Here is a 72089-nt window from a genome sequence, read left to right as displayed (position 1 = left end):
AACGACAATGCCATATTAACTCTCTTTCTTGCCTGATGTGTACCCGAGGGTACTTTGGGTACCACAGCTATTTCCTGCTTTTCCTGTACCAGTCGCGAATGATTCACGGGAAGAACGGTTCCTGATAGGCTTCCGTACCAGATCGAATTCCTTTATATTTTACCTTCGCCGTCTTATCGCGAGATATTCGTAGTAGAGAGTAAGATATTGTTTCACTTAGGTGAAGAGAAACTGAATCAAACTTGAATTTTACCACATGTCCCTGTAGTAATTTTGTACCACTAAAAAGCAGGAAATAATTAAATAAAAATTTACTTATTATACCACGTTTTCGAAATGAACTATAAAGTATAGACTAATTTCTCCCAGCCCCACACAGAGTCCTAACCCGATACAGAGAGTGCTGAAAATTTGTGCATGTGAATTTTTAATAGCTATGACTATATTTTTCAATTCAAAACAAGAAACGTGGGGCGCATCGATAGATAACAGTGAGAAGCTGTCGTTGAGAAAAATCGCACAACAGTTAGAATCATTTGCGGTGCAATAAAATTGTTCGCGACTTAGGTGGACTAGCCATGCATGAGTTATGTATTGCATTTGCCCCAATTTTTTCGTTTTACATCTTCCATATTTTGATATAGCTGTAAAAATTCACAAGAGCATATTTTCAGGATTATCCATATAGCGTTGGGAGTCTGTATGGCGTTAGGAGAAACTATTTTATACTTTTTCCCTCTCCCCGATGTTATTCAATCTGTAAATTAAGCAAGCAGTAAAGAAACAAAAAGAAAAAATTCGGAGTAGGTATTAAAATCAATGGAGAAGAAATAAAAACTTTAAGGTTCACCGATGACACTGTAATTCTGTCAGAGACAACAAAGGCCTTGGAAGAGCAGTTGAATGGAATGGACAGTGTCTTGAAAGGAGTATATAAGATGAACATCAACAAAAGCAAAACGAGGATAATGGAATGTAATCGAATTAAGTCGGGTGATGCTGAGGGAATTAGATTAGGAAATGAGACACTTAAAGTAGTAAAGGAGTTTTCCTATTTGGGGAGCAAACTAACTGATGATGGTCTAAATAGAGACGATATAAAGTGTAGACTGGCAATGGCAAAGAAAGCGTTTCTGAAGAAAAGAAATTTGTTGACATCGAGTATAGATTTAAGTGTCAGGAAGTCGTTTTTGCAAGTATTTGTATGGAGTGTAGCCATGTATGGAAGTGAAACATGGACGATAAATAGTTTGGACAAGAAGAGAATAGAAGGTTTCGAAATGTGGTGCTACAGAAGAATGCATAAGATTAGATGGGTAGATCACATAACTAATGAGGAGGTATTGAATAGAATTGGGGAGAAGTTTGTTGCACAACTTGACTCGAAGAAGGGATCGGATGGTAGACATGTTCTGAGGGATCAAGGCATCACCAATTTAGTATTGGAGGGCAGCGTGGAGGGTAAAAATCGTAGAGGGAGACCAAGAGATGAATACACTAAGCAGATTCAGAGGGATGTATACTGCAGTACGTACTGGCAGATGAAGAACTTGCACAGGATAGAGTAGCGTGGAGAGCTGCATCAAACCAGTCTCAGGACTGAAGACCACAACAACAACATTTCGTCTTAAAAACGTGTTATATTACAAACTATTTACTTCAATAATTATTTACTGTAATTCTGGGATAACATCGTCTAGATAGAGTATGGGAAGCGTACTGGATGAGAAAGTATATATGTCCTTGTGAGTATGTATATGTATATACATTATGTGTATACATGTACAATCGACTACAAGCAGGGCATATGGACGTTTTCTTGCTTTAGTACTTCTCATGCTATACTCCTAGAAGTAGAACGTGATGTTTGAGATTCGGGTCATTAAAGAGTCGCGGTTATTTCACCCAGAATCCTACTAGGCAGGAAGTGTAACGGAGGAAGTCTCAACTACGAATATTGCAGAGAGGCTTACGAATTCTGGTGGTTGTCTGACAGTCACGGAAAACCTCCCAACAGCGAGTGATTGAAAGAACTTTATTTGTTGAAAAGTGTTGTCCATTACTCTATAGAAAAATCAAAATCTCCTGTATGTGTATGGGTGTATATCTATTATTCATGCGTATGTGCGTGTGTTTACGGTTGTGTTGCGACATGTATGTGAAGTGTACCGTGTATATAACTGCTCATGCACGTAAAACAACTTTCTGTCTGCTAGCGCAAAAGCGTACGCACATTCACGATAATAACATTGTCGTGATTCGCCCATTTGAAATTAACCTTAGAAGTACCTTCACTAGCACGCAGAACTATCAACATAAATGTTTTCCGTAGTTGATGGACTAACAATTTAATATGAAAGACGTAACAGTGGAAACTTATGTACGTCTGATTCAAAGTACAATGTAGTACGAACAAATAAGTGATGTTCAATGGTAAATGCATTTTACATGGTACGAGTAACTGCGTAAACTGACTTTAATTTCAAACTGTTTTTAGACAAATGATGTATACATAAGAATGTTAGAAGAATTTGGCCAATAGAAATACGTTTTCACTTACAAAGGACATGCTTCTCAAAAGATATGCCGTAGATAGTCGCTCTGTTGATGCAATTAACATTTCACATTCCTGTATATTCTCGTAAGCATCATTATTGTGTTCCTCTGAGGATGTGTTGTTATGATATATTCTGTTTATTCAGTACAGACCAACATCGGTTTGCTGCAGAATTCTAGAGCGTATTTTGAGTTCTAAAATAAAAAAAAAAATCGTTTTATTTGATATAAAGGAGACATGTCAAGGTTTACATAAGAAACTTTTCTCCTTTTTAAGAGAAATACAAAATTTTGCACTATATTTTACATTTATAAGTTATAGCTACACATGTACATAAAATAATACATGCAATACAATCCCTGTGTTCAGACTGTGAAGCTGTCCTCAATGAATTCTTTGACAAACTAATAACACTTTTCCACCAGAAGAGCAAAGAGCAATCTTTTCAGTGAACCTAGCTCCATCATAAATATATTACTGCCATTTATTTTATTGAAAAATTTTAGCCCATATACCATGCTGTGTGTGCGTAAAGATTTAAACGATGTGTTGGAAATTTGAAGTTATCTATGTGGCGAATGCTTCTGCTGTTGGTCAAAACGGAAAGTGTCTAGTGTATGTTGATTTTTATATAGGAACACCACCACCTCATATAAGTAAAGTGAGGGGATAGATAGTATTTTTAAACTCATCCATCGAAATGGAGTACGCCGACAGCGATTTCGAGTATGTAGACGAAAGAGACTGCATCCTTTATAATGTGGCTGGAAAGACAGAAAATGGTATCAGTGTTCTCGATGCCAAGAGCGGGCTCATGTTCAATGTACTGGCTTAAATTACAGGATCGGAGAAGTGTTAGAATTCAGGATTTCCGTTTCTTACATGCCGCATTGCCTCTTTCATTGATTCCTCGCTCCATTTTTGTCGACCTGTCTTCCTTATCTACACATTCTCCATGCTTATTACGTAGCCTTTACACCAATGACACGACTATACGATACCAAAGGAAATAGAAGCGTGACATCAGAGAGGGGCGAGTGAGATGACGAATTCACCATCTCAGCTTCTGCATAATTCTGCACCTTAACAGCAGTCGACATTTTGTCTACAGACGGAAACATGAAGAAAATCTTGCAGAGTACTTTCATTAAACCATTATTAAAACATCAATAAATCTGTAAGTCTTAAGAGAAATGAACTAACATTAATTAATATAAAAGTATTATTCAGATGAACTTATTTAAACAGTATGAATAATTGTTACAAAAACAGTGTCCACTTCGAAGCCTCTGTTCTCAACAAAACAACATGGCCAAGCGAGGCTAGTTCAACAGACATGCCAGCAGATCACGTTAAGGAAGCAATTAAATAGTATGCGAAGCACCACCTGTAGAGTTATCGAAGAAATACAAAATTCGTCATCTTAGATTCCTTGTCAACTTATCCGACTTTTCCCTACTGTTTTAAAACAACAGCGTGGTGGTAAACATTTCATTCCTCTGGACCTCACATGTCAGACAGATTACCTGACTGTACCTTGAGCCCAGCAGTATGCAACAGCAGCATGACCTAAGAAACAAATATAATGCAACATAATGTAACTTTCATCGCTCCAGTCTTTACACAGATAACACACATCTCGAGAAGGCATGACATGAACCCGAAAAACAATTACTGATACTCAGTTCCTTATAAAGTCGCAAAATTTTGCTGAAGCCGGTGTGCGAAACTGCCAGGATGTTTCATATCAGAGCACACTCCGGTGCAGAGTGAAAACCTCATTCTGGAAACATCCCCCAGCCGTGTCTCCGCAATATCCTTTCTTCCAGGAGTGCTAGTTCTGCAAGTTTCGCAGAAGACCTTCTGTAAAGTTTAAAAGGTAAGAGACGAGGTACTGGCAGAATTGATGCTGTGAGGGGTGTTGGTAGTGAGTTGTGCTTGGGTAGCTCAGATGGTAGAGCACTTGCCCGCTGAAGGCAAAGGTCCCGAGTTTGAGTCTCCGTCTAGCACACAGTTTTAATTTGCCAGGAAGTTTAATATCAGCGCACACTCCACTGCAGAGAGAAAATCTCGTCCTAGACTCTTATCAGTAATATACAGCAGCGATCTTCTTTTAAGATGCGGTTCGCTAAAATATACCTTCAACAGGCACCGACGTATCCCTTAGCAATATAAAAGTAGTGTTGGATGGGAAAGATATTTGTCACGCAAAGTTTTGCAAACTTTTACGTTACTTAACGAAAGAAAAATATGTTCATAATGATATAAATGCACCGAGTACACCTTTTTATACTTCTACGACCACTGGCCGCTGAATTTTCGATACTTTTAGTACAAAGATTCGTAATACAGTGGCAGAACTTTTTTAATGTATGGCCTTTTATATGCAAATGTTTACAGCATTTGTGTAGTACAATGTGACAGAAAGATATGGAAAAGCATTCTGGAAGCACTACTCACACGTAGAGGAAGAAAATATGTTACATGGAAATTGGTTCCGAAATGGTTTATTTCCAGGTTATAGTTCAGTCTTTACACATGGTATGGACGCAGCAGGTCGTCATAATCAACAATCCACAGACATTGTGTTCGATTTCATGGGAATGACTGTTGCCATGACCGTGATATAATCCAGTACAGGAAGAAGCTCAGCATTGGTTGTAATGTCGTCTCTCTTCCTTACAGCATTGCAGATCAAGATTTCAGCTGACAGTGCAGCTATCAACAGTGCGTTATGAGTATCATGCAGACTGAACGTAATTATATTGGCACATATTTCAGTCTGACTTAGGCATGTGGTACAAGCATGTGTCCAACTCCTTGCACATGCCTGAGTTAGACTGCAACATGTGTCGCTATTATCACGTTCAGCCTACATTGCTATATACAACGCACTAATGTTTGCTGCACTGTCACTTAAACTCTACATCCGCAATGAAATACAAAAAGGTCAGATGACATTCTGCCCTAGAATCTCCAAACAGTCATGTGGTCATCGTTACTTGTTGCTGCTGATTTTCTTACGTTCACACTAGGGTTGTCGTTCACTGCACGAGGACTTTCATCCTCCAGATGAGGTGTCCTCGTCCCCCAGGCCTCCTCCAGTCGCGAGTAAATGTTTCATTCTCCGTAAGTCAATGATCAATTGCTTCGGATGTCCTCCTGTAATGACACCGTCGATCTGGAAATCCGATCTAAACGTTGAGCGCCACGACCATTATCATCTGCTTATCCGTACAGGAGATGGGTATCTGCCAGCTCCGCATTTCAGTGCACTTCCAACGCTTTGTCCCAGAAACCACGTCCGTGATTCCGTAAGGAACACTAAATAATTGATTCTACGTGCTTGATGCTAGTAGAACAATGAAGCTAGTCACATGTCAGCACGAGCAATAAAGTGAGTCACGTGTGAACAATATCTTCGTTTGACTGGAACAACAAACACTGGCGGTGAACCTACGAGTTACAAGTTACTGTACAATCTAACCAAATGTATCAAAGATTATATTTTTAATATTTCATGTTTCCCATGATTATGAGAAGTAGCAAAAATGGTTTAACATAGAAATAAAGCGTTTCGGGACCTACGTCCATATGACACATCGCTTTCCTCTATGTGTGAGGAACGTTTCATGGAAGTTTCGTCGTATCTTGTCCGCAGCTCGTGGTCTTGCGGTAGCGCTCTCGCTTCCCGCGCACGGGGTCCCGGGTTCGATTCCCCGCGGGGTCAGCGATTATCTTTGCCTCGAGATGACTGAGTGTTGTGTGTCTTTCATCATCATTTCCTCATCATTGACTCGCAAGTCGCCGAAGCGGCGCCAGCTGAAAAGGACTTGCAATTTCGGCGGCCGAACACCCCGCATGGGGTCTCCCGGCCAACAATGCCGTACGGCCATTTTATTTCAGTCATACCTTTCTGTTACACCCTATATACTATTAACATTAATACAGGAGAGCCAGAATAAAAGAGGCCCCATGTCTTATAAACAACATACAGACAATTTACTCTTTTATCATAAACACAGAAAACAGAATAGTAAATTACTCTTATTGAAAGCAACATACTGAACATTCAACAGCTCAATAGTTCACAGGAGCTGGAAATGTGCTCCATAAACTTCTGCACAACTGAGCACGTGTCAACGTATTTCTGAAAACTTTTGACATTTCATTTGGAGTGATTCCTGCAATCGCAGTGCGAATATTTCTTTTCAGCTCTTCAACGGTTTGTGGGTTGTTGCGTCAGACTTTACCCTTTACATTAAACCACACACAAAAATCACATGTCGACAGATAGAGCGATGTTGGAGGACCTAAACCTCCTAAAACTGTATGTTCTTCTCCAAGAGCTTCACTGATGTATGACATTGAAAACTGCAAAGTGTGCTCCGTAGCACCATCTTGCTGGACAAACACATACTCTCGTTCTTCCCCCGTAATCTGCACTATGATTGGTTCCAACAGTTCCGTTACATACACTTCAGAGTTCACGGTGTTGTTAAAGAAAATGGGGCCTACAAACCATTGACATGAAACTGCACTCCAAACGCCAACGTTCAAGTCATGTAGAGGCACTTCAGAGCGTTCCCTGGGATTGTCTATCGACCAATAGCGTGTGTTTTGAGAGTCACGTACCCGCCAAGGTTAAACCATGTTTCGTGAAGTACGAATTAGGATCCAGATAACCATCAGCAAGATGTATAAGTAGCCATTCGCAATAGTGTTTCCATTGTGCGTAATCTATAGGTTTTAATATTTGGTTATCTCTTACTTTGTACGCTCGCGTATCTAACAGCTTCAACATGTTCTGGTACGACGTTCGTTTGATGTTTGGATGAGAGGACAGACGTCTAATTGATTTCCGTAGACTTCTTACCATACTCTCGTGAACACGTTCAATATTTTGCGACGAACAAATTTTCTGTACACAGTCAAGTTTGGCGTTAGTCACTGTATCTGTTGCTCTACGTTTAGTAATCAACTTCTGCACACTTCCTCCAGGAGTAGCTGTCTGAACATTTTACCTTGAGCGTTTAGTTTAAGGTTTTGAATGATTTATATTAAAAAAAAGATTTTAACGACAAACACCCTCTGTTTGATTGAAAAAGCATTCTGCCGTACCGTATTCACAACAAGCTTCTTTCGCTCCTACTGTCAGTCTGTATATAGAAGACGCTATGATGGAAATAATCTAGGGGTGAGATTAAAATTCAGGGTAAAAGGAAATGAAAGATAAGATTCAACAATGACATTGCTATCCTCAATGGGAGTCAAGAACAATTACAGAATGTGCCGAATGGAATGAACATTCTACACTCCTGGAAATGGAAAAAAGAACACATTGACACCGGTGTGTCAGACCCACCATACTGGCTCCGGACACTGCGAGAGGGCTGTACAAGCAATGATCACACGCACGGCACAGCGGACACACCAGGAACCGCGGTGTTGGCCGTCGAATGGCGCTAGCTGCGCAGCATTTGTGCACCGCCGCCGTCAGTGTCAGCCAGTTTGCCGTGGCATACGGAGCTCCATCGCAGTCTTTAACACTGGTAGCATGCCGCGACAGCGTGGACGTGAACCGTATGTGCAGCTGACGGACTTTGAGCGAGGGCGTATAGTGGGCATGCGGGAGGCCGGGTGGACGTACCGCCGAATTGCTCAACACGTGGGGCGTGAGATCTCCACAGTACATCGATGTTGTCGCCAGTGGTCGGCGGAAGGTGCACGTGCCCGTCGACCTGGGACCGGACCGCAGCGACGCACGGATGCACGCCAAGACCGTAGGATCCTACGCAGTGCCGTAGGGGACCGCACCGCCACTTCCCAGCAAATTAGGGACACTGTTGCTCCTGGGGTATCGGCGAGGACCATTCGCAACTGTCTCCATGAAGCTGGGCTACGGTCCCGCACACCGTTAGGCCGTCTTCCGCTCACGCCCCAATATCGTGCAGCCCGCCTCCAGTGGCGTCGCGACAGGCGTGAATGGAGGGACGAATGGAGACGTGTCGTCTTCAGCGATGAGAGTCGCTTCTGCCTTGGTGCCAATGATGGTCGTATGCGTGTTTGGCGCCGTGCAGGTGAGCGCCACAATCAGGACTGCATACGACCGAGGCACACAGGGCCAACACCCGGCATCATGGTGTGGGGAGCGATCTCCTACACTGGCCGTACACCACTGGTGATCGTCGAGGGGACACTGAATAGTGCACGGTACATCCAAACCATCATCGAACCCATCGTTCTACCATTCCTAGACCGGCAAGGGAACTTGCTGTTCCAACAGGACAATGCGCGTCCGAATGTATCCCGTGCCACCCAACGTGCTCTAGAAGGTGTAAGTCAACTACCCTGGCCAGCAAGATCTCCGGATCTGTCCCCCATTGAGCATGTTTGGGACTGGATGAAGCGTCGTCTCACGTGGTCTGCACGTCCAGCACGAACGCTGGTCCAACTGAGGCGCCAGGTGGAAATGGCATGGCAAGCCGTTCCACAGGACTACATCCAGCATCTCTACGATCGTCTCCATGGGAGAATAGCAGCCTGCATTGCTGCGAAAGGTGGATATACACTGTACTAGTGCCGACACTGTGCATGCTCTGTTGCCTGTGTCTATGTGCCTGTGGTTCTGTCAGTGTGATCATGTGATGTATCTGACCCCAGGAATGTGACAATAAAGTGTCCCCTTCCTGGGACAATGAATTCAAGGTGTTCTTATTTCAATTTCCAGGAGTGTATTAAGTACAAATGGATTGAGAGTAAACCGAAAAAAGTCAAAAGACATGAGAAACAGCTGAAGAGAGAATAAATTTCATATAAATACTGGTGATCATGTAGTAGACAAAGTTAAGGAATTCTACTACCTTATAAGCAAAATCAGCCATGACTGACGAAACAACCAGGATATCAAGAAGAGTAGCAGAGGCAAAGAGTGCATTCCTGGCCTATTGCCTCCAAACATATTCCTTAATTTGGGCAATAAATTTCTAAGAATAAACGATTGTAGCGCTGTATTCGATGGTAACGAATAATGGCCGTTGGGGAATTCGGAAAAGAAAATAATCGAACCGTTTGAGATATTGTGCTACAGAAGAAAGTTGGACAACTAGGGTAAGGAGAGAAGAAGTTTTATGTGGAATCCGCGAAAAAAGGAACATATTGAAAACACTAACAAGAAGAAGAGATTGGATGATAGAACATGTGTTATGACATCAGGGAATAGCCTCCGCGGTGCTAGACTGAGGTTAGGTCGGTCGGGGGATGTTAACTTGTTGGGCGCTCGGCTCGAAATAGCTTCACTTTCATATTGCTTGGTCTTTCACTTAGCATCTTATTATTCTCTGGTGGAACAGCACCGATGCTTTTCTTTTGAAGGTCAAAAGTTTCATCCCACGAGATTCCCTCGATTTGGCTAGCGTATCATGCGACAGCTAGAACATGCTCCTCTTCCCCAAGAATCTTCTAGCTACCAGCATTATTCTATAACTTAACATTTTTGGAATCGGGTAGAAGTGCGGGACATAGCATATTTTGGAGAATACATACGTGTTTATGATTCTAATTTTCTCACTTAAGTTTACAGCTCGCCGGTTACTTTCTACAGGCACCCCTAGCATTTTAGTTGTTACATATTTCTAAGTTTGAGCCGCTATCCTCAGAAGGCACCTGTATGGAATGACTCCTGTTGTTTTGTGATTTTCCACAACTCGTGCCCATGACATATCTAAGGTATCGAACGCCACGATGATTAGGATTTTATCGTTTCGGCCATTTCTGGCTATTTTTGTCAGTGTTTCTTTTTATGGGCGCTAAATCGTCTTCATACCTATTAGGACAACGACGTAATCAGCGTATGCCCTTACAACTAGCGTTTGATCGGACGTGGAAGTACCTGACAATGTCCAGCGACAATACGAAAAAAGCTTAAGGAGCGGATTGTCCTATGGTAAACCCCGACGAATGTTAAAGGATATTGATGACTTTCCACTTGTACCGTAATGGATGTGTTAGTGAACATATTCCGAATGATTTCAATTACATTCTTTTCCACACTCTTTTTCTCGATCATTCACATTCTGTATCCATGGTTGACATGACCGAAGGTTTTATGGCAGTCGATCAAAAAGGGGGCATGTTTTATTTTGGTCACAGCAGATAATGAAATGACATATTTCATACCCTTCTGGGGATGAAAAGCTGATTTTTACTACTTTTTGAAGAAACGGGTTATCTGCAGTTAAAGGGCTGTTTTGTAATCAAAGTTCAGCAGCGTAATAGGTAGAGATTTTCAACATTTTTTGTGAGCTTTTCATTCGTACAAAAACAATTTTGCCCTCTAACTGGGCACAACATCGACACTAATTATGTCATTTAAAATTGACAAAAAGTAATTCCGATGATGTACCAGAACGTGTGATAAATTTCTTTGGGACTTCCGTCCAGTCCTGATGCTCTGTTGGGTGGTGATTTACCAATTAATTAAATAAATAATCCACCTAAATTTAGCTACTAATTCCCTATTGTCCTCTTCAGCCATTTCTCTGTTTAGCAGCTGTATGGTTTCAGCTGTCGACTCCTCACTGGTGGGACACATGGACTAGACGCTCCGGTAATGCCGTTGTGATCCATTCATCATCTTGTTTTGGTGACTGTTGCAGTTCGTCTAGGAATGTGCGTGTTCGATTGGTTTGATGTTTATTGAGGTGATACAAGCACGGCATTGAAGGTTCTCTATCTCAAGGTCTTAAGGATCAGTGTATGTTCTGGCGGGAATTTCGCTGGCATTAAATCAACGTTCTAGCAATTAATGTCATCAACATCAAATTTTTCATTATCGCTGATCCCAGCATCCGGCCTAAGTGCAATGGCCTCCCCCTCTTCCCGTGGCCGATGGCGTTGCACCATAAGGCTCCGGGGCATCGTTGGCGAACAAGCCCTGCCGTCCACCTTTGGAACAATTGTAATTTTTATAGTTCGATTGGATGCTCGTTGCCATTCTATCATCTCTACGTCCTTGACCTAGGGGTATCGTCTATGATTACTAATCAAAGCGTCCTCGGTGACAGGTTCGAACCAGCCACTACTTAAATATTGATTAGTAATCAGCACTGTGCCGCTGATGTCTTCCGGCGTAAGAAGTCACACTCATTCGGCCAACGGCCTTGTCAAAGAGGGCGGAGTTGCTTACAGAGGTTCAGGACACTCTGTTGTCCTTGAGGTGGCAGACTGCACCTAAAGGCGGAATCAGCAGTGATCAACGGCATGACGATGCAGAAGGCAATGGAATCCACTGCGTTAAAGACATATAAGGAGTATAGACAGGACAAGTAGCTTGTATTTGGAAAAGTGACATAATGACCTCCCCCATTCGGATTTAAGGGAGCTCTGGGAGGGGCCTGTCAAAGGGTATGCGACTGTGACAAAAAGAATGAATAAACAACGAAATAATGGCCTCGGTTCATGGAATGTCAAAGTCTTGAACGTGATACGGAAGCCAGAAAATCTGAATATGGAAATGCAAAGGCTCGATCTAAATATAGTAGGGATCAGTGAGGTGAAATGGAAAGAAGACAAGGATTTCTAGTCACATGAGTATAGGGTAATGCCAACAGCAGAACAAAATAGTATAATGGTAGTAGCATTCGTTATGATTAGGAAGGCAGGGCAGGAAAGTGTTACTGTAAGCAGTTCAGTGATAGGGTTGTTCTTGTCAGAATCGACAGGAAACCGACATCGACAACGATAGTTCAGGTATACATGCCGAAGTCGCAAGCTGAGTATGAAGAAATGGAGAAAGTATATGAGGATACAGAAAGGGTAATGCAGTACGTAAACAGAGTTGAAAATGTAATAGTCATTGAGAATTGGAATGCAGTTGTAGGGGAAGGCGTAGACGAATAGGTTACACGAGGACACGGACTTGGAACTAGGAAATAGAGATGGAAATGACTTATTGACATCTGTAATAAAGTTCGGCTAATAACAGCGAATATTCTGTTGAAGAAACACAAGAGGAGGAGGTATACTTGGAAAAGGCCGCTTGAGACGGGAAGATTTCACTTAGATTGCATTATGGCCAGACAGGGATTCCGAAATCAGATACTGAGTTGTAAATCGTACCCAGGAGCAGATATAGACTCAGATCACAATGTACTAGTGATGAAAAGTATGCTGAAGATGAAGAGATTAACCAGGAAGAATCAATACGCGAAGAAGTGAGATACGGATGTACGAAGGAATGACGAGTTACTTTTGAAGTTCGTTAAGGCTTTAGATACAGGAATAAGGCATAGCGTAGGAGGTAGTACAGTTGAAGAGAAATGGACACCTCTCAAAAGGGCATGCACAGAAGCTGGAAAGAATATCGTATGTACGAAGAAGAAGGTAACTGCGAAAAAACAATGGGTAACAGAGGAAATAATTCAGTTTGTCGATGAAAGAAGGTAGTACAATTCAGGAACACAGAAATACAAGTCGTTGAGGAATGAAATAAAAATATGTGTGTGAAATCTTATGGGACTTAACTGCTAAGGTCATCAGTCCCTAAGCTTACACACTACTTAACCTAAATTATCCGAAGGACAAACACACACACCCATGCACGAGGGAGGACTCGAACCTCCACCGGGACCAGCCGCACAGTCCACGACTGTAGCGCCTTAGACCGCTCGGCTAATCCTGCGCGGTAGGAATGAAATAAATAGGAAGTGCAGAAAAGCTATGACGAAATGGCTCCTTGAAAAATGTGAAGAAATCTAAAAACAATTTATTGTCGGAAGGACTTACTCAGCATATAGGAAGGCCAAAACAATCTTTGGTGAAACTAAAAGCAAGGGTGGTAACATTACGAGTGCAACGGGAATCCCGCTGTTAAATGCAGAGGAAAGAGCAGATGTATGGAAAGAGAGCATTGAAGGCCTCAATGAGAGGAAACATTTGTCTGATGTGATAGAACAAGAAACAGGAGTCGATTTAGAGGAGACAGGCAATCCAGTATTAAAATCACAATTCAAGAGAACTTTGGAATACTGAAGAACAAACAAATTAGAAGGGATAGAAAACATTCCATCAGAATTTCTTGAACCATTGGGGGAAGTGGCAGCAAAACGACTATTCACTATGGTGCGTAGAACGTATGAGTCTGGTGACATATCATCTTTCCTTCAGAAAAATATTATCCACACATTTCCGAAGACTGCAAGATCTGACAAGTGCGAAAATTATAGCACAATCAGCTTAACAGCTCATGCATCCAAGATCCTGACGAGAACAATATATAGAAGAAAGGAAAAAAAAATAAGGATGTTGTAAATGACGATCAGTTTTTCTTAAGGAACGGTAGAGGCACCAGGGAGGCCATTGTGACGTTGCAGTTGATAACGGTCAGCAACACTAAAGAAAAATCAAGATACGTTCGACGGATTTGTGGACGTGTAAAAAGCGTTCTATAATGTAAAATGGTGCAATATGTTCGACATTCTGAGAAAAATAGCGGTAAGCTATAGGGAGAGACTGGTAATACACAATATTTACGACAGCCAAGAGGGAATAACAAGGGTGAACGACTAAAAACGAAGTGCTCGTATTAAAAAGGGAGTAAGACAAGGATGTAGTCTTTCGGCAAGTCTTTCCAGTCTGTTCATCGAACAAGCAATGATGGAAATAAAAAAAAGATTCAGGAGTGAAACTGAAATTCAAAATCTTCAGTTGTATGTGAATTCGTAAGGGACCAAACTGCTGAGGTCATCGGTCCCTAGACTTACACACTACTTAAACTAACTTATGCTAAGAACACCACACACCCACACCCATGCCCGAGGGAGGACTCGAACCTCCGGCTAGAGAGGCCGGGCAATCCGTGACATGGCGCCTTAAACCACGCGGCCACTCCGTGCGGCATTAAAATTCATCGTGAAAAGATATCAATGATACGATTCGCTGATGACATTTCTATCCTGAGTGAAAGTAAAGAAGTGTTGCTGGATCTGCTGAATGGGGTGAACACTCTTAAGATTAAAGAATATGGACCGAGAGTAAATCGAAGAACGACGGAAGTAATGTGAAGGAGCAGAAATGAGAACAGCGAGAAACTTGACATGAGGACCAACGGTCACGAGGTAGGCCAAGTTAAGGAATTCTACTACCTAGGCAGCAAAGAACTATGACGGACAGTTCAAGGAATACAATCAAAGCAGACTAGCACTGGAAAAAAGGACTTACCTCACCAAGAGAAGTCTACTGGTATCAAACATAGGCCTTAATTTGAGGAGGAAATTTCTAGGAATGTACGTTTTGAGCACAGCTTTGTACGAGTATGTTAGTGACATATGGACCATGGGAATACCGGAACAGAAGAGAATCGAAGCTACTGTGTTCAGATTAAGCGCCTGCAACTCTCGCTTCCCGCGAAGCAGACTGGTACAGCGGGCCCCGGACCGAGTAGGGCTTAGCCTGGCCGGTCGTCCCGGAAACACAGACGCTTCCCAGACGTCACAAGGAGGCGTCCACGACGCCGCAAGAGGTCGCTACAGCCGCGGACCTCTTTCCTTCCGCTCGACACGTGACTGCAAATAGAGCCAGCCATATCCATGCGCCAAGCAGTATTTAGGCTGGCGCAGGAGGGTGGAGAGGCAGTTCACGCCGAGCGAGCCCACTGGTGTCATCGTGGCCGCCGCGTCATCGTCCACCGCCGCCAGCGTACCGGAGCCATCCTCGCAGGGCCTCTACTCGTCCTCGGACTCAGGTGACGGCAACGCGGACTCCGCGCCGCTCTCCACGAGACGCCCGGGGCTTGGTTTGGTGAAGTTGTGTGGTTACTAAGGACAGTATATATTTGGAAGAACCTCTGATTTAGTTATTGGTAGGCTTGGAGGATCAGTCCTACCTCACGAATATTGTTCTGTAAATTTTGAAGAAAGACTTTAGTTTAAATAAAAACGCTGTAGCTCACACTCCGCGGACGGCGGATATATCAGAAGCATTTGAGATGTGGTGCTATAGAAGAATCTTGAAAATTAAGTGGACTGATAACGAAATGAATGAGAAGGTTCTGCGCAGAATCGGAGAGGAAAGGAATGTGTGGTAAGCACTGACAAGGAAAAGGGATGGAATGATACGACATCTGCTAAGACACCAGGGAATGAATTTCATGGTACTATACGGAGCTGTAGAGCGCAAAAGACAGAGACTGGAATACATCCAGCAAATTGTTGAGGACGTACGTTGCAGGTGATACTCTGAGAAGAAGAGGCTGATACAGGAGAGGAAATCGAGGAGGGCCGAGTCGAACCAATCCGAAGACTGATGACTGAAAAAAAAAAAAAAAAAGTCCGTAGAGTGTGAAATGCATCTACAGCAGCAGCACTCTGCCGCACAGATGAAGTCTGACAGTAACTGTCTGCACAGCATCCCTGTGAATACTTTCGAAACAAAACATAAAATATACAAATTTTTTGGGATTTCGTTAAAAGTGATCTATTATTCTGATACTAGAAACTGTAATGATATACGTTTGGTAAACATTTCGCTTAAGATTGCTAAAGACTATGACAAGGTCGACATGTAATCGCTGGATGCTCTCATTTAATATGTATATAAGCCCGCAATAACATTATCGCTGGGGATTCTGTCCGTTTTTCGCTCTCTTCTTATTGTCTTGTAGTTTTGTTCGCTTGCTATTGATTTGATGTACTCGATATGAGGAATAGCGAATTGCTGTGCTCAGGTCTGTTATTCTGTAAAATTTGGTTTATTATGAAATAGAGACTTAACAATAAATGTGGTTACATGTTTTCATTTATAGAAAAGTAATTCCCTTTTGCCACATTCTTGTGTTTTCAGCATTTTTAATACACGCTGCAGCAGAGAAGAACGTAACATCGCTAGTCTCCTTGTTGTCGGCCATTATGGGGAAATTTTAATTTTCAGTAACTATTTCAGATAAAACGCAACCTAAAGCGTACATCCTGTATTTGTATGCTTTGCCACATGTTACACCTGAGTCAGAATCATACCTGATCTGAGGAAAATATTTGCTGGAAGTTTATGACTATACACCACAAACAAAAAGTTCAAGGTAAAGGTAAGTTAAGATTGGCAGGGTATAATATCCCACTGTCGAGAAATAACTAACTGCGGATGCACAGCTGAACTACGGTAAGGGTAGTGACATATTTCATTCAATATCACCGAATCACTTATATGTGTGTTTTTCAGACATTTTCTTTGTAGGGCTTTATTGCATGTTGCCAAGACTTATCTTATATCGAAACTGTGCCACCAACAGAGCACGAACCTGAAAATTTAATAGAGTTTACAGATGCCGGTAATAGGCCAGAATCAGCAATGATAAGTGAAAGTGGTGCACCGCCTTTACCCGTGGCAGTACGGCGGAAAGTAGTAGTGATACTACACATATAAAACAAAGAGAACATAAGGAGACTGATACATTACGAAATGTGGCTGTTGGTTCACCCATAGCTAATCCTTTCTCTAAGCTCTCACGTAAATTACAAGAGACAGACCAAGAGCGCGAAACGTTACAAGCCGAAAGAGACAAAGAACGTGAAATAAAATCCTAGAGGAAATTAAAGGAATTAGAGAAGCATACAAAGATCTACCATAGACTATGTAAACTTTATCTGCACAAGTAAGTGCACTGCAGACTGAGCAATTAATGGTAAAGGACAATGCAGCAGAAGCCACCGAAAGGTTTGTATAATTTATCTATTGAAGCTAAGGAAAGTTTACAACGTAAATATGAGGAAAAAGTTAAGAAACATGATGATAGTACTAACCAATGGTTTCAGCTAAAGACAACGAAATAATTGATCACATTGAAACTCAAGTCAAGAATACGATCCAACGCATAACGGTCGAAAACGAAATCTTAGTTCTAGAACACCTTTATCGGATGACACAGTGGTGATAATGAAAATTAACGCAACAGTTTGGCAGCGGAATGCCCCAGTATGTGTAAACACAGATAATTCTGCTATCAATGATAATAGGCAGAGCGCTGACGTTCGTTCGGCATGCTCAGATAGATACGGTAACACATGCGCTTTCCCGAGCGAACGGAGACAACAAAACCTATGCAACTACCAGCGCGGGCAAACGTAGCAGAAATTTCCGTGTGGGCAGATGCAACAAAATACCTGTAATTTGAACAGTTACAGTCACTGTCCGATGCAACACACCGCGGTTGTCTGGACAGTCTCTTCATTGTCAGAAATGACACTGGAAGAAAATCTGACAAAAAGGACTCAGTTTCAAATGTTTACGTATGAAAAAAGTATTTATACCGTGCAGTTATCATAAAAAAATTTAAAAATATCTTTCCCAAAACATGGAATGAGAGGCAACGAATACATTTCATTCGATCTCTCGTCCTGGGAGAATATCTAACCTGACAACACAAATTTCTGAAACTCAAGAAATGCAAGAAACTTTTGGACAGGCATTCCAGGCTAAATTGTGGTCAAACGGGATTCAGGAGCGTTTACGCAAACAGGTGTAACTGCCAGAACTTTATAATCCTAACAAGGGACACTCAGAAAATATTTTGAACGGTGTATCAATTAGACTCGCTACTGGGATGAGTCACTCTTCAATAGAGATGTTATTAGGTTGCTGAAGGCAAGACTGCCTCACAATATAAAGGTGAAGCTGATAAAAGTGTTTCAGAGTGACACAGAGCAGTTGATGTCTGTGTTCGCCTCAATAGACTTAATGCAAGAGGTTATCACCATCTAAGGGTGACAAAAGGAACCATTGACCACATAACAACGGCAATGGTAACCGAGAAAATGATTACAGGAATGATAATAATAATAATAATAATAATAATAATCACACGATGGATATAGTAATAAAGGCCACAATCAGTCGTTTAATAGGAAGAGAGGACATGAGGATAGGAATGACTCAAGTCCAAATAAGAATCCAAAACGGAAAAACTCGAAGCAAGGAGGTTGTTCTGCTCCGTGGAGTAATAATCCAGGGCCTATGCAGAGCAATAGTCACCCTTCAAACTTCAGTAGTCAGTTTAGTGCAAGTGGATTAAATCTGCAGGTACCTCAGTGGAACAAACGAAAAGGAGTAAATTGTGAGTAACAGATGTGTACCAGCCTAGTACATCCGCTCACATGAAGAAGAATCGGCCGCAATTTGCTCTCTGTTGTAGGCCGTGCGGAACACTGAGGATTAAACACCTCACGAAATTATCAATTACTTTCATATGTTAAGACATAATGACGGCCTTGACATACAACAATAGTTATTAGGTGAACAACGATCCTCTCAAAAGACAGAGAAAGAATGAGTTCAAGCAATGATGGATGGTGATATTTGCGGAATACCTGTTAAAATTGTCATAGATACAGGTGCTTCCACAAATGTGATGAGTGTGGAGTTCTACAAAAGGTTGTCCCAGGTACAGAAGTTACAGATTTTGCCATTTAAGAATTGCCGTGTAACGGGTTCCATCGGTGCCCTGTCACAGTTGATTAAATATCAGGTACAAGTTGTAATTAAGGTGGAAGAAAAATCTGTAAAAATTATCTTTCTCATAGTCTGAGGACTCTCAGGCGCTCGCGTTTTGAGCTGTGGATTTCTCACAGACAGATAAAGAGAAATAGATAGATAGATAGACAGAGAGAGAGAGAGAGAGAGAGAGAGAGGCGAACATTGACCTCTCTCGAGGCCAGATAAGTATAATCAACAGAGGCAAAAGAGTGTCACTGGCTTGTTAGGGCGAAGGAAAACATTGGCACATGCTGTCAGAATTTAATTGTATGTAGGGTGTCTAGTGTATTGCATGTTTTTTGACACTAAGGAAGAAAATTCTGCTAATTAGACGACAGGGAAAGAAAGGTGCCCCAGATTCAGGAAGCTATCGAGTTAAAGACTCGCGAATCAGAATACCTGTCCACTATCCAACAAGATGATCTGAAGCACCTTCTGCAGAAATATGTTGATGAGTTTTCGGACAAACCCAGCATTATCAAAGGATATTAGAACCAAATTGAAATGGTGTCACACGATACATACATTCTTATTATTCTGTTCCGTGGGCCAAGTAAGAGGAGGTTACTAAAGAAATCCGAATGCCATGGAAAAAGGCTGGTGGAAAGTTACGTTTAGTTCTGGATGCCAGAGAGATAAGTAATCGTGCCTTTATGTACCAGATCGTCTGCCATATTCGGATGATGTAGCACCCAACAATGCTTGTTTAATCTCAATAAATGCATGTTGGCACTCATCTCACCATACCCATGGTACGGTCTTCTTTAGTAAATTCAACATAAGTTCACAGTTTAATATCTAACCTGACAAAAACTTTCGGAAGAGCGACGCTATTCTGATGAACACCTTTAATTTTTTCTTGGTTTGAGGTCTTGGAAATTCCTATCGGTTTCATCTTCTTAGGATCAAGAACTATACCTGTAGCTGAAATTATGTCTCCTAGACACTTTGTCCAGTGTCGGCCGAATTTTGATTTTTCAAGATTCGCCATTAAACCTGGTTCTGTGAAATTTCTCAGTGCACTTTCTAGGATCTCAAGATGTTCGTCCCAAGTGAATGTGGCAATTAGTATATCATTCACGTAAACTGTCACTTTATTAAGTTGGTTCAGGCTAAGCACTGTATCAAGTGCTGTGATAAAGACTCTGGCACTTACGTTCAGTCCGAACGGCAAAACTAGAAACTGCTAACTTCGCCCGCAAAATATAAATGCAGTATACTTCCTAGATTCATTTGCCAATAATATTTTCTGGTACGGAGCTTTTAAGTCTGTCGAGGTGAGGAATTTACCACCAAAGAACTTCTCTGTTTGTTCTTACAGACTCTGCAAGTACTCAGTTCTATTATTTTGTTAAATTTGATTTATTCTGAAATAAAAACTTAACAATAGATGTGGCTACATGCTTTCATTTATAGAAATGTAATTCCCTTTTCCCCCCATTCTTGTGTTTTCACAGTTTACAGCATACGCTGCTGTTGAGACGAATGTAACGTCTGTCACCTTGTTGTCTGCCATTACACGTAAATTTTAATTTTCTGCAATTATTTTTAAAACAGTGCAATCTAAACCACACAAGCGGTTATATTATCATACCACAGGAGTTCTGAGCTCTGATTACCGCAAATATTTTTCTGTTTATGGTGTAAAGCCGAAGTAAGTAAAAAGTTCAGAATCCATATCAGCGTGGCTCAAGGATTAATTCAAAACAATTAATTCTCGGTTTATGCTGGTGTAAAAGTGAAAGGTATTAAACCTTAACAACACTACGGAATTATGGGGGATATTTTGCACTACTGAACCTGTGTTGTTGTGCTGTTTAATTCATACTTTATGCGCACATACATGCTTAACGTCGCGAGATTGTTTTTCTTACGTAGACTGACTAAATTATTTTTAGTTTTACTGGAATTCTTTAAAGTCTTAAGCACCAATTACTTTCAATATATAAAATACTGATGTCGAAAGTAGATAGATATTATCACTGTGGCCTAAGCATAAAGGAAAATTGTACCAACAACGTCCATCCAATTACTTTCACGCTTATAAACTAAGTATTAACTTTCTGATCTCAAAGAGTGTACAACCTTTAAACATTTATCACGTACACAACAGCGTTAGAATTGCCTCTCTTGCCGTCATCTTTCCTAAAGCGAAACTGATCGTCATCTAGGGCATCCTCAATTTTCTCTTCCATTCTTCTGTATATTATTCTTGTAAGTAACTTGGATGCACGAGCTGTTAAGGAGATATTGCGGTAATTCTCGCACTTGTCAGCTCTTGCTGTCTTCGGAATTGTGTGGATGATGCTTTTCCGAAAGTCAGATGGTATGTCGCCAGACGCATACATTTTACACACCAACGTGAATAGTCGTTTTGTTGCTACTTCCCCCAATGATTTTAAAAATTCTGATGGAATGTTATGTATACCTTCTGCCTCATTTGACCTTAAGTCCTCCAAAGCTCGTTTTAATTTCTGATTCTAATACTGGATCCCCTCTCTTTTCTAAATCGACTCCTGTTTCTTCTTCTATCACATCAGACAAATCTTCCCCTCATAGAGGCTTTCAATATATTCTTTCCACCTATCCGCTCTCTCCTCTGCATTTAAAAGTAGAATTCCCGTTGCACTATTAATTTTGCCACTTTTGCTTTTAATGTCACCGAAGGTTCTTTCGACTTTGCTGTATGCTGAGACTGTCCTTCCGACAGTCATTTCGTTTTCGATGTCTTCACATTTTTCCTGCAGCCATTTCGTCTTAGCTTCCCAGCACTTCCTATTTGTTTCATTCCTCAGCGACTTGTATTTCTCTATTCCTGAGTATACCGGTACATTTTTGTACTTCTTCATTTCATTGACTAGTTGAAGAATTTCTTCTGTTACCCATGGTTTCTTCGGAGTTACTTTCTTTCTTTCTATCTAAGTTTTACTTCCCAACTTCTGTGATGGCCCTTTAAAGGTGCCCATTCCTCTTCAACTGTACTGCCTAGACTGCTACGGTCGCAGGTTCGAATCCTGCCTCTGGCATGGATGTGTGTGATGTCCTTAGGTTAGTTAGGTTTAAGTAGTTCTAAGTTCTAGGGGACTAATGACCTCAGCAGTTGAGTCGCATAGTGCTCAGAGCCACTTGAACCAATTTGTACTGCCTAGTAAGCTATTCCTTATCCATAGCCTTAGACAACTTCAACCGTATCTCGTCATTCCTAAGTACTTCCATATCCCACTTCTTTGCGTATTGATTCTTCCTGACTAAACTGAAGCCTACTCTTCATCAAACTATATTGTGATCTGAGTCTATGTCTACTCCTGGGTACGCCTGATAATCCAGTATCTGACACCGGAATCTCTGTCTGACCATGATGTAATCTAACTGAAATATTCCCGCGTCACCCGGCCTTTTCGAAGTATACCGCCTGCTCTTGTGATTCTTGAACAGAGTATTCGCTGTTACTAGCTGAAACTTGGTAGACGGCTCAATTAGTATTTCTCCTCCCTCATTCCTTGTCCCAATCCCATGTTCCTTGTCCCAAGCGCATGTCCCAAGCCCAAGCCACTCACGGGAGTCCGTGTCCAATTCCCGACTAGGGACGGAGATTTTCTCCCCTCAAGGATTGGGTGTTCTGCTGTCATCATCATTTCATCACCATTGTCGACGCGCAAGTCGCCCAGTGTGGCGTCGCATTCAACAAGACTTACACTTCGCGGCCGTACTTCCCGACTGGGAATTCCAGCCACTGACGCCATACGCTTATATCTGTATCCTTTCAGTATCCTCATATACTTTCTCTATCTCTTTGATGCGTCATTCCTTTCGACACATCGAAATTAAGCACATAACCAGTTTGTAGTTGCCAAACACTTCTTTATTACAAACACATGCTGTTAATGAAACCGAGATTAACACGATTATAATAAGAGGCACCTGGCCTACAGAACCCGCAGCAGTACACAGACTGAGGTATTAATGCATTTAAATGTGACAGACCCAAATCTTTCAAAGTTTACTCAAGGAATTTTCACTAGTTAAAACAATGTTCATAAAACCCCATTAATAAAATTTAACTGACAAAACTCAATACATGCAGGAGTAGGTTTAATAATGAATAAAAGCTACTACAAACAGTATGGAGAACGCATTATTGTGGCCAAGATAGACACGAAGCCCACGGCTACTACAGTAGTATAAGTTTATATGCCAACTAGCTCTGCAGATGACGAAGAAATTGAAGAAATATATGATGAAATTCAAGAAATTATTCAGATAGTGAAGGGAGACGAAAATTTTATAGTCATGGGTGATTGGAATTGGGTAGTAGGAAAAGGGAGAGAAGGAACCGTAGTAGGTGAATATGGATTGGGGCTACGAAATGAAAGAGGAAGCCGCCTGGTAGAATTTTGCACAGAGTACAACTTAATCATAGCTAACACTTGGTTCAAGAATCATAAAAGAAGGCTGTATACATGGAAGAAGCCTGGAGATACTGACAGGTTTCAGATGGATTATATAACGGTAAGACAGAGATTTAGGAACCAGATTTTAAATTGTAAGACATTTCCAGGGGCAGATGTCGACTCTGACCACAATCTATTGGTTATGAACTGTAGATTAAAACTGAAGAAACTGCAAAAAAGTGGGAATTTAAGGAAATGGGACCTGAATAAACTGACTAAACCTGAGGATGCACAGAGTTTCAGGAAGAGCATAAGGGAACAATTGACAAGAAAGGGGGAAAGAAATACATTAGAAGAAGAATGGGTAGCTTTGAGGGATGAAGTAGTGAAGGCAGCAGAGGATGAAGTAGGTAAAAGGACGAGGTCTAGTAGAACTCCTTGGGTAACAGAAGAAATATTGAATCTAATTGATGAAAGGAGAAAATATAAAAATGCAGTAAATGAAGCAGGTAAAAAGGAATACAAACGTCTCAAAAATGAGATCGACAGGAAGTGCAAAATGGCTAAGCAGGGATGGCTAGAGGACAAATGTAAGGATGTAGAGGCTTATCTCACCAGGGGTAAGATAGATATAGCCTACAGGAAAATTAAAGAGACCTTTGGAGAAAAGAGAACCACTTGTATGAATATCAAGAGCTGAGATGGAAACCCAGTTCTAAGCAAAGAAGGGAAAGCAGAAAGGTGGAAGGAGTATATAGAGGGTCTATACAAGGACGATGTACTTGAGGACAATATTATGGAAATGGAAAAGGATGTAGATGAAGATGAAATGGGAGATACGATACTGCGTGAAGAGTTTGACAGAGTACTGAAAGACCTGAGTCGAAACAAGGCACTGGGAGTAGACAACATTCGATTAGAACTACTGACAGTCTTGGGTGAGCCAGTCCTGGCAAAACTCTACCATCTGGTGAGCAAGATGTATGAGACAGGCGAATTTCCTTCAAACTTCAAGAAGAATATAATAATTCCAATCCCAAGGGAAGCAGTTTAATAAGCCACAGCTGCAAAATGCTAACGCGAATTTTATACAGACGAATGGAAGAACTAGTAGAAGCCGACCTCGGCGAAGATCAGTTTGGATTCCATAGAAATATTGGAACACGTGAGGCAATACTGACTCTACGACTTATCTTAGAAGCTAGATTAAGGAAAGGCAAACCTACTTTTCTAGCATTTGTAGACTTAGAGAAAGCTTTTGACAATGTTGACTGGAATACTATCTTTCAAATTCTAAAGGTGGCAGGGGTAAAATACAGGGAGCGAATGGCTATTTACAACTTGTACAGAAACCAGATGGCAGTTATAAGGGAAGCAGTGGTGGGGAAGGGGGTTAGACAGGGTTGTAGCCTCTCCCCGATGTTATTCAATCTGTATATTGAGCAAGTAGGGAAGGAAACAAAAGAAAAATTCGGAGTAGGTATTAAAATCCATGCAGAAGAAATAAAAACTTTGACGTTCGCCGATGACATTGTAATTCTGTCAGAGACAACAAAGAACTTGGAAGAGGAATTGAACGGAATGGATAGGGACTTGGAAGGAGGATATAAGATGAACATCAACAAAAGCAAAACGAGGATAATGGAATGTAGTCGAATGAAGTCGGGTGGTGCTGAGGGAATTAGATTAGGAAATGAGACACTTAAAGTAGTAAAGGAATTTTGGTGTTTGGGGAGCAAAATAACTGATGATGGTCGAAGTAGAGAGGATATAAAAGGTAGACTGGCAATGGCAAGGAAAGCTTTTCTGAAGAAGAGGAATCTGTTGACATCGAGTATAGATGTGTCAGGAAATCATTTCTGTAAGTGTTTGTACGGAATGTAGCCATGTATGGAAGTGAAACATGGACGATAAATAGTTTGGATAAGAAGAGAATAGAAGCTTTCGAAATATGCTGCTACAGAAGAATGCAGAAGATTAGATGGGTAGATCACATAACTAATGAGGAGGTATTGAATAGGATTGGGGGGAAGAAATGTTTGTGGCACAACTTGACTGGAAGAATGGATCGGTTAGTAGGACATGTTCTGAGGCATCAAGGGATCACCAATTTAGTATTGGAGGGCAACGTGGAGGGTAAAAATCGTAGAGGGAGACCAAGAGATGAATACACTAAGCAGATTCAGAAGGATGTAGGTTGCAGTAGGAACTGGGAGCTGAAGAAGCTTGCACAGGATAGAGTAGCATGTAGAGCTGCATCAAACCAGTCTCGGGACTGAAGACCACAACAACAACAACTCAACACTTCATGATTCACATAGGAACTACCTTTCACACAACCCATATCAAACTCTGAAACTGCTTCCATGGACTGATTTTAAGCAATGATAAGAAATTAGAGGTATTATCAGATTTATGCACTCGACTAAGCTCCTCTTTAGTAGTACTCACAGGTTCGAGGTTCACATCCATTTCATGGCCAGAATATAATAATTGGGTATTAAATAGTCCTAACATGCAGCCATTACTATTTTTACGTTGAAAATTTGTGATGGACGCGAGCTGACCGATAGGTGCCACCACATAGAGAAGATTTACGGACGAGAAGGTAAAATGGAGCTACACTCAACTTTGGGCTACAATCAAGCTGTTAGAAAACGACCACGCTACACCGGAAAGATGTACTTGCAAGACAATAACAAAGTAACCACAGACACAGATCCAGGTCCTTAAATTTGCCTCTTCCACCGCGATACCCCGATCGGAGTTTGCTCGCGTCGACCACTACTAATTTTCTGAAACGTAAAGACATCAGCGGCAGACAACATTCTGGCGCATCAGATAGACCATCATATCTGCCTCACTGGTTATAAATAAACCTTTAATTATACACGGCACCAATAAACCCAAGTGTGACTAACCTAGATGAGCACTTGCTCTTAAAATTTCATTCGCCAATTCCCTAGAACAAAGAAATGACATAATAACATAGGAACAGGAAATGGAAAATTATTTCGTGCCGCTCTTGAACGTCAGGCACAGAAATACGTACTATTTGGCATGACATCTAGTTATGCATTAAGCACAGCTTCATGTCTATTGTTATGCGTAACTAGCACTCCCTTAAATACCATCAACATATCAGGCGCCCAGACCAAGTACAGTGACAAATAACTGAAACAACTATATAGTTTTAAGTGCACCCGGGTATTTAATTAACGTGAACAGAACCCACCAAGAAACAATTCGACGACTCCAGTTCGTTCCCTTTGAGTAACATGTAAAAGCGAAGGAAATCTGTCCTTCAGATCTCCAGGAAATCCCAATCACCATCGGCAGGGGATCTGCATTCAGACGGCGAAACAAGCCGCAGCAGCTGCCCACACTCCTTCGTCGTACCGACTCGGTCACTCGCCAGCGCCACACGTCATTGTCACTCACACCGCTGATACTCGAACGCAAGTCCCTGCAGAGCGCACGCGCCGCAGTTAAATAGCCATCCGCCAACGATGTGAAGTAAACAAGCAGGCGTCGAAAATCAACTCGTAACTATCCGGATGACAATCGATGGAGACTGGCGCCAGCATCACAACAGCCCAATCTTCATCTTCATCTTGTGACGTCGGCTTGTATACCTGAACTCTCGTTGTCGGTGTTGGTTTACTGTCGATTCTGGTAAGAACAACCCTATCACTGAACTGTTCACAGTAACAGACTCTTTGCCCTACCTTCCTATTCATAACGAATCCTACTCCCGATATACCATTTTCTGCTGCTGTTGATATTACTCTACACTCATCTGACCAGACATTCTTGTCTTCTTTCCACTTCACTTCACTGACCTCTGCTATATCTAGACTTAGCCCCTGTATTTCCCTTTTCAGATTTTCTAGTTTCCCTATCACGTTCAAGCTTCTGACATCCACGCCGCGACTCGTAGAACATTATCCTTCCGGTGACGATTCCATCTTTTTCTCACGGTAACCTCCATCTTGGCAGTCTCCTCCTGGACATCCGAATAGGGGACTATTCTGCAATCTTTTTCCGGTGGACAGATCATCATGACACTTATTCTATTACAGTTCACACCTTCTGTGGATACACGTTACGTGTCTTTAATGCAGGGGTTTCAATTGCCCTCTGCATCCTCATGCCGTTGATCATTGCAGATTTTTCCGCCTTTAGGGGCAGTTTCCTACCCCTAGGAGAAGAGAGTGCTCGAACTTCTGTCCGACCCTCCGCCCTCTTTGACAAGGCCGTTGGCAGAAAGAGGGGTGGATTCTTACGCCGGTAGTCTTCGGCCGCCAAAGCTGATTATTAATCAAAATTTTAGCAGCGGTGGGATTCGAATGAGGGACCGAAGACGTTTTGATTATGAATCAAAGGCGCTACTCCCATACCACTTTTTTTAGTTTTTTGGAAGATTTATGCTCATCACACTACAAACAATTTAATAATCATATTAGACAATCTCTTAAATACCTGAGAATAGCGGAGAAGAGATGATGTAAAGTTGACTAACCTTCCAACTTCACTTTTTGCACATTAATGGAATGTTGATTATCTGAAGTGATCAGACCTATATAATAGATATTTCCCTGGAAAACTGACTTACACATCACAGTGCAAAAACGAACAAGGCAATTTTCCAGCCATTGAATTTTACATTATATCAGATACAATCTTATGGTTTTAACCAATGGAGGAAGACATTTTCATAAAAACTGTAAATTTTCATATTTATACTATAAACCAATAGTGCAGCTTTAATGTTGGGTGTTTTGACAGTGTTAGACACACTATCTAACTGTAACATAAGTTATATACATTAGCTTATTAAATTTCAAGAACTATTTTCTGAAGTAAGAAAAGCACACACCAAAAATTTACAGCAAATATTTAAATAATATTCTCAAGGTAACTACAATACATCACTGTTAACACAATCTTCTTTTTTTATGTTAACCAATGGCCATTCTTTGAAATATAATTTTTAACATATTACCGAACTGTTTCTTATGATTCGAATACCTACTAATTTTGTGGTATTCACACAGCATGTGTACCTTGAACTCTACAGTGCTGTCGGATCCTGGTTTATTACTGACATATTTAACGAAATATCCCAGCAACTAGTACACAGCGTTATTTTCCGCCTCTGGGAAATAGCGTGCTTCAGGCCTGTGTATCAGTGACAGCAATATATTCTCAGACGATGTCTTTGTAATCAGAGCTATTTGCTCTCGGATCCACTTCCAACTATTCACATGACCGCTGCAAGTGTATCTATGAATTATTGTGTCCACTAGATGGCATTGTTGACATAAATTTGTTTCACACAGTCCAATTGCATACAGTCTTTCATTGGTGCTAACTAATGAAGACTCTTTCATACGATTTGGTGACCTGGAAAAACTGATGGAGAAAGTCAAATGGTGCAAGGTGTTCAAAATTCTAAGAGAAATAGTGATAAGCTTTAGCGAAATACGCGTAATATACAATATGTAGGGGAAATCCAGATACAATTACAAACCACTTTGTTTTCAGGCTGTTATTGTTTCGTAAACCATGATGTTAAATAAAATTTCTTTGCCGACAGTGCCTCATCCACTTGTAGGTTTCGCTACGTTGGTTCCATGTTTTTAAAATAATATAAGCAGTACGCTTCTGACAGTCTTGTAAAAAGTACATAATATGTCATTGTAGACCAATGTAGGGGGAAAATGACATAGGAATAAAGGAAAGTAAGAAATTCAGATAAACAGTAGATATCTGATACATTTAATAGATTTGTACTTAACAAATCTAAGACTACTCCCAAAACAATTCTTCAACAGTTTCATTTAACTATTCTCAGTTCGCCGGCCGAAGTGGCTGTGCGGTTAAAGGCGCTGCAGCCTGGAACCGCAAGACCGCTACGGTCGCTGGTTCGTATGCTGACTCGGGCATGGATGTTTGTGATGTCATTAGGTTAGTTAGGTTTAACTAGTTCTACGTTCTAGGGGACTAATGACCTCAGCAGTTGAGTCCCATAGTGCTCAGAGCCATTTGAATCATTTTTTATTCTCAGCTCAGTCATACACAAGGTACTTAAAAATAGAATTACTAATGTTACTCCATCAGACAACAAAATTATTTCCATTTCTGAAAAATTAACTCTCACTAATCCTACCTATTTGCAGAGAACACAAATAAAGTTTTTTGTTCTGTGGCCTACTCCAGCGCATTTAGTGTGTCCTCACAAATTACACTGCTGACATCTTAACCAGTTTTCTCTGGATTTTATTTGCAAATATTGTTCCAAGCAGTACAAACAGTGACAATCTTTGGAAGCATCACTGTTGTCGCCAAAAGGTCTCTTTTGTACACGATTTATTTCGTAAACTATGTTTTCTCTTTAATTTTCGACGCCTGCAGCTATCACTGCTTTCGAAGTTACCCAGACTACGCTTCGAAGACAAACCAGGAATAAGAAAAGAATCTTCAGTAGTCTTCAGAAATGACTGGGTGGATTCCAACCAACTTTAAACACTGCATCAGAGACTGAACTGTTACAACAGCTGAAACTGTTTCAGTCGCGCATGTTTTGTATGAATCTGAAGGAGGTGGGACAACCTGCAGTCCAGATAACTGAGAAAAGTAAAGAGAAAACATAGTTTAGGAAAAGAAATAGTGTACGAAAGAGACCTATGAAAGGTGTGTGCTAAGGTCTGATCACAGTAGATCCAGAAAATAAAGTTGGTATTTGCCAAACGCAAGGTGGAATGAGTATAATATCTCTGAGTAGGAGGATCTTTGATGGTTAAGAGAGCCGGGCGCGAGCAGTAAAAAAACTCGGAAGTCGCGCGAGGTGCCCGGAGGATGCAGACATGTGGTGACAGCTATGAGGTAGGACTAGCGCTGCGCAATTTACACCAAGTGAACTTTAGCATGTAAATGAGAGAAGATATATAATGATTTCCAAATGGGTTTTGTTAGATAATGTTCAGAGTTAGGATTTGTATGTCGAAGGTTTGACGCATAAGCATTTTGTAAAACTTTTTGTAAGAGTGATTCGTGCTACAAAAATGTTTGAAATGGTAGTTTTGTGTATGACTCAAAATTTTAACAATATGTATGTTGAAATCAACATTGTGGTTCAATCTAACAGCCTAGATCACAATACAGATCCTTTGCTAGTATTGAATATGATAATGAGTACTAATGTAAAATTACCCACCAATGAAAGAACGTAAAGAAAATGAGGCCTCCATGCAATATATATGTGCAGTTCATGGCTTGAAATAGATTTTGCTATTACTATAGTTATCATAGCAAAGTTATTTCAAATAACTAATTTTATGCCACTGCACAATTGGCATTATTGAACTCAAGATGTAATTTCATTAATTAAACATCAGGGCCACAAGTTAAATTTTCAGTACCATCTTAATCCCATTGCACAAACGGCATTAGTCTCTTAAACTTGATTGCTGAGTCAAATACACATTTCATTACTGGCGAAATGGAGGAGTGCAAGAAACAAGTTCTCAGACACAGTCAGATGCAGGTTTGTTGAATAATTGATTTGGAACAATTTTATCATTGATACTTTTACTAATTAAAAAGGAAGCAATTTTCTTTAGATACTTTCAACCTCCTTCAGAGTCATCCCAAACATGCACGACTGAAATAGTTTCAGCTGTTGCAACAGTTCACTCTCCAATGCAGTGTTTAAAGTTGGTGGTAATCTACCCAGTCTTTTCTGAAGACCATTGAAGATTTTTTTCGTATTCCTGGTTCGTCTTCGAAGTGTAGCCTGGGAAACTTCGAAATTTCGACACCTGCAGCTATCACATTTCACCTCCGGTAACAGTAACTATAGCCTACTGCATCTGCATTGCATGCCAAGACTGTTTTGGCGATTTCCTTACTTTATTGCCTGCCATATAAAATGGGAAAAGCATGTATTTATATTTGGCGTAGGTAAATTCATTGCATTTGTGTATGATTGCACATGTATCAGTTCATGTTTAGTATCTCGTTTAAAGCTACAGTTGCTAAATTAAACAGATTAATAAAATAAATAGCTTGATTAGTATGAAAGATGACACAGGATGGAACTACAGTCAACATCGGTGTAAAATGACATACTACATCATTTTACCCTGACACGTGGTACGTCATTATAGAGTGAAACACTTTCTTTGATTCGTTCGAGAAACGTTCAACTACTGTATGGTCTTGCAGAACCTTCTACCTATCAAAACACAGCTAACAGTGTGCTTTACCAGATAATTTATACTTTTCTCAAACATGTAATTAACTACAATACTAATGAACCAATATATGTGAATAAAAGTGAAAAGTTGGAGGTTTACCTGTTAGTTTTTTATTTACAGTACCAAGCCAGAAGCTGGCAGCTCGTCAGCAGTGTACCTCTCTGTACAGCTTAGTACAATTGACGCTACTCAACTGGTTTCCTCCATTGCCTTGGTATGTCACTTTACCCAGGCACGTCGCTATAGTGTGACTTACTTTACAAAATCAAAGAGAGCAATATGCGTAGGAGACCAAAGACTAAGTGCTTAGGTTAAAATAGATGTAAGACAGTGATGTAGCTTTTCGCTCCTCCTTTTCAATCTATACATCGAACAAGCAATGATCTAAATAAAAGAAAGTATTAAGAATTGAATTAAAATTCAAGGTGAAAAGCCACGCATGGTAGCCGTGTGGTCTAGGGTGCCATGCCACAATTCGCTCGGCTCCCCCCGATGGAGGTTTGAGTCCTCCATTGGGAGTGTGTGTGTGTGTGTGTGTGTGTGTGTGTGTGTGTGTGTGTGTGTGTGTGTTGGCTTTAGCGTAAGACAGTTTAAGTTAGATTAAGTAGCGTGTAAGTCTAGGGACCGATCATCTCAGCAGTTTGGTCCTGTAGAACTTACCACAAATTTAAATATTTTCGAAGGTGAAATAATATCAGTGTTAAGATTCGCTGATGAGGAAGAGGTACAGGAACTGTTGAATAGAATGAACCTTATAATGAGTGTAGCATATGGCTTGAGAGTAAATGGAAGAAAGGTGGAAGTAATGAGAAGTAGCAGAGAAGAGAACTGCGAGAAACTGCCCATCAGGATACACCAGAATCTTATTAGCACCAGCAGAAAGGGCATTCCTGACCAAAAGAAGTCTACTAGTATCAAACACAGAGCTTGATATGATGAATCAGTATCTGCAGAAGTACGATTGGAGTACAGTATTATATGGTAGCGAGACGTGGACTGTGGGAAAACAGGAGCAGAAGCGAATCTAATCATTTGAGATATGGTGCTCCAGAAGAATGTTGAAAATTAGGTTAAGTCATAACATATGCCATGAGGGGGTTCTCTGCAAAATTGATGATGAAAGTAATTTATGGAAAACACTGACAAGGAGAGAAGACTGGCTGACAGGATATCTGTTCAGACACCAGAGGATAACTTCTTTGGCACTAGAGGGAGCTGTAGCTGATAAAAACTTTAGAGAAAGACAGAGATTGGAATACATCCAGCAAATAATTGAGGACGTAGATCGGCTTAAAAAAACTATATATGAACGGTTGTATTTCTTAATTTCACAGGGCTGGGTAATAACTTTTCTTCGGCAGAATCAATGTAATAGTTCAGCGTACCAATAATCATGTGTAGGGCGTGTTGCTCTGTTGTATTTTTTGCCCTCAGAACGTTTCATAATGTTTGGGATAAGTGAATTCTGTTGTGTAAGGCTTTCCAAAAATGGTTCAAATGGCGTTGAGGACTATGGGACTTAACTGCTGTGGTTATCAGTCCCCTAGAACTTAGAACTGCTTAAACCTAACTCACCTAAGGACATCACACACATCCATGCCCGAGGCAGTTTTCGAACCTGCGACTGTAGCGGTCACGCAGTTCCAGACTATAGCACCTAGAACCGCTCGGCCACTCCGGTCGTTAAAGGCTTTCTCTTCAATCACTTTTACCCATGGCTGTACACAGTCCTACAACAGTAACCTCATTGTAACGATATTGGAACTGAGTATTTAATGTGGATGACCTCCAACTGTCGACCAAAAATATGATACATTTATATGTCAAATCACAAGCCCAGGAATGAACAAAGTTATTGGTAGCCGCATGTTTGACCATTTCGTAGAGAGTATAAGATTATCTTCTTATACGTCAACAACGGTGTTTCCATCGCGCTTCACGGAGCGAGGTGGCGCAGTGGTTAGCACATTGCACTCGCATTCGGGAGGACGACGGTTCAATCCCGTCTCCAGCCATCCTGATTTAGGTTTTCCGTGATTTCCCTAAATCGTTTCAGGCAAATACCGGGATGGTTCCTTTGAAAGGGCACGGCCGATTTCCTTCCCTTTCCTTCCCTAACTCGAGCTTGCGCTCCGTCTCTATTGACCTCGTTATCGACGGGACGTTAAACACTAACCACCACCACCACCGCCATCGCGCTTCCATGTGGCGACAGTTAACGAATAATTTACAGAACAGCTGCTGTGTGGTGTTTAACAACGCCCTGCAGATTATCTACTAGCGTGCAGACAATCATGATTATTATTGATATAACTATTGTTAACTTAGATCTGTCAGCATACAGGTTTTATAGACTACACAGACTCCAACAAATACGACAAGAAGTGGTACATTAAAGGGGGAAAATCATATTCTTTCCACCGCAACACCCACGAGCTATGTTATTTTTGCGGTTCTGCCTTTTCAATGTACGTAATTTCATGGTCCACCATCTCGATAAGTTCTATAGTAGTCAATACATTTACCAATCACCAAATCAAATAATAGCCTATATTTTTAGCAATCATCCTCTGATGTGTGCGTTTAGGGACAGGTGAGACTTACAAAAATGCGACTTCAGTCGAATTTTAATGTAGATGACAACAAAGGCGGTATAAGATGATTCCTTGTAGCAATGGTTTCAGTCTAGATCAGGCTACATTGCGACATTTGCTCGACTGATGTTGGGTGAAGTCCTACACTTAACGTCAGGGGGCTAACTATTTATACTGCACACATTTATTTATTTATTTATTTATTTATTTTTTGCAGTTACAGAGTAGACAGATACACACAGCTACATAAAGTGTTAAATTTTATTAGGTGATATATCTGCGAGTTTCAAGAGGGGAATTAAAATTCAAGGTAAATGTATGTCTGTGATAAGATTCATTGAGGACGTTGCTATCCTCAGCGCTGTTGAATGGAATGAGCTGTCTAATGAGTACAGGATATAGATAAAGAGAAAATCGAAGAAAGCCGAGAGAAATGAAAAGTAGCAGTTAACGTCAAGATCGGTGATTACAAAGTAGTTGAATATAGTGACTTCTGCTGCCTAGGCAGCAAAATAATCAGCGAGGAACGGAGCAAGGAGGATACAAAATGCAGACGAGAACTGGTAAAAGGGGCATTCCTGGCAAAGAAAGCTCTGCTCAAAAGGAAACTCTGAATCAAACAGAGGCCTTAATTTGAGGAAGAAATTTCAGAGTAAAACATGGACTGTGGGAAAACAGGACCGGAAGGGATTCAAAGCATTTGAAACGTGGTGCTACAGGAGAATGTTGAAAATTGGGTACACTGATAAAGTATGGAATGAGGACGTTGTCCGCAAAATCGGTGAGGAAAGGAATATACGGAGTACACTGACAAGAAGCAGAGATACGATGATTGCACATCTGTTAAGACATCGGAGAATAACTTCCATGGCATTAGAGATAGTTGTAGAGGGCAAAAACTGTAGAGGAAGACAGAAAGTGGAATACATTTAGCAACTAATTAAGGAAGTTCATTTGCAAGGGCTGCTTTGAGATGTTGAGATTAGCACAGGAGACGAATAAGTGATGGGACGCATCAAACCACTCAGAATACTGAAGACTAAGGGAAAAACATCCTACCAATTTTTTACTTGTTTCCACATTTGGCGCCTATGACTACTACATCTTGCAGACTACGCTATGATGTCGTCATTATTTTATACTGTCAAAGTATCGACCGCAACATGTGTACGACGAATATGCAGAATATGTGTGGCATCTACTTGACATACACGCTAGGGTAGCGCCGGCCTTACACACTCATATACACTGCAGTTACTGCAGTTGCTTGCGCGCGCATGTGTGTGTGTGTGTGTGTGTGTGTGTGTGTGTGTGTGTGTGTGTGTGAGTGAGTGAGTGTATGTGTGTACGTATGTGTGTGTGTGGGTGCTCTTATTGGTTTAAATGGTTGAAAACCACAATAAATAAATAAATAAATTGATAGGATATGATTTCACGTTCATGCAAATATATATACAATCTAAAATCCCTGTTATTTCGTCCCCGCAGAGACAGCCACACGCATTCGCGCCAATTGCTCGCCAGGTGGCCCTGTCTCCCACATATCACACAAACTGCACCCTCTCACCCCATATATTTTGATGGCGCTGCAGGGTACGGGTGACCATTCAAATTAAACAGCACGCCTCTAATGGGATACCGGCCACAATCCACCTCTCTGATATTGCCCTCCAAATTCCAGCACCCTATCGAGGGCTATTAAGATAACAACGAAACCTAAATATAATCAGAGATTGTCACAATATTAGTAAATTATTAGATTCGGTCTGCGCGTGGGTGATAAAATTGCACACTCAATAATTCTCTATGCAAGCAAGTTAGCTACTGCTCTCATGCACAATTGACTTTCTTAATAAGAATAACAACGGAAAAATACTTACTGCGTGATTTCATATGTCCGGTTGATCGCTGCTGCTTCTGGTGGCTCTTCGCGCTGGACGGAAGTACGGACGGTAAAATGACAATGCGTACAACAACGCACAATAAAAATTACTATACAAGTAGGGGTGTTGGGGGTGGGGGTGAGTTGGTGCGCCACTGGTGTTCCGGGTTCTCTCGGCATACGGTAGAGGGGAGGCACGGCGTCAGCGTTTCCGGGAAAGCTCATGTTCATAACGTCAATTCTAAGAATGTTGATATTGATGTCAGCGAAATTTCCGCCAGACATACACTCACACTCCCAAGGTATAACAGGGCAAAGGGGGTTCATCGCTGTCGGTTAGTTGGTTGGTTCGCTGTTCTGGATATATTTAAAATCCTACAACAAAGGACGTGGACTGTTCATAAAAAAATGGTTCAAATGTATTTGAGCACTATGGAATTTAACTTCTGAAGTCATCAGTCCCTTAGAACTTAGAACTACTTAAACCTAACCAACCTAAGGACATCACACACATCCATGACCGAGGCAGGATACGAACCTGCGACCCTAGCGGTTGCGCGGTTCCATACTGAAGCGCCTAAAACCGCTCGGCCACACTGGCCGACGGACTGTTCATAAAACAAGCGCCTGAAGTGATACACGGACGCTGTCACCTCTTCTAAAGCACAGGCTGGTTATAATTAATCTTTGGCTACTTAAGAAAATTCCTATGAAAAACGAGTGATCGTAGGACAATGAAACTTTGTGGAAACATTTGTAATGAAGACGATAGAGTAACAACGAATAAGCCATTGAAAAAGAGGCACTGTAATTTGCGGGTGAGTAAAACGACCTGCACAAAGAAATTGTATGATCATATAGATTACAATGCCTGGAAGTGATGTGCGGCTTATTAAAAAATTTAAGCCATGAAAAACGGTATATGACAGCGGTTTCGTCTTTTCTTTCACTATTGTCTTAAAAAGCGGCTATTCTCTGGCTAAAACAGTATTATATAACCTAAGTTGATTCGAACCCAATGCAGCAAGCGGATATTATAGGCCATATTTTATGTGGCTTTATGACGACGCTCCATATTAACATGTGTTATGGCAAACACTTTTCAGTTTACGTTTAAACTCAGTTTGTATGAAATTTGTTTTATCTGTAACACTTGCAAGGAGAGGTCTCCAGTGACGCAATCGACATTTTGTAACCACCTATGTTATGGTGTAGGTTAAGAACCAAGTTATCACACCATCAAGCCATTCACCCTGTTGGGTCCTCGTTTACGATTAAAAGCCGAAAACAAATTAGCCGGTTTCTCTAAAACATAAAAATGACACCGGGTTATCGATTGCGGTCAGAGCACCGGCAAGGTAGCTCAGCGTGTTCTGTCAGAGCGTTAGCTGCCTTCTGTAATAAAGAAGTGAAAGAAGGGATCAACGATGAACTTGAACAAGCGCCATGTCACGTCCGCGCCGAACAAACACAACGATCAATAACGAACAAAATAAGATAAAAAAGGTAGTGGTTACGGTGTGGGACGGCAAAGCCGGCGAGTCGTCTTCGGACCTCCTTTGCGCCACCTTTTTCTTTTTTCTTTTTTTTTTTTAAGTAGGTCAATGGATAGCGTGAAAGTCTGGATACCTGAAGACGGTGGGTTAGTTTCCTGCCACGTTCCCATTATAATTATTTTCTTTTTAATTTTTAGTTTTCTTCAGTTATTTGCTGCAAATCTAAATTTTTCTAATTATTTGCCAAGTCATTTTAACCATTGTATTAACTTTTATATTTTCTCTCATGTTGTCTTCCTGTCATTCCTTTTTCGTCTGGAACCATTGTCCATATGATTTCTTTTTTATTTACATATTGTAATACTTAATCATTTAAAAATACCGATCAAATGACTAAAAAACGAAAAAGTTATTAGTATTCATACTGACTGTGCAACAAAAACTTATTTTTCGTTGCGAGATGTACAGTTTTTTGGGTGTTAATCGTCACACAAACATTTGAAACACAAGTTGTTCTCGCACAATGGGCAAACTATAAAAGCTATATTTCTACATTCACATGTTTGTTCATCAAATTCCACGGAAAGTACACTTCATTCACGTTATGAAGTATTGTCTTTTTATTACCTAACCTCGATCCGTATCAGACATACCTTATCACGTTTCGAAAGGCCGGTGCAGGCATAGTCTAATGCACAACTGAATGAATTTTAATTACGTCTTCACGTGTAGCAATTTCGCGTTTATCCTTAAGTAATGCAAGTGCACTCTGGGATTCTGTTTACAAACATTTCGTTGTATAATGTGTCGTCCATCTGACCTCTTGATAAACCAGCAAGTAACAAAGAATCATTTTCTTTAACGTATGGTTTCATTACAGACTGCAAATATTGTCTACACAGCTCTTTAGCTAACTTTCCTGATTTTGAGCAGGTGACGACAGCAATTCCACATTCTGACTCCAAGCGTTTAATTTCTTTAGCAACCCTGGGTCCGAATTTACACTCCTGGAAATTGAAATAAGAACACCGTGAATTCATCGTCCCAGGAAGGGGAAACTTTATTGACACATTCCTGGGGTCAAATACATCACATGATCACACTGACAGAACCACAGGCACATAGACACAGGCAACAGAGCATGCACAATGTCGGCACTAGTACAGTGTATATCCACCTTTCGCAGCAATGCAGGCTGCTATTCTCCCATGGAGACGATCGTAGAGATGCTGGATGTAGTCCTGTGGAACGGCTTGCCATGCCATTTCCACCTGGCGCCTCAGTTGGACCAGCGTTCGTGCTGGACGTGCAGACCGCGTGAGACGACGCTTCATCCAGTCCCAAACATGCTCAATGGGGGACAGATCCGGAGATCTTACTGGCCAGGGTAGTTGACTTACACCTTCTAGAGCACGTTGGGTGGCACGGGATACATGCGGACGTGCATTGTCCTGTTGGAACAGCAAGTTCCCTTGCCGGTCTAGGAATGGTAGAACGATGGGTTCGATGACGGTTTGGATGTATCGTGCACTATTCAGTGTCCCCTCGACGATAACCAGTGGTGTACGGCCAGTGTAGGAGATCGCTCCCCACACCATGATGCCGGGTGTTGGCCCTGTGTGCTTCGGTCGTTTGCAGTGCTGATTGTGGCGCTCACCTGCACGGCGCCAAACACGCATACGACCATCATTGGCACCAAGGCAGAAGCGACTCTCATCGCTGAAGACGACACGTCTCCATTCGTCCCTCCATTCACGCCTGTCGCGACACCACTGGAGGCGGGCTGCACGATGTTGGGGCGTGAGCGGAAGACGGCCTAACGGTGTGCGGGACCGTAGCCCAGCTTCATGGAGACGGTTGCGAATGGTCCTCGCCGATACCCCAGGAGCAACAGTGTCCCTAATTTGCTGGGAAGTGGCGGTGCGGTCCCCTACGGCACTGCGTAGGATCCTACGGTCTTGGCGTGCATCCGTGCGTCGCTGCGGTCCGGTCCCTGGTCGACGGGCACGTGCACCTTCCGCCGACCACTGGCGACAACATCGATGTACTGTGGAGACCTCACGCCCCACGTGTTGAGCAATTCGGCGGTACGTCCACCCGGCCTCCCGCATGCCCACTATACGCCCTCGCTCAAAGTCCGTCAACTGCACATACGGTTCACGTCCACGCTGTCGCGGCATGCTACCAGTGTTAAAGACTGCGATGGAGCTCCGTATGCCACAGCAAAATGGCTGACACTGACGGCGGCGGTGCACAAATGCTGCGCAGCTAGCGCCATTCGACGGCCAACACCGCGGTTCCTGGTGTGTCCGCTGTGCCGTGCGTGTGATCATTGCTTGTACAGCCCTCTCGCAGTGTCCGGAGCAAGTATGCTGGGTCTGACACACCGGTGTCAATGTGTTCTTTTTTCCATTTCCTGGAGTGTATTTCCGAACTCCTGCATACATAAGAACACGCGTGGTAGTAATTCACTGGCGAACGTCAATGCATATTGCGTTTTGATCCCGGGAACTCCAATAATTGATGATACGTTGATTCTTAATTGCAACCCATTTGATGGGTATTAATAACAAGGTTCGAATTGTAATCTCCCATTATCAGCACTATTTGTTTTCTGAATCGTTCTGCTACTGCTACAGTTTCTTCAAGTACTGCGACGTCATTTGCTCTAACAAATTTAGTCAGGTTTTTTTGGTCCCGGTCGGGGCACACATTTTCATCTGTCCCCGTTGACGTCTGTCAACGCCTGTAAGCAACTAAGGGTGTTCATTTCATTGTAATAACGCTGTCCATCACGAGTCGAACTGATTAGTTCGACCGAGCGAGGTGGCGCAGTGGTTAGCACACTGGACTCGCATTCGGGAGGACGACGGTTCAATCCCGTCTCCAGCCATCCTGATTTAGGTTTTCCGTGATTTCCCTAAATCGTTTCAGGCAAATGCCGGGATGGTTCCTCTGAAAGGGCACGGCCGATTTCCTTCCCCATCCTTCCCTAACCCGAGCTTGTGCTCCGTCTCTTATGACCTCGTTGTCGACGCGACGTTAAAAAAAAACACTAACCTAACTGATTAGTTCGCCCATCGCTATTGCATTTGCATTTATAGAATCGGAAGGATTTTCAGAAGGGAGAGATCTCTCCTCGTAAAGAGACAATACATAGCGTAGGGCATTTCTGAAAGTTCTCATTTCTCCACCAAAATCCTCCATTCTTCGTCATGACATTTTCTGGTTGATGGATTTGTGTTGTCGGATATTTTAAATGCCACACACTCATAAAACAAATGGAAGAGGAAAATGCAAAAAATAAACAAAAAATCTAATTTGTGATTTGTAACTGAAAATCCACCAATGATTGTGAGCCCTATAGAGAAATGTGAGTACGTAAAAAAGTTGATACAATGGCTAAAACGTCTTGGCAAAGGTTTAGAAAATTTAAAAAATATTACATTTGAAGCAAATAACCGAAGAAAAATAAAAAAAAGGAAAAGAAGAAAAGAATACAATACAGATGTGACAGGAATCGAACCCAACGCCTTCAGCTAGCCAGACGTCTACGGTATCCACTATGCTATGGCGGCAATCGATAACCCTGCGCTAATTTAATATTCTAGAGAAATAGGCTAATTGTTTTTCGGCTTTTGTTCGTAAACGAGAGTCCACCAGACTACACAATGCCCACCCGGTTAGCCGTGCGGTCTAACGCACTGGGAAGGAGCGCCTGGTCCTCGGCACGAAGACGTCCGGCGGACTTGTGTCGAGGTCCAGTGAGCCGACCAGTCTATGGATGGTTTTTAGGCATTTTTCCATCTTCCTCGGCGAATGCGGGCTGGTTCCCCTTATTCGGCCTCAGCTACAGTATGTCGGCGATTGCTGCACAACCGAGTTCTCCACATACGAGTACACCATCATTATTCTACCATGAAGACGTAAGGGTTACACTCGTCTGGTCTGGTGTGAGACGTTTCCTGGTGGCGAGGGAGGGGGGGGGGGGGGGGTTTGTATCCACAAGGGGCCGAACTGCACAATAACCCTGAAAGAGTGGTTCGGTGTGGGCGGCGGAGGGTTGAAATGGACTGCGGTAGTCGTCGTGGGGTTGTGGACCACTGCGGCTGCGGCGGCGACGGAGCCTCTCCTTCGTTTCTAGGCCCCCGGTTAATATACAATACAGTAAAATACAATAGAACCTACACCATCACATAGGTGGTTGCAAAAAGTCGATTGCACCACTGGGGTATCTTGTTGGTGTAATTGTTGATCAAACCTTTTATCATTTCAGGTTCGGAAGAGCTACATTCCGTCGTACCTGACTCTGGCTTAGATGCCGCAAACTGAGGAAACTAATATGGCGGTTGCCATTACCGACGGTTTAACAGAATTTTCAATTCGGTAGTACTCTGTGTGCAGCAGATTTAGACGTCTCTGAATTACAATGCCATAAACAGGAGAGAAGGATTCGAATAAGTTTTGTCTTACACGCAACCTGCTAAGTATCCTGTATACTATTACTCATCACTGATCAGCTATTTGTAGTTTCTGAGTTCGACCTTCACTATTTATCGCAGTTAAGTCATCACTGCACTAACCGCCAGTGACGCAACATATGTGTGACACAGAGCGCTCAATACTTGCGTGGTAATTGAAAAATATCATGTCCCCCCATTTTAACTTTCCTTATTCAGCACGTCCTTTCCTACACGACTTCGTTTCTTATAAATTAAGTCCAATACGATGATATAAACATATTAGACTTTGCAGTGTATATTCATCACTTGCACTGGCGCAAGACTCTAACAATGCGAGAAAGATTTCGGGACAAATCACGGAACATCAAATGGATTCGATCCGGAGACTTTGGATGTCAAGCTTTGGTATATGAACGTCATGCCATCGTCAAGGCATTTTCCCTTCACCTGTAAAGGGAAAGAAACGACGCTCTTGAAATTGGGTCGTAAATCGCTTTGTCGCAAAGTAGTCTCGAGCGTCTCACTATGCCAAATATTTCAACATAGCCTGCACTCGCTTGATATTGTTGGTTCAGATTTATATGCTTAATGGTCTAGAACGTAATACGTCGTTCACTCGCTTGATATTGCTGGTTCACATTCATACGCTTTATGGTCTAAGATATAATACTTCGCGTTAGGTGCAATAAATTAGCCGTGTTAGTATGACGTTTATGATAATTTCTAGCAATTTTCCCCTTCGAGTATCCTAACACTCTCACGTGTTCCATTGGTCAACAACGTCGCTGCAAAGTGTAAATCTTATCTGCTCAGTGAACCCGGAGTAAACTAATTTAGAAAAGATAAAGCGTACGAAAGCAGTATTTGCATATACATGAAGAGCGCTAAATGTATCACATATTGTCAGAGGGTTATGAAGATTGTTTGTATTGATAGTGGGAACACTGGGCCTACAACGTCTTCGTACAGAATAAATAATTCGATTTGTGGCCTCTACATCCTTTGTTCCAGTACAGTAGGTTACTTGGAAAGAGTACAAATGGTTTTGATGTGAAATTTGTGTCGTCTTTATAAAGAAAGTGATTCCACTGCGTAGTTCGTTAGTTACATGTTCCATAGATCATTTGAACGAGTCTTTTATCTAAACGATTTGGTACGAGTCAGTTTAAGTATCTGTACACATGATTAGTGCTAACATTAATGAACACATCATCATTTTATTCCTGCCCATGCAGTTATACTTAAAACGAGGTGTATTTACTGGCTACCAGTTGTTAATCAGAGATTCGTGAGTGGAACTGAAGGAGTTGTCCAGGAAAAATGATTTTACGTTAAATTAGAACCTTACTTCGCTTTTGTTTTATTGGGCAAATGTTCGAAGAATTTTTTTGGTGCATATTGAAGTCCTGCATGAGCCACTGACAGCTTTAACTATGGGTAATGACGGTCATTTTTCCCTCTAGTGTTGTAGGCATGAACATCACCGTTCTTATCAGTGTGTGATGGATTATTTACAACGAATATCATTAGCGAAAATATGTATTGTGACAGCACATTGTCTAGCTCCTTGAAGAGGTACCTACATGGCGTCTGCGTGTGAACACCACAGATTATTCCTACTGCTCGCTTTTGTGCAAAGCCCGCCAGAGTGGCCGAGCGGCTCTAGGCGCTACAGTCTGGAACCGCGCGACTGCTGCGGTCGCAGGTTCGAATCCTGCCTCTGGCATGGATGTGTGTGATGTCCTTAGGTTAGATAGGTTTAAATAGTTCTAAGTTCTAGGGGACTGTGACCTCAGCAGTTAAGTCCCATAGTGCTCAGAGCCATTTGAACCAAGCCTTTCGTGCAATCAGGACTTCCTAAGTGATGCGATAGCCCAGAAAGTTTTTCTGTACAGCATTACAGAGAGTAAATATGCAAAACACGTTAGGATGTTATAGGTTTGCTTCCAAAACTAGCAATTGTACGAAGAGCAAAAGTAGCTGATCTTGTTTGTTTGACGACTCTAATATACTTCCTCCATTTCTAGTTTTCATCAATATGCACAACCAAAAATTTGTAGGTTTCTGACCTGCTTATGCTTACCGACTCCTACTCGTTGCTGGGCTCGTTCTATTTGTTGTACAAAACTGCAAGTAGCGTTTTTTTTCTTTTTTTCAAGATTTAGGGAGAGTCTATTTTCAGGAAACCACTTAACAATTCTTTGGAAAATATCCATTACTAACTCTTCTGTTGTTTTTCTGTAATGGGCCTTAAAATAATACTTCACCCACACACTTAAGGAACAGAGTGGACCAAAAAGTGAACCCTGTGGCACTCCCTTTGTGATTCGACCACAGTCACTAACATTTTCCGTCTTTCTAAGGTTTTTTAAATAATTCAGCACAACATTTTGCATTGTGTTTGTCACGCCTGATTCAAACCAGCAGTGTGAAAAGTCATCATTTCCATATATCTTGAGTTTTTTTTTAAGGGAGTATCGTAATCTAGACAATCTAACGCCTTGGAGAGATCACAAAAAATACCAACTGGCGATATATCATTATTTGAGGCTTCTTCTGTTTGATGAATGAATGTATAAGTAGCATTCTCAGTCGAGCAACATTTCTGGAATGCTAACTGTGATATGCTAAGTAACATGGGCGACTGCTCTTGAGTACACAAATTTTTCAAATATTTTGGGGAAAGATGTCAGTAAGGCAACTGGACGATAATTATTTAAGTCTGTCTTGTCACTTTTCTTATGAAGCGGTTTAGTAAACTACATGTTTTAACCCGTCTGGAAAAATTCTCTGTGCCTGTGATGCATTGTGTATGTCACTAAGGACATTACTTATTAAGCTGAAACAACTTTTCAGAATTATGTTTGAAATTCCATCAACCCCAAAAGACCTTAACATTTTTTTTTTTACAATTTTTATAGTTGTATTAATTTCAGTGAAGAATGTCGGTGCTCGCCCCAGTCACTTTCCTCTATTCTTAATATGGAGTTGATGTTCTGCACAGCGGTCGGAAACGGTACGAATGGTCTGGCCTATATAATTGCTTCGACACTCACAGGAGATATTACAAATTTCAGGGAGAATGAGGCCGAGACTGTCCTTAACAGGGCACATCGTCTCCATAAAATACTGTTCGATGAAACAAAAATTCTGTCCACTGACACCACATACTGGGATTTGTTATTAAGGAGGCTGTTGAAATAAGAATGAGCGAGAAGAACTTTAACCGTGATAGTGGATACTTTCTGAGCGGTGCATGGAAACTAGCGCTCGATGCAGAGAAGCAGCAGAGGCATTCCTTCCAAGGTTTAGGTTCCAACGGAAGCGGTGGCGCCACCAGCACACTATCTACGACCGCAGCACGTAATCGACGACCAATCAGAAGCCGTCCACTGTCTATAAAAGGCCACCACAGCAGAAGTGAGGACAGTTAGTTGCTCCTGACGATGACGATGCAGGCTATCGTCGAAAGCTTCAGATTTCATCCCGAACTGACGCGACAAGAAAACCAAGAATGTTTTACATACATTATACACTGTTTTCATTCATGAGCCTCACTGCTTTGTGTGAGCCTGCATCTGGGTTGAAAGGTAGCCACACTGTTTATTTCCACTAACTGTTCGCCATGATTAGATAGTCCATTAGCAACTGGGTACACATTTATTATTTCGGCCTGAGCGCTGTCTATGAAAAAGTTATCAATCAGTGTCCTACTGTTTTGTTGCGCAATTGTTGGAAAACTTGCAACTAGAACTGGACTGAAACACCCAAATAATAATAATAATTCTTTTTTCCTCTCCCTGTCTTTTAAGAAATCTACACTGAAATCTCCACGAACTACTACAAGTTTCCTCTTGTCTGACAGCTCACTCAATAATGTATCTGGATTTCTGAAAGTTTCTTAGATGGGATGTGTCGATTGTTCCAATTATCATAGAAGTACTCTGCAGCAACAACCTGCAAGCACATGCTTCCAGGTTCTCTTCAACACTCACACAAGAAATTTTTTTTTCAACATCCTTCTCTGTGTGTGCAACTTTGGTGTATGTTGCAACTCCTCCTTTTCCATTTAACTATACACGAAAATGATGCAGGTCTGTAATACCTGACATTGAACTTATCCATCCCTGTGGTTATATGGTGTACAGAGTGGTACAGAACATCTATCCCTTAAGAATTTTCCACATATTATAGGCATACAATAAGCTCATCTATTTTGTTTTTCAACCCTCTAAGTTCTTGATAAGGGAAAATAATTTTATTTTCCTGGAAACTGTTATAAATATTATGGTCTTTTACCGCTCTAACTTATTATTATCTATCTATAACCTGCCTAATCTGAAAAATGTGCCCTTTGATTCCAGAAATCACAGGGGTTTTATTTTGTGTGCTTGTGGCCGCCCTTACACTTCCATTAAGCTGCTCAGCTAACCGTTCCTTCCCCTTCTATTTAGGTACAGGCCATAATTAGTGTATCCTCATTTCCGAATGGCAGCAAAAGGCACGGCACAGATACGATACTTTTGAGTCACAGGCAACTCGCTCAGCTCTTTTTTACATGGCTAACAACGTTATTAGTCCAGGGCTGGCCATGTCCCAGCAAAACTTCGAAAAACCCCAACCGAGAGTGTGCTGTTATTCCTCGTATTTTCTTCAGGTCGCCTTTCATGGTACAATATGTGATCAAAAGTATCTGGACACCTGGCTGAAAATGACTTACAAGCTCTTGCCGCCCTCCATCGGTAATGCTGTAAGTCAATATGGTGTTGACCCACCTTTAGCCTTGATGACAGCTTCCACTCTCTCAGGCACACATTCAGTCAGCTGGAAGGTTTTTTTTTGGGAATGACAGGCCATTTTTCACGGCGTGCTGCGCTAAGAAGTGGTATCGATGTGGTCGGTGAGGCCTGGCACGAAGTCGGCGTTCCAAAACATCCCAAAGGTCTTCTATAGGATTCCAGTCAGGACTCTTTGCAGACCAGTCAATTACAGGGATATTATTGTCGTGTAACCACTCCGCCATAGGTCGTGCATTATGAACATGTGCTCGATTGTGTTGAAAGATGGAATCGCCAACTCCGAATAGTTCTTCAACAGTGGGAAGCAGGAAGGTCTTAAAACATCAATGTAGGCCCGTGCTGCGATAGTGCCACACAAAAAAACGCGGAGTGGAAGTCCCCTCTATGAAAAGAAAGACCAAACAATAACACCACCGCCTCCGAATTTTACCATTGGCATTACACCCGCTGGTAGATGACGTTCACCGGGCATTCGCCATACTCACACCCTGCCATCGGAACGCCACATTGTGTAACGTGATTCGTCACTCCACACAACTCCAGTGTTTAAGCTCCTTACTCAAGGCGAGGCATTTATCGGCGTAATGTGTGGCTTATGAGCAGCCGCTCGACCATGAAATCAAAGTTTTCTCACCTCCCGCCTAACTGTCATAGTATTTACAGTGGATCCTGATGCAGTTTGGAATTCCTGTGTGATAGTCTGGATAGATGTCTGTCTATTACACTTTACGACCCTCTTCAACTGTCGACGGTCTCTGTCAGTCAACACACGAGGTCGGCCTGCACGCTTTTGTGCTGTACGTGTCCCTTCACGTTTTCAATTCACTATCACATCGGAAACAGTGGACCCAGGGATGTCTAGGAGTGTGGGAATCTCGCTTACAGCCGTATGAGACAAGTGACATCACCTGCCCACGTTCCAAGTCCGTGAGTTCCGCGGAGCGCTCCATTCTGCTCTCTCACGGTGTCTAATGACTACTGAGATTGCTGATATGGAGTACCTGGCTGTAGGTGGCGGCACAATGCCCCTGATATGAAAAGCGTTTGCTTTTGGGGTCGTCCGGGTGCTTATGATCACATAGTGTATATTCTGCTAATCATTCCGTCTCCTACGCCTGTTACAGTAAGTACCTCATCCTCGCCATCAGAATCTCTACACAAGGGCCCTATGTTCTCTTTCACATGGCTAAGCTTGGCGCTTGGTTTCGCGGTGCTTCTGAATTGGTATTCCACGCCTAACTTTTCTTGTAACAGTTGACGTACACCTCTCCTGTAACTGCTCGCTGCTAACAACACTCTTTTCTGTCTACGTGACTTCTATGCACTGGTTGAGGCTTTTCCCTAAATACTGAAAATAATTTCTGAGATTTTTTCCTGTTGCTTGTTACTTGTCACCTTCTCTTAGCTCTCACTGTCCCTTTCCCGCTTCAAACTATCTAATTCAAAAGATGCCGTTTCTAATTTTTCTATCTCTTTTCCTTGTTCCACGATTTTCTTGTCTCGATTGCACAGTCTAAAACATCATAGAAGAGCCTCATCTGACGACTTTTTTAGCTTCCCTGCTGCGTTTCTCTGCTGTTCCCTCCTAACTACACAGTTAACCCCGCTCTAGGGTCTTGAACCCTGTTGAAGGGTTAAATTCCAGTGTGTACGGAAACAGATAGTCTTAACAGAAGACAAGGCAAGAGATCAATATCAAACTGGCAATATATCTAGGGTAAAGATGCCTAATTCTTCCTGCTAGTGATGCGGAATATTCACAAATGATAAAAGATCACTTAAAAAAACAACTCAGGAAGGCATGATGAACGTTTTGGAATTTCTTTTGTTCGACTGTTGTTGTTAAGTATACAAATGTCGTGGTAAGGTATACCATGTAGAAATGAATTCTGTGACAGTGGCTCCCAAATGTTTGAGAGTATTTTTAAATCAGTAATAATGGTATCCTAAATCCGTGAGTGATGTGCTGATTTGGTGAGACCGAAAACAATGAACATTCGTTAACATTACATTATGATCCACTGCACTGTGTTTATATTGCTAACATTTTAATGCGATGAAAAAGGCGTATATGGAAAAATCCACATAAACTGAAGCAACATATCGTATATAAAAGAAATTTTATACAAGAAAAAAGGAAAAAGGTGTAGAAAAATTAAAAAGAAAAAAATAAATCGAGTTAGACAATTATTAAAGCTGATACAGAAAGAGAAACCAGATGTTATCTTTTTGTTCAAGCAAAAACATTGTTCTGCACATACGAAACACATAGAAACGCATAACGGCGTAGGTTACCGCGGCCAGAGTTAGTTGACATAAACGTTTTCTGAGTATTGTACCGCGAGTTACGTAAAAATGAAACTGTTCTGGAGACACTTTTATTTCACCCAGGGCTGTAGTGGCCTTCTTCGTGGTCTACTGATGTGCTATAGTTCTTGGAGTACCTTATATTTTGTCACTGCTGCTCACACAGCATGATGTTACGTCACAATTTTAAAAAAGGTCGTTCTTATAATTGGTCACTTGCGGCGGAAGGACCGGGAACTTTATTACAATACGTTGCCACGGTGGATGGAGTGGGGATCTGCTGTTGTCTAGTGCTTCTTGCATTGTTTGCTATGACAGGTGCTCGCGGGCGAATGTACTCCAGCGGGACGCAGGCCGAGCGGCGGCAGTTACTCGCCGGTAGCGCCCGCGTCACGCTTTTCTGATGATGCCTGTCGGTTTCTGAGTGCTGGCAGCCATAACGAGGCAAGCCGAGATTCATGTTGTTAAGATGTTCCACTATTTCTATGGCTTCTCTGATCTTGCGTTTCGTCAGCCCCGCCTGCTTGGCCTATGCGTAGATTCGGCCACTTGATTTTCTGCACCAGACGAATGCAGCGCTTTTGTTCTCATACCCACGTTGCTATCTACCTGCAGGTCTCAGCAGCGATGAATACTTCTCCACACCGACATCCTAACTTATACACACCTGCAGTATGTACAGAATCTTTCTTGTCATTCTTGCAGCCTAGCACATTCCGGTTCTACAACCATAAATCAATCTAAGCAGCAATGGCGACAAATGAAGCGAGACAGCAGTACGCTTAACATAAGTGAAAAATGTCAGTAAGCGGATAAGCAAACTCCTTCGCTGGATTGGTGTCCAGCCTGTCTACCACTGCAGCCGGTAGGTTCAGGATGTACTGCGCTCCAGGAAGGACAAGACAGATGCTGACGGAAACTGGTTCCACTCCACGTTGGGTGACTGGTAAAGTAACTGATTGTGAATAGCTTGAAATAAGGTTATATTGGTTGCAAATTGTTTTTATTTATTTATGGCCAATGATGCGTTTCGCCATTGTGGCGTATCTTCAAGTTAACGCATTAAGTGATGTGGTGAGCTAACATCCGTTCTTTAATGACAGCACATAGTATTAAGATAAAAAATTGAAGGATGTCATAAGTTGGCATTAAAGAACAGATGTTAGCTCACCAAATCATTTCTTACATTAATCTGAACATGCCAAAAACGCGTCATAGCCATAAATAAATAAAAATCAGTTTACAACCAATACTGACTCGTTTGATGCAGTACGTCACGAATCCCTGTCCTGCGCAAACCTCTACATCTCGTAGTAGCACATACAACCTGCGTCCTCATATATTTGCTGGGTGTATTCCAATCTCTGTCTTCCTCACAGTTTTTACCCTCTGCAACTCCCTCTAGTACCTTGGAAGTTATTCCCTGGTGTCTTAAATATATCCTTTCATCATTCCCTTTTTCTTGCTCGTGTTTTCATAAATTCCTTTCCTTGCCGATTCGGCGGAGAATCTGTTCATTTCTTACCTTACCACCCACATATTTTTCAATATTCTTCTGCAGCACGACATCTCAAACGCTTATATTCTCAGCTGTTCTGGTTTTCTCAAGGTCCATGTCTTACAGCCCTACAATGCTGTGCTCCAAACGCACATTCTCCGAAATTTGTTTCTCAAATTAAGGCTGAAATTTGATAGCAGTAGACTGCTTCATTTCCGCCAGTGCCAGCCTTCTTTTTACAGCCTCCTTGCTCCATCTGCCATGTGCTGTTTTGTTGCCTACGTAGCACAGTTCCTCAGCTTCATTGACTTCTTGATCCCCAATTTTGATGTTAAGTCTCTCGCTGTTCTCATGTATGCTACATCTTATTACTTTCGCCTTTCTTCGTTTTACTTCCAATCCATGTCCTATACTCATTTGGATATTCATTCCATTCATCGGTCCTATAATTCTCCTTCACATTCACTGAATATAGTAACGGCATCAATGAATCGTATCACTGATATCCTTTCACCTTGCATTTCAACTGCACTTTTGAACCATTTTTTTATTCCCATCAGTGCTTCTTCGATATATAGATTATGTTCAGCCTCACACCAGAAAGTAAAACTTCTGTCAGCATATGTCAAACAGCAGGAGGATCGTGGCCAATCCAGAGAAAACTTTGTTTTCCCCTGTTGTAACTGTTCAAGTAGGTTAGAGCCTATCGACTAGGGCTCGGGAGGGTGGACATACTGTTCACTTAGCCGTGCAACATGGTACACTTGCAATACGTTCCTTCATCTAGGGGATGTGCTAGTTTGCAGTAAGACAAGTATCCACATGGGCACGACGAAGTCTGTAGCATATAACCGATCAGCGTGGCATCGTTGATGTGGCTTACTTGATATGGCAGCAGGGAGAGGTGTGATAGCAGCAGTGCAGCCAACAGCAACAGTAGACGAAGGGTACCACGTCGTCCTTTCAGATGAGTTCCGATTCTGCAGACATCATTATGATGCACGCATCAATACGTGGACAGAAACGAAGGTTCCCGGATTGCATTCGTCGTCATCAAACATGCCTTGTAGCTGGTGCAAGGATACCAAATGCCATTGCATACATAAAAGGATCTTCTCTAGATCGCATTATTGTTTACATTTCTGACATGTTAAGGCCTATGGCTGTACCCTACTTGAAAAGTTTCCGTATCACTATCCTTCAACAAGATAACACAACCACGAATGTTGCCTGTGCCGTCCTCATCTAACTCGACATAGGAGGTGTTTGACTTTTGCCCTGGACAGCACGTTCTCAAGATATATCCCTTATATGAGACATCTGGTCATGGGAAATGTACCTTTTTATTTATTTTTTATTTTTGAAGTTATCCATCTCCACAATATCTTCTCTTCAGGGATGCTAGTTTTGCAAGTTTTGCAGGAGAGATTCTTTCAAGTTTCGAAAGGAGGATGCGAGGTAGTGTCGGAAGTATAGCTGTGAGGACAGGTCGTGAGAGATGTTTGGGTAGCTCAGTCGGTAGAGCACTTGCTCACGAAAGGAAAAAGTCCCGGGTCTGAGTTTCGGACCGGCATGCAGCTGTATTTTGCAGGAAATTTCAACAAGGCGGAGGGTTTGCATTACAACCAATCTTAAGAAAACTTATAAGAGCAGTCCATTAAAAACCAAAAACCTGTGATAGAATGCTCCCTCAGTCAACGTAAAATTCAAGAGATATCACCATTAATTAGTCCAGAACCAGGGAACAGGCCCCTTGTGGAGTTGCTAGTCTCCCATCGGGCGCCTTCCCAGGTGGCGGCTACTGGAAAGCTCACCAGATATGGTGGGTACTGGCGAAATAAAATACCCAGGACGGACCAAAACTAGCAAGCCTCCGCCCCTCTAACAATGGAAGGGGGTTGACGGCAGGAAGGGCATACGGCTGTAAAAAAATTGCCAATACAAGAGGAATGATAGATGCTTCTCAAGATAAATGTTCCGGAGTAATAGCCTCCCATTCGGATCTCATGGAGAGGCGTTTTGCAAAGGATCCAAAGGTGTTCAAGATCAGAGTGGGAACTCTAAACGTGGGAACGATGACGGTAAAGCGAAGAGAGAGATAGTAGACATGATGCAGAAGAGGAAGATAAAGGTTTTTTTTGTGCAAGAGACAAGGTGGAAGGGCAGTAGGGCAATGATCATAGTTGAAGGCTATAAGCTACTTTATAGTAGTGCAAGCCCGGAATCAAGAAATGGATCTGGAGTTATTTTGCACAGAGAGGTTAAAGAAGAGGTATGTGAAGTCAGCAGAGTAAATGATAGGATCATGTATGTAAGCGTAGGCTTCCGCGGCCGTTGTCTTCTTCAATAAAATTCTTCTGGGTATCAGACCGCATCGTCATAATTTAAAATGCGCCAACATTTCGGCCAGCGTTGCAGCTGGCCTTCATCAGGGCCTTACGTTAACTGCTAAATGAACACACTTCGGTCCTTAAATAGCTGCACGAGAAAACCGTGTCGTTACTTGATTGGCTGTAAAAGGAGGAGGAGGAGGAGGGGTGAAAGGTATGCCTTATTGGTGTTTCCTTTATTATCTGTCATTGGCTGAAATAGCTGTTTTCTATTGGTCTTTATATTAATCCACCCCATTGGAGGAGACGGACGAATAGCGAACAGGTGATGGCTGTGACGTCACACTGTTTCCATGCTGTCCAGAAGCCGGCTGCGGCGTGGCATTGCTTTGTGTACTCGCGACAACTACTGCGGCTCTCCGCGTGTCTGCATGGGCCGCCACGGCTCTGCCGCCGCTCCGTAGCCCTGCTATTGCAAGCAGCCAAGACCTCGGAAGCTTGTAACCGTCCTCTCTATTCATGTTGGCGGGTCTTTTGGCTATTTCTATCGCCTCTCTAATCTTTCTTTTGAAAGTGAGAGGCTGATTCGCCAGGACGCGGGCTTCTTGAAAAAATATTGGTTTCCATTCTTCTCTGTTTTCATTGTAAACTGAATTTTCCTATGCTGTTGGTTAAGGTGCTTGTGGAAGTTCTGTAACTCCTCTTCTCCGTGGGGCCAGATGACGAAAGTATCATCGGCATAGCGAAGCCAACAATTTGGACGTAATGGTGCGGACTGGTGCTGCCTTTTCTCGACGTGGAAGTTTATCGAAAACCTGATGGTAAACTTGGCCACAAAGTGTACAGGAAACCAACCAATACGGACAGGTACCTTCACGCCTCCTCCCACCATCACCCCACGCAGAAGAAGTCCGCCCTGCATACGCTAACGAAGAGAGCGTACAGGATAAGCGACGAAGAACATCTGCAGACAGAACTTGAACGCCTCAGGTCCATCTTCGGAACTAATGGCTATGGGAAGCAGATGATAGACAGCACCATGTCGACAAGGGAGAAGACTAATAGGGAAGAGGAGAAGGAGGCACAGAGCATTGCTGTGTTACCATATGTGCAAGGGGTCACCGAACGTATTGGCGAAATTCTACGAAAAGCCGACATCAAACCAATTTTCCGAAGCAGAAACAAAATATCAGACATGCTCGGTTCTACCAAGGATGCAGTTGACAAACTACACACAGCTGGCATGTATGAAATTGGTTGTGCGTGTGAATTGGTCTACATAGGTGAGACGGGACGTCCGATTAGCACAAGGCTATCGGGACATGAAAGATATATCCACCTGAAACAACACACTAAGTCAGCAGTGGCGGAACACCGAGACGAGTGCGGGAAACCAATATTTTTTCAAGAAGCCCACGTCCTGGCGAAACAGCCTCTCACTTTCAAAAGAAAGATTAGAGAGGCGATAGAAATAGCCAAAAGACCCGCCAACATGAATAGAGAGGACGGGTACAAGCTTCCGAGGTCTTGGCTGCCTGCAATAGCAGGGCTACGGAGCGGCGGCAGAGCCGTGGCGGCCCATGCAGACACGCGGAGAGCCGCAGTAGTGGTCGCGAGTACACAAAGCAATGCCACGCCGCAGCCGGCTTCTGGACAGCATGGAAACAGTGTGACGTCACAGCCATCACCTGTTCGCTATTCGTCCGTCTCCTCCAATGGGGTGGATTAATATAAAGACCAATAGAAAACAGCTATTTCAGCCAATGACAGATAATAAAGGAAACACCAATAAAGCATACCTTTCACCCCTCCTCCTCCTCCTTTTACAGCCAATCAAGTAACGACACGGTTTTCTCGTGCAGCTATTTAAGGACCCAAGTGTGTTCATTTAGCAGTTAACGTAAGGCCCTGATGAAGGCCAGCTGCAACGCTGGCCGAAACGTTGGCGCATTTTAAATTATGACGATGCGGTCTGATACCCTGAAGAATTGCCGTTTCTCGGCAATATCTCATACAAACTTGCTAAGCTATTCAAACCACATAATGTCAAAATAAGTTTTCACACTAACAACAAAATACAGAACAAAATAGTCCACAACACCAAAAGAGCCAGCACACCCTACCAAAAATCTGGTATATATAAATTAAGATGTGACAGCTGCTCCTGCTACTACATAGGGCAAACAGGTAGAAATTTTGAGATCCGATACAAAGAGCACACTGATGCACTTCGCCTAAACAACTTAAATAGATCCACTTTTGCTACCCATCTAGCAGATAATAAATATTCCATAACAGACATTAAAACTAACCTTCAAATCCTACACACTGTAGACAAGGGATTCAAGATGGATCTTCTCGAACAATTAGAGATTTTTACCCACAAACATAATTCCCCACATACCATTTTAAATGAGCAGACAGAATTGGCGAATAACTCCTTCTTTCAGAATTTTAAGGGTTCTTTGAACTTAAAAAACTAAACAGTCATTCAGAAACAAAATGCCCCCCCACCCCCTCTTCTCTCTCCACATCACCCTCTCAACCCCCCCCCCCTCTCCTTTTTCCTATACACCCCCCCCCAACCCCCCCCCCCCCACCGCCAACTCCTTTTCCACACCCTTTCAAGTATCAGCATCACTTATTATTTCAAGTTAACCATCAACCTCTCATCCCAGACATCATATGCCAAGATCAGCCAATGGAAAGAGCAAGAAATTAGCTGTCATAATACTCTCAATACCAATTATCTTAAATGTAACTGAAAGATAATGTAAAAAATCTAGTTTTTTATATACCTGTTAAAATTGCACAGTTAATTTATAAATAAACATTTTACTAGTTTAAGCTAATTTACATTTATTTTCTATGTAATAAAGACAAATCTCTTGTCAGTGTGTGTGATGACTAATAATGCCTCTGGTCAACTTGAAATCTTTGATACTGTAGTTATATTGCAATCTTTGGCTTGTTTATAATGTGTAAATCCTGTATTCGTATCTGTGGCTAAGTGTGTTCAGCGATGTTTACGAAAAACAAGATATATGTTTCCAACAGTGCCTCATAAAAGTAATATACATCTAGTGAAAGTTTTAACTTGTGAAATTGTGAAAAAACAAGACACAATGGTTTCAAAAATACGTCCTAAAAGAGATATATATATACCTGCAGAAAGATTTATCTGTAAGTAACACCTCAAATCGTAAATTAAACTGTAAATATTTCGTGTAACTGTACCACATGTAGTGATTATTTGTTCTTATACGTTAAACATAAATTATGCTGTAAATATTTCGTGTTACTGTACCACATGTAGCGATTTTTTGTTCTCGTTTCTGTCTAGCCACAGATACTCAACCACCCACACAATGGATACAAAAAAGCACTAAATGTATATACCATCTGATGATGAGTTGCTAGGCAGCTCGAAACCGGTCATGGTTAAATAAAATACATCTACATAAAAGGCGACTGGTTGCAGTAATTTCTGAAAACCTTTATTGAAGAGGATCATGTATGTTAAGATGACGTTCGGCAGAGAAATGGTAACAGTGCTGACAGCCTATGCACCCCAAGCGGGATGTTCGGAGAATGAGAAGGAAAAATTTTGGAGAGATTTGAGTGGAGTAATGATCAGAATACCAGAGAATGAAAGAGTGATAGTCGGAGGGGATCTAAGTGGTCATGTTGGCGGAAGCAAAGGTGGGGAAGAGAGGGGGCATGGAGGATGGGAGTATGGCGAGAGAAATGAGGAAGGAAAATAGATAGTGGAGTTTGCAGGGGCTTTTGATCTAGCGATTATACGAATACCTACTTCCAAAGAAAAAGAGAAAAACTAATAACATACAGGAGTGGCGAAAATAAAAGCCAAATTGATTACATATTATGTAGAAGGAAAATAGTGGTGAGGTGCGAAATACTAAGGTCATATACGGTGAAGGAATAGCAACACAAAATAAGTTGATTGTAGCGGATTGTGAGATGAAAGTATGTAAAAGACAGAGGCACATAGATAAATGTGAAAGGAAAATGAATTGGTGGAGATTGAATGATAAAAATTTGAGAGAGGAATTTAGTGAAAAAGTATTGGGAAGGGTGAAATTGGCAGAGGGTGTGCAGGAGTGGTGGAAAACAAATAGTGCTGTTATGAGGAAGACCGGGGAGGAAGTGTTTGGGTTAACATCTGGGAGAGTGGTGCCAAAAGATAAGGAAGCATGGTGGTGGAATGAAGAGGTGCAGAAGGTTGTGTAGGAAAAGAAAGTTGCTAAGAGGAAGTGGGATAGGTCCGGAAGTGCTGAGGATGGGCAAGTATACCAGAGTGCAAAGAACGAGGCAAAACGAGCCGTGGCTAAAGCTAAAGCTGAATCAGTAAGGAAGGCATACAAACAACTACAGAAAAATCAGGATATGAGACAACTGATACGGATAGGCAAATCAAGAGATAAAGCTTCTAAGGATCTAACGAAAATAAAACAAATGAAAGATGAAACAGGAATAATTCTACATGACCATGGAAAAATAATCGAAAGGTGGTTGAATTATTTTGAGAAATTGCTTAATGAAGAAAATGTAAGAATTAAAACTGAGGAAGGAGAGGAAAACGAAGGATTAACGATGGATATAAATAGAGATGAATTCGAACAGGCAGTTGAAAAGATGACAAATGGGAAGGCAGTTGGCTCAGTGCAGATCCCCATTGAGGTATGGAAGTGTCTCGGGAAAAAGGGAATTGCGCTCCTTTGGGATTTAATGAAGAAGATTTGGCGACAGGAGGAGATGCCAGACGATTGGAGAACTGGTGTACTGATCCCACTATTTAACGGGGAAGGTGACGTGCAGGACTGTAGAAACTATAGACGTATTAAACTGATGGCATACACAATGAAAATTTGGGAAAGAGTTATAGAAGCAAGATTACGCAAGGAGACTGCGGTGTATGAAGAACAGTTTGGGTTCATGCCTGGAAGAGGAACGACTGATGCAATACATGCTTTAAGGGGGATAGTAGAGAGACACGGAGAGCCACAAGCCGGTCTACATAAGGCTTTCATTGATTTGGAGAAAGTATATGATAGTCCCAAGGGACGAAATATGGAGAAGCATGAGAGAGCAGTGCGTGCAAGAGAAGTATGTGAGGTTAGTGAAGGAAATGTACAGAGGAGCAATGACACAGGTGTGAAGTAGTGTGGGCATGACAAAGGAGTTTCCAGTAAAAGTAGGGTTACACCAAGGGTCTGCGCTTAGTCCCTACCTCTTTGACCTGATTATGGATGTGCTGGTGAAAGATGTGAAGAAGGAAGCGCCGTGGAATATGATGTTTGTGGATGATGTGGTTCTTTGTGAGCAGAGCATCGACAGACTTGAGGAAAAGCTAGAGGATTGGAGGAAGGCACTAGAAGAAATAGGAATGACAATTAGCAGGAAAAAGTCGGAATATTTAGCACTGAAAGATGTGCAGATGAGCTCTTGCAAGATCCAGGATGATGAGCTGAAATCGGTCTGCAAATTTAAATACATGGGGTCGTACATACAGAGGGACGGAGGACTGGAAACCGAGATACAACACCGAACAAATTGCGGTTGAAACAACTGGATGAAAATGAGTGGAGTGTTGTGTGACAAGAAGGGAAAGTGTACAAGTCGGTGGTAATGCCTGCTATGATATACGGGGAAGAGACATGGCCAATCACAGTAGACCAGAAAAGGAAGTGGCGGAAATGTGGATGTTGAGGTGGATGTGTGGGGTAACAAGGAAGGACAGGATTAGAAATTAATTTGTTAGAGGTGCTGTGAAAGTGGAACCCATGGGGAAAAAGATACAAGAGAGCAGACTAAGGTGGTAAGGACACTTAAAGAGAAAAGCGTAAGAGTATATCGGAAACAGTGTGGAAGATATAAAGATTGAAGAAGCGAGAAGGAGAGGAAGACCGAAGATGAGGTGGAAGGATGAGATATCCGGGGACCTAAAGGAGAAAGGATGGAAGAAGGAAGAGGGAATGGATAGAGTACTATGGAGGAGAAGGGTCCAGAAGGGCAACGCCGACTCTACGTGACATGCGACAAGGCGACGATAAAGAAGAAGAAGTAGAAGAAGAAGAACCAGGGAACAGGCCTATAATATAAAACAAATAACTCATTAAAATTACACTGGAACCATCCACTTGACGAAAACGGTATACAAATTCATAGCAGATTAAAAAACTGCACCACCAAATACAGAGTCACTATAATAGTGAGTACATGATTTACTTAATATTTATTAACAGAATTTACTTACTGTGATAGCGACACTGTATTTGTTGATATATATTCACGAAATACAGTGTTAATGTAAGAGTATATATGTAATTTGCTCTGAATAATCATGACTTCAACTTTGCCAAGAAACACAGGGGAATATATCAGAAATATAACGAGGTACAAAGAAATTCGTGACTATTCCAATTTACAAGAGAGAAAGTATTCGCAAATAACTTGATTGCATCTGCAAGACGTCTCACTTGTTGACAATAAATGTAAGCAGTGATGGCTACACTTCGGGGATGTAATTCGTAGTACACCACACCGCCGCTGTGCCACCATATGCCTAACTGCATGTTTTGTGGATGCGCGCAGACATTTGTACGGGCAGTTGCTTTGTTGGGCTCAACCATTCGTTTCTTTTCCTTATCTTAACACAAAGACACCATTTTTTTTATTTTGTCCTAGAGCATACGCTACCAATACAACAGATTTTTCAACGTTCTGCATTGCATACAAATGTCGCTCGATGGTGGAATTATCACAATTCATCACATTTGTCGGTTCTCGAGTACACTGGCGTGGATCAATGTGGATTAATTATTTTAAAAGAACTTCATCTAAACCCGAAGATCTTCCTGGACGTGGAGAGGGACTATGTAAAAACGATCTCCCTTAACACGAGAAAGCCATTTCCTTGCCGTGCTACGTCCAATAGCATTATCCCCATACACGGCGCAAATGTTCCTGGCTGTCTCCGCTGCTGTCACCCCTTTATTACGTCGGATATGTTTCGACTTCTCCACTTGGCACTCCATTTTATAGCGTCCACTGTTCCACTCAATATCTCCTAAGGACAAAATGACAAAATATAAACTCAAATAGCAACATTGAACTACATATCAAGAATGACAATTGATAAATAAACCCGTAGCAATCGGAATACCAACATGCAAAACAAACACGCTACGAATTTATCCACCAATGTAATATAGCTTTAATCATCGTCTAATGTTCATAAAACAAAAGGTGCCTAAGACATAAAAAAGTAAGATTGTGGAATGCTATTTAGGTAGACATCGAGGATGAGTAAACGTTATCTTGGACGAGAGGGCCTTAAAGACGTAAATGAATATTGCCATCTAGTGAGCAGATAAGATTTGGAAGAAAAATGCAAGAAAGACTTAATAACAAGAATTTCACTGGGAAACATACCTTTTTTTATAAAGCAACAAACAATAATTTCGAACTCTCTACAGGCTGGAACTAGAAGGCAAGTAGAAAAAAGCTATTTTTGAAGAAAAACTCCGTATTATGGCACTTAAATACGGCCAATGTATTAGGCAGCATTTGAATAATATGCCATTAGACGGTTGAGCGCCAGGTTGATTGTTCAATTATGAAATGAAGCCGTTTTTCGGCGATGCAGGATTTAAAATAATGCTTAAGAAAAAATAAGGAAGAGCATGGGCCCGATTGCAGCCCTGATGCTTGTCCCCCAGGATTTAATACTGTCGCCACTAGTCTGTAGCCGTGGCGAGGTGTTCGTTTGGAGAAATTGTTCCCCTGGCTGATGGCGCCGGTCCTCGTTTAGAGAACGTGGCGTGTTCTTTAAGAACCTTGTCGTCTTTTCGTGGTTTCACCGTCATCCAACCACCTTCGATACTTGTTCACGACAGGCACACGCGAATAGGCGTTCTGCGTTTGCCTTTGCATCACGCGTGTTTACTGCCGCCGGGCGTAGGCGAAAACAATCTTTCCATAGTGAAAGACGCTTATGTCAGAAGATTTTACCCATTTTCGACCTGTTTCGTCGTTTGAATGATTACCCATTAAATGATCTGCAACGTTTACACAAGTCATCTGACGGTATGTGGCGCAGGGTACCTATGGGACAAGTAACTAATCCCCCCGAACTTGTCCTATTGGTGAATGGCGCGTGGGAAGGATGATGATCGGTAAGGCTCTTTATTAGCTCTAATTTCTCGAATTTTCTCCCCGTGATCATTTCGCGAGATATGTGTGAGAGGAAGCAATATGTTTTCCGACTCTTTCTGGAAAGTGTTGTCTCGACATTGCAACAGTAGCTAAGCCTCTGTTATAATGTCGGTCAGTGAGTTTTTTGAATATCTATGTGACGTTCTCGAGCCGACTAAAGAATGCCGTAATGAAACTTTCTTTATCAGTCACTTCGTTCTTGGACGAGTTACACTGTCTTAAGATGGAGGCTGAAGAAAAATCAAGACACGTATGTAGGATTTGTGGACCGAAAGGCGGGTAATACACAATATGTACCATTACAACGAGAGAACAATAAGACTGGAAGACGAACAGCGAAGTGCTCAGATTAAAATGGTTGTAATACAGGAATGTTGTCTTTCGCACATAGTGTTCAATCTAAAGACCGAGGAAGCAGTGATCGAAATAAAAGGAAGGTTCAAGTGTGGAATTGAAGTTGAAGGAGAACGGATATCAATGACAAAATTAGCCGATGACGTTTCTCACCTGCTGAATGGCATAAACCGTCTAATGAGTACAAAATCTGGAGTGTGAGTAAATCGAAGAAAGAAGAAAGTACTGAGAAGTTGAGAAAAACACAACGTAGAAAGCTGATTGATACCTCCTAGTCTTATTTGTTTTGAACAGGTGTCTATGGGTACAAGTGACTCTATTTCGATTGTACAGGAGGTGAGATTGTTTCTACTTGTCGGTCTGGAGGCCTGAAGATAGTATAAAGTAGCGACACATAAAACTAGACACTGAGACCGCTGAAGGTGTTTTGATTTGACATTTTATATTGAAACTTCTAGGTCACGTAACCGTCTTGCATAAAGTTGGACTTACAGAGAGGTATTATGAAGTTCGACAGTGACAGAATTTCGAAAGAGTGAATTAAATATTTCAGCCTTCTCTCTTTTACCTTCCGTTACGGTGCCAGTATGGTGACTGAGTGACTGAATGGAAGATTTTGAAACGCTTACTGATTTTACGTGAGATCAAAATCTCTTAGGGTTTTTACACAGATCGGTCAACAAAATTTTGCCTCCATAGTCTTTGAATGCTAATCTCATTGCTCTCCTTATGCTCGTTTTCATCTCTTTTCCGCTTACTTTTCTCAGTGTATTACGTGCTCGCAACGCCACCCGGCGCCATTCAGTTTCGGGAGGGGGGGGGGGGGGGGAGTGGTCCAGTGCCAAAGAACGGATTTCTGAGAAGGGATTGTCAAGGGGGGAGTGACCACAAGAAACGGACATCAGTGAATACTGAAGTTTTGATACTTTACTGTTCTAGGTTGCTCTTCGGAGAACATCTACCACCTTCTCCGTTCAGATTTCTGCGAGGTAACTGAAGACAAATCACTGTGCCTAAGGGAGCAGCCCGCACAAGCCTGGATCCACTCGTGCTGAGCCGTGGCGCAGCGCCCTCCTTTTAAGGCGCCTTCGGCCGCCGCTGGAAGCGGCCATCGGGGGATCGGGCCATTGAGCTTGGGTGGCGGAGCGTGAGGCGGCCACTCCCATCGCAAGTCAGCGGGCGTCGCGCCATAAATAGGCCGGTCGACGCCCACATCGTCCAGATCCCAGTGTGGGCTCCCAGCTGCTACGCAAAGGTCGTGGGCTCCCCTTTACTTGCATTATGAAACTAGCACAGAGGATTATTCAACTGTTATATAATACAGGGAGTTTCAGAAAGAATTCAACCTATTTAATCAGGTTCAGCCTTATACATGAATGAAGACAGAAACTTGAATTGAATATCGACTTAAATATGGAAATATGTTTTGCAGCGCAGGAAATGGAATGGAAACTGGCCGCGTGGGAGTACACTCTCAACAACATGTAATTCGATGTTATTTAAATACAAACAACCAGGAATACGTACGGAATAAGATACAAACAAGAAACGCAGCACTCAGATTAACAAAAAAAAAAAAAAAAGAAAAAAGAAGAATCACTGAAGACGTAATAAGGGATATCACACCTTAAAAGAACTTGCCCCGTTGGAATCAGTGAACTTAACAATAAATAGTCGAGCGGTTGGAGGCATTTCAGTCCGGAACCGCTCTGCTGCTACGGTCGCAGATTCGAATCCTGCCTCGGGCATGGATGTGTGTGATGCCCTTATGTTAATTAGGTTTAAGTAGTTCTAAGTCTAGGGGACTGATGACCTCAGATGTTAAGTCCCATAGTGCTCAGAGCCATTTTTTGAATAAAGGGGAGGGGGGCGGACTAAAATACCAAATAACGACACACTAATGTCTAATATATTAGAACACAGTATCAATAAATACGCCTCTCAGAATTCATTGACCATTACAATAAAAGGGGCATCAATTAAGATACACAAATAACAACAGATAGTAACAGGAAAATCTGAGGATACCCAATGAAATATCCAAGATCCAGACCACAAGATGCGCGCAACACTTTACATAATACTACACAGCCAATACAAGCGACACTTAGCAAATGAAACCATGTTTGCAGTGTGTTCATAATCATATTTCCATTATCAAAACGAAGTAGAAAGAGAATCGTTGCTCATTGAGCAGCCCATTCTTGAAAATGCACCAGTGGTCCAGGAGTAGCGTCTTTCAATACTAATGAAAACGTTCTCGGTCCCTGGTTTTAAACTGGCACCCCCTAAATTGTGAATAAAAACATCAGTAATGTCGGCTGAAGGCTTACGTCATAAGAAATCATTCTCATTGTCCAAGAGGATGGAGGAACAGACAGAGGATTAGGGAACCCTCTGGCCCTTGAAACGCGAAACTGCACCTAAAGGCGGAAGAATCACCAATGATCAATGGTATGAGGAGCAGTATATTTGGCCTGTAACTGAAAAAAGTGTCAAGATGCTATCTCCATTTCCAAACATTCTGGACTAGTCCCTCGTTCGGGTATCTGGAGGGGGACTACCAAGGGGGCAGTGACCACGAGAAACGGATTGAATAACCATTGAAAGGATAACGTTCTTTCAGTCGGAACGTGGAATATCAGAAATTTGAACGTGATAAGGCAGATAGAAAACCTGAAACAAGAAATGTTGAGACTCAATCTGGATACAGTGGCGGTCAGTAAGTGAAATGGAAAGAAGGCAAGTATTTCTGGTCTGATGAGTATACTGTAATATCAACAGCAACAGAATATAAGATAGCGGGAGTAGGATTCGCAGTGAATAGGAAGGTAGGGCAGTGACTGATGCGCTATTGGCAGTTCAGTGATAGGGCTGCTCACCTCGGAATCACAGAAAAACAACACCGACAATGACAGTTCAGGTATATCTGCAGACGCCGCACACTGAAGAAGAAGAGATAGAGAAAATACATAAGAATATTAAACGGGTAATTCAGTATGTGAAGGGAGATAAAAATCTGATGAACATGAGGCACTGTAAATACAGTTGGAGGGGAAGGAATAGGGGAAATGGCCTTGATACAAGGAATAAGAGAGGAGAAAGATTATTGAGTTCTGCAATAAATTTCAGCTAGTTATAGCGAATGCTCTCGTCTAGAATCACAAGGGGCGGAGGTATACTCTGAAAAGGCCGGAAGATACGGGAATATTTCATTTGGATAACGTCAAGGTCAGCCAGAGATTCCGAAATCAGATACAGTATAGTAAGATGTACCCAGGACCAGATCACAATTTTGCAGTGATGAAGATTAGGCTGAAACTTAAGAGACCAGTCAGAAAGAATCAATGCGCAAAGAAGTCGCATATGGAAGTACTAAGGAATGTAGAGATACACTTGAAGTTCTCTGCCATAAGAATTAGCCTGGTAGGCATTTCAGTTGTAGAGGACTGGACATCTCTAAAAAGAGCAATCGCAGAAGTTGGAAAGATAATCATAGGTGCAAATAAGGTGACTACGAAGAAACCGTGAGTAACAGAAGCAGTACTTCTGTTGAACGATGGAAGAAGGAAATATAAGAAATTAAGCTAAATTCAGGAATACAGAAGTACAAGTCACTTTTGAATGAAATAAATAGGAAGTGCAGTGAAGGTAATTCGTAATGGCTTCATAAAGAACATGAAGAAATCAAAAAAGAATTAGAGATTGTCGGAAGCACTGACTGACCGTGTAGAAAAGCCAAAGCAAACTTTAGTGAAATTAAAAGCAATGGTGGTAACATTAAGAATACAGTGGTAATTACACTGTTAAATACAGAGCAGAGAGCGGAAATACGGAAAGAGTACACTGAAGATCTGTATGAGGGCGAAGACGTATCTGATGACGTGATAGAAGAAGAAACACGAGTCAGTATGGAAGAAATAGTATCCCAGTATTGGAATCAGAATTGAAAACAGTTTTGCAAGACGTGATAGAAGGCTGAGTGGACAGGTAACATTCCATTAGAATTTTTAAAATCATTGGGAGAAATGGCAACGAAACGACTATTCACGTTGGTGTGTAGTATGTGTGAGTCTGGGGATATAACATCCGACTTTCGAAAAAAAAAAGCCTTCGGCAATGTCAGAAGGGACAAGGTGTTTGCAATTCTGAGGAAAATGGGGGTAAGCTACAAGGAAAGACAGGTAATGTGCAATATATACAAAATCCAAGAGAGAGAACAATTCGAGAGGAAGACCAAGAACGAAGTTCTCGTATTAACCCCTCCTCTTCAATCTATACAGGGCCGAAGCAATGACGGAAATGAAAGAAAGGAATTAAAATTCAAGTTAAAATGTATATATGTTAAAGTTAGCTGATGACATTACTGTTTTCAGTGGAAGTGAAGAAGAATTACAGGATCTGTTGAGTGGAATGAATACTCTAATGACTACAGAATATGGATTGAGAGTAAATCGAAAACAGACGAACGTAATGAGAAGTAGGAGAAACAGGAACAGCGAGGAACTTAGCGTCACTGTTGCTGATTACAGAGTATATAGGCCCTAAATTGAGGAAGACGTGCCTGTGCATTTGGAGCACTACTCTGTATGGTAGTAAAATAAGGACTGTGGGACAACTGGACAAGAAGAAAACCGAAGCGTTTGAGATTTGATGCATCAGAAGAATGTTCAAATTTAGGTGGAATGAAAAGTTAAGTAATGAGGAGGTTTTGCAGAGAATCATCGAGGAAAGTAATCTGTGGGGAACACTGACAAGAAGAAAGTAAAGGATGGTAGAACATCTGTTAAAGCATCACAGAATAATTTTCGTCGTACTAGCCGGAGTTGTGGAGGGTAAAAGCTGCAGAGAATGACAGAGATTTGAATACACACAGCATATAAATGAGACGTAGGTTGCCAGTGCTGAAAAGTTTGGTACAGAAGATTGATGACAAAAAAAAGTACGCAGGGGGAATGTAATGGAACAAGAAGAAGTAACGAAAACTTTACCAATAGATGGCGGCGCTGTTAGCGTTTTACGTACGTTGGATCGTCTGCAAATGGAAAATGAATAGTAATACGACGTTTATGGTTTGAGTTGCACGTCCGTCCCACCACGGCAAAGTAGTAAGTCATCTGATTGGAAAAACCGGTTTCTAGTTGTTCTAGGGCCTAATCCACACAAAAAGCAAAATGACATCAGTTTCTAATTGCCACGGGACTGGCGCCAGTCATGCTCGGTATGCTCTCCACCGTTTTCTGCCACAAGCCGAAATCGAGAGCCTCTAAGTTCCACAGCAGATCGGAATGTATCGATGGTCACGTCCAGAATGCATCGCGCAGTTCAAGTCTCCATTCAGCTACGTTCGTAACTGGATCACTAAATATAACATCTTTCAGATAACACCACAGCCAGAAGTCACACGGATTAAGACCAGTTGATATGGAACGCCAGGCTGTAGAGAAATGACGGTTTATAATTGTAGCATTTTTGAAATGCCTCTGCTGCAGCCTCTTTACTGATCATGCAATGTGCGGAGGAGGGCCATCTAGGATAAAAATCGTCCTACCCACACATCCCCGCTGTTGAAGGAAGGATGTTGGTGCACACAAGACTCTCATAGCGTTTAGCAGTGACGGCACGGATAATAGAACCCATAGGACTCATTTCCTCAAGAAAATACGGCCCTCCCATAAACGAGGCCGTCAACCGCAACACATTGTCACATATACAGAATGAAGTGGTACCGGTTGATGCGCGTAACCATTTACCATTGCCCCTATTACGTAATTCTGCGTTCTGACAAGTCCTTGGAGATGGATACGGGCTTCGGCTGTCGACAGAATGTTCTATGGGCATTCATTATCCCCTTCAAGTGAGCAACAAATTCCGGAGATATCGTTCGTCCTGCTGGCGGGTTATCAGGAAGCAACTCCTGTACAGGTGAAGTACGCACCTAGTTCGCAGCCATGTACAAAGCTCCGTCCACTACATGTTGGCACTACACCCTTCGACCCGTCCAGCAATGTATTGGCCACATCTTCGACAGACGTGGGGGTCAGCTGCTTTCCTCCCTCATGTTCTCCAGACCCTGAGGAGGCATCGGATAAATAGACAAATGCCTTTTTTTTATACCCATGAGTGCGTAAAACAGCTGCACGGCTGCTGGAATAAGTCATCGCTCTTGTAAAGGAGCTTTACCAGCAACGCGCCATCCTTCACAGAAACAGTCATTTTAGGCGTCTCGGAAGAGTACAGGGGGAAAGTTGTGAGCTGCGCGTCTGTTGGTGTGTATATTCTGAACCTTACAACGTCATGTATTGGTTAGATTTTCTTTTTATGTTTCCCTTGCATCAATGAACTTTTTCAGCTGAATATGCCAATGTAATTATATCTAAATCTACATCTACATGATTACTCCGCAATTCATATTACAGTACCAGCCAGAGCTGCCTTCGAACCGCCTTCGGACTATTTCTCTATCGTTACAGTCTCCAGCAGTGCATGGGATACATTAACATAAGAATCTTGCTGTCCGATCTCTGATTTCTCTTATTTTTTACGATAATAATTTCTTCCTATGTATGTTGGTGATGTTAAAATATTTTCGCTTTCAGAAAAGAATGTTGGTGATTGAAATTCGTTTTAATAATTGCCACCCTTTCTCGTTATCATATCCGTGACACTCTCTCTCTTATCTTGCGCTCATAGAAAGCGAGCTGCTCTTCTTCGGACTTCTTCGATGATCTCCGTCAATCCTATCTCGTAAGGATCCCACATCCCACAGTAACACTCTAGCAGAGGACGGATAAGCGAACTGTTAGCAGTCTCTTGAGTAGAGCTGTTGAATCATCTGAGTGTTCTGGCAATAAAACGAGATCTTTGGTTTGTCTTCCCCACAACATTATCTACGTCGTATATCCAATTTAAGTCATCCGTAATTGTAATTCCTAGGTATTTGCTTGAACTGACATCCCTTAAATTTCTTTAGTTCATCGTGTAACCGAAATTTAACAACTTACTTTCATATCGATATGGATGACCTCTTATTCGCTGCGATAATCAGCGTCAATTGGCATTTTTCGTACTATACTGATATTTTGTCTAAATCATTTTTCGATTAACTTTGATCTTATAATGACGGTAAACGACAGCATCATGTGCAAACAATCTAACAGGGCTTCCCAGACTGTGTCCATCGTGTACGTAAATTGGAAATAGCAGAGGGCCTTTAAAACTTCCTTGTGGTAGCTTGGATATCATTTCTGCTTTGCTCGGTGATTTTCCGTCGATTACTATGACCTTCCTGACAGGAAATGATGATTCCAGAAGCACAACTGAAGTCTGATTAGAAGTCTCTTGTGGGGAACGGTATCAAAAGCCTTCTGGAACTTTCGAAATATGAAATCAATTTGAGATTCTCTGTCGATAGCACTCTCTACTTGGTGCGAATTAAGAGCTAATTATGTTTCACAAGAACGACTAATTCTGAATATGTCCATAGACCCTTTTCTACAAGGTAATTCATAACGTTCGAGCACGATATATGTTCCACAATCTTACTACAAACCGAAGTCAGTGATATGGGTCTGTTACTCATCGTATTACTCCTACATTTTTTCTACCATTACTTTATACTATTGGTGTGATCTGTGATACTTTCCAGTCGTTTGTTCCGGATATTTCGTCGACTGAGTGGTTGTATATGATTGCTAAATATGAGACTGTCATCTCAGTATACTCTGAAGGGATCCTAATCGTTATACTATCTGGAACGGGAGACTCACCTTCATCAAGTAATTTCAACTGCTTTTCTACAACGATGATATCTACTTCGGAGATATATTGACAGCTGTTATTGATTGGAATATTGGAATATTTGCTTCGTCTTCACTGGTGAAGCAATTCTCAAAACTGTGTTTAACAACTTCGCTTGCGTTTATTTTTGGTGGAGCCAGATTTTACGACAATGACCTTCTGATCACTAATACCGGCATACGTCACAGTGCTCCTTATCTCCTCAGGATTACTTTTGGTTAGAGGTCAAATATTTTTTCGCAACTATTTACACTTCGCTTGGACTCCTGAACTAAATGCTCAAAATGATTTTCGGAGAAAGGGTTTAGTACAATTTCTGACGATGTTTTATTCCTGCCACTGGCTTTGAATACGTGTTTTAACACAATGTATCGAGGTAGATTGAAGTTACCACCCGCTCTAGTTGTATGAGTGGGTTACTTAATCGAGGTGATGGAAAAAGCAACCACTTATTAATTTATTCCGGTTGTCAGATACAACCTCCAACTATGTTAACTCAGAGAAACCATCAACTTCAATTTCGCTAGAAGGTAAACTACGACTGACAACAATAAACACTCCAGCACCAACTATATTTTATGACCACCGTTAGGGCCGTTGTGAAAATTTCGGGTGAGCGTATCTCCAACTTTAGCCAGCTTTAAGTTTCTGTAAGAATTTGACGTTCAGTGCTTTCTATTAGCGCTGTAGCTCAGGTTCTTTCCCAATTCAGCTATGACGGTCTACAATTACACTTGCATGAATGACTGAAAGCCATTTGCGTTGAACTACACAAACTGCACTAACTATGTTTCATGCCAAAGCAAAGGCAAACTACCGAGCAAAACACTTTGTCTCCCCACGTGGGAATCAAATAATGTTTCGACCGCTATCGGACGAAGCAGTAGGACGTGTGAAGGTTTGGATCGGTGCTGGAGGCGTGCACGGTCAGCCGAAATGGTTAAAGGTCCAGTCCCGAACCGGCACAAATTTTCATGTGGTGTTTCTGGTAAATGGTACTGCTGATGTATGACCGTATTCGCAATTTTCGAATAGGGTTTACGCTTCAGGATAGTTATCCTTCATAGATCCACTTATTTCCGGTGCAAGCTCATTCTGATCACTTAATAAATCGGGTACAGAACTTGTGTAAAATTAATACTGGTGTAAAACACCGTATGGAAACAGAAGAGTTTTTGCAAACTAGTTGGGGAGGGTGAAAAGGGTGGTCACTAAATGAGTGTCATTAGTAAAGTGGAATCAGTAACTCTTCCTTAGCTTTTATGTATGCCGCCCTTAATCATGAACTGTGTGTTATTGGACTCTGGTGTCATTATTTACTTGCTTAATTACTTGGGATACCTTACTAAGAGCAAGGCTTGTAAATTTTTCACTCTAGGACAACTGAATGAACAATTCTGATTGTTAATGGTCAGTCATTACCTTTGTTGGGGGTGATACGAGTTAATTTAAAAATCCAACAATTCTAATGGCCTACTAAAATCTTTGTTGCCCGGTATTAGCCTACTGAGCTATTACTGCGGAACGATTTCATAGGCAAAACGGGTTGTGTCTTAAACTACTTCGGAAACATGTCTGCTTCAAATTTCATCTGGTTAAGGACTCTCAATTATATAGTCATCGTTAACTTCCTTCAGTTCATAGCTCCGATCCGAATAATGTCCAGTTTGATGTGCCGCATCTCGGGAAGATGTAGATCAACGGTTTTTAAGCTCATTACTTGAATTTCATGAAGTTTAGACGGAGCCCTTGAGTATAACCAACAAAGTCAAGCACAAATACATCTGGCCAGCCAGAATCCGGTGCGTCACGCTTCTCAACAATTATCGTCGCCAAAAATGATGAGTTAAGGAAGTTTACTAATTAGTTGTTCGCCGGCGTGTGTGGCCGAGCGGTTCTAGGCGCTTCAGTCTGGAACCGCGCGACCGCTACGGTCATAGGTTCGAATCCTGCCTCGGGCATGGATGTGTGTGTTGTCCTTGGGTTAGTTAGGTTTAAGTAGTTCTAAGTTCTAGGGGACTGATGACCTCAGATGTTAAGTCCCATAGTGCTCAGAGCCATTTGAACCAATTTTAACCAATTAGTTGTTCACTGAGATAGTAATGAGGTCTTCTACTTTTCCGTATGCTGAGGCAATGTTTTTGATTCGGAAAGGCAATGGTGAAGACTAGAGGCAACTCGTGGACTACAAAGCGCTTAATTAGCAAGTATCAGGTTGGTGCACAAATTCGTAGGATTTTTGTTATGCATATTGGTATTTCGGTTACTATTTATCGATTGTCATTTTTTATTTGTAGTTCACTGTTGCTGTTTGAGTTCACATATTGTAGTTTTGTCATTTGAATATAGTAAACGAAGGTGTGTACGCTTGAAAATGGAGTGCCAAATGAAGAAGTCGGAATATTTTCGGCATGTTCGTCTTCCTGAGTTCAGTAGAGCGATGGCAGCAGCGGAGCCAGCCAGAAACATTTACGCCGTGTGTGGGCGTAATGTCATTGGACAGATTACGTCAGAAAAATGATTTTCTCCTTTTAAGGAGGATCCTTTTGACTCTCCACGTTCAGTAAGACCTTCGGGTTTCGCTGAAGATCGTTA

The sequence above is a fragment of the Schistocerca americana genome, chromosome 1 (assembly GCF_021461395.2).
Source record: "Schistocerca americana isolate TAMUIC-IGC-003095 chromosome 1, iqSchAmer2.1, whole genome shotgun sequence".
Classification (NCBI taxonomy): domain Eukaryota; kingdom Metazoa; phylum Arthropoda; class Insecta; order Orthoptera; family Acrididae; genus Schistocerca; species Schistocerca americana.
Note: the sequence above shows the minus strand (reverse complement) of the source record.